The 72,089-nt window shown below is 43.1% G+C and overlaps 1 protein-coding gene and 1 pseudogene across 2 annotated transcripts; one reads left to right on the top strand and one right to left on the bottom strand.

Annotated features, from left to right (window-relative positions):
- The first annotated feature begins 16,335 nt into the window (after positions 1-16,335).
- Positions 16,336-24,353, top strand: LOC143649391 (prokineticin-1-like). 2 transcript variants are annotated; one of them, XM_077119468.1, is made up of 7 exons: positions 16,336-16,421; position 16,471; positions 19,042-19,167; positions 20,999-21,113; positions 22,047-22,271; positions 22,902-23,029; positions 23,987-24,353. In XM_077119468.1, the coding sequence occupies exons 1-5, from the start codon at positions 16,336-16,338 to the stop codon at positions 22,076-22,078; spliced, it is 360 nt and encodes a 119-aa protein (XP_076975583.1). In that variant the 3' UTR covers positions 22,079-22,271; positions 22,902-23,029; positions 23,987-24,353. The 2 variants fall into 2 exon arrangements, 1 of the variants encoding a protein (XP_076975583.1); XR_013158966.1 differs by lacking the exons at positions 16,336-16,421; position 16,471; positions 19,042-19,167; ... (1 more) ...; positions 22,902-23,029; positions 23,987-24,353 and adding an exon at positions 20,709-20,815 and having other exon boundaries at positions 20,999-21,112.
- Positions 24,354-36,057: 11,704 nt separating this feature from the next.
- On the bottom strand, positions 36,058-36,476 carry LOC143649392 (ubiquitin-like protein ATG12 pseudogene; annotated as a pseudogene).
- Between the last annotated feature and the right edge of the window lie 35,613 nt (positions 36,477-72,089).

Raw genomic sequence — 72,089 nt, forward strand, 5'->3', positions numbered from 1 at the left:
GGCAACTATATGCATCACCTTAAACAGTATTAAAGTGGCACAAATTCTCTTCTGGCTGTGGACCTATGAATCTCAAAACAATTTATCTGGTGCCAATATGTAAAGGAGGGATAGTCACAGTATCCATAGGGGGAAATTGGAAGGAAAACCTGCAGGGCAAACACCTTTGGATTTCAAAGTCTGAAAGTCATTTATCCTTCAGCTTTCAAAAGTGGCAGTCCCACCCTTTCCAAGGGCCTATGTAGTGGCCCACCTCTTTCCAAATCAACCTCAGGGGACATTGAGGAGACCACCTTTTTCTCAGCTCCACTCTCTCCAGGCATCGGGGCCATTTCCTGGGGTCCTCCACCATTTCTGGGGCACACGCTCAACCCCTCCATGTGGTGGCAGCCAGACTCTCCCCAGTCCCCAAGGAGTGTGCTCTACCTTCTCAAAGGCCTGAGGCAGCACAGCTCTCCCGCTGCAATGAGAAGGGAAACTCACCCTCTCCATGTGCATGGGTGGGTCCACTCTCCTGGCCAAGGTTTCTTGGTTTCAGACCTGAGCTTCCATGGTTCTCACTCTGCAAACCCCAATTTGTCCTTTTTGTGTCCCCCTTTGTCCAGATTGGCAGTGGTCCTGTTTTACACCAACAGTCTCTTCAAGCACTCCAGTACTTCTCCATCATTCTCTTCACAGTTCCTCCAAATTCTTCCCATTAGCCATCCAAAAAACCATTCCAACATATCTGGTATTTGCAAACTGCAGCAGCACCCCACTCTCCAGTACCAAAATCTGTTGTAGTTTGCTAGCTGCTGGATGCAACACACCAGAGACGGATTGGCTTTTAATAAAAGGGGATTTATTTCATTAGTTCTTCAGAGGAAAGGCAGCTAACTTTCAACTGAGGTTCTTTCTTATGTGGGAAGGCACAGGGTGATCTCTACTGGCCTTCTCTTCAGGCCTCTGGGTTCCAACAACTTCCCTGGGGTGATTCCTGTTGAGATGAGGTATACTGAGCTGCTTGGACTGTGCTATGTTGAGCTCTCTCATTTAAGCACAGCCAATTAAATCAGACATCATTCATTACAGCAGGCATGCCTCTCAGCTGACTGCAGATGTAATGAGCAACAGATGAGGTTCATGTACCATTGGCTCATGTCCACAGCAACAGAACCAGGTAACTTTACCCGGCCAAGTTGACACCTGAACCTAACTACCACGTAAATACACCATTAATTTGGAAGATGAGAAAACAGAAATCTAAAATATGGACAAAAGACTCCTCAACAGTTCAGGAGCAATGAATATAAATGAACAATTGTGATTTCCTAAGATTCTGGTCAAAAGCTTCCTATTTAATGAGCTTCAGGACTTCTAAAATTATGAATTATTTATGCAAGCTTCAACCATTTATTTCTTTGATATCCTTTAAGACCAGCATCTACAAATTATACTCTTTTTCCCCCTGCTTATACTTTGCTGTGAAGAAAACATTTTGCTATAGTTAACATACGTCAATTTGGTCCTATTTGTAGAGAAACCTCTAGGAATGTGAAACAAACTCATTTGCTGTCTGTTTCTTGAGAACTTGCAGACACCAAAGTCCAATTATAAATATCCATAGCCCAAAGGTTTTCAGGATGAGGTTCGGGAGGCCCTTCAAGGTTGCACCTGTCCATTTCTCTTTTGTGCATATACCCCCCACCCCCACAAATAAGCACAATTTCTTTTACTACTGAGAACCACACCTAGCGAGAGTGAGCAAGTATATCTCCCGACCTCCCACAGCACTAAAAGCAGTGTAATGAGGGCCATCAGCAGTTTGTGTTGAAACCGAGGTCATGACTCTAGGATCTTGAGGTGGTTCAATCTCCTTGAAGGCTGAAGATTCCAAAGAAACTGCGTGTGTGCATGTGTGTGTGTATATGCATGATCCCATCTGACTTGAAATACTCCCTTGGAACTCTGGATGCCAAGTCTAGGAAGTTTTACATAAAACCCCTTTCCAGGAAGTAGGCATTACAGGAATACATTTCATTTTTGTATTTTATACCTTTTTGTAGTTCTCAAATGTTTTACTGTGTTCCTGTATTGCCTTTATAAGTAGGAAAAAATGGTACCATTTTTTATTTGTGTCCTAACCCAAACAGTATTTTTAATGGTAAGGTTTAATGTACAGTCAGTGTATAGTTTAATCGTACACTGACTCCCACTTCTGACATTTTACTAAGTATCTTCTACTTTTCCTTTCAGGAACTTTATGACCCAGAAACACGGTGGCATCACTGTGGCAGTGCACAAAATGGCCTCTTGATGCCTCATATCAATTCTCCACCCTTTCATAGGGACTCAATTCTCTCTATGTTAATTATCTTACAGAGCTATTAAATCTCCAGTAGTTAGGTCATCCTGTAATGTGCATTGGGCATTTTTCTATTTATTTTAGAGTAAGCTGCTTTTTGACACTGTATGGATTGACCTATCAAAATATTGGTAACAAAATATCTTGTTTTGAAGCAGCAGGTTCAGGTTGTACATGTAATTTTGTTATGTTCAGTAAATCTGGTTAGAGGAAACGTTGGATATTTTCTAGATTCTTTAAACTCTATCAAATGTTCTTTTTTTTTCAGTTATCAAACTGCGATTTTTAAAAAATGGTTCATGATCTAAATTATTAGCTTTTCTTTCAGAAGGTTCGCAAAATACCTCTATTCTTATAGGAGTATCCATGAATACTTAAAACAAATCAAGCATACTCATATCCCATAATAATATAGGCATGTCTGTCCAGAAAAACATCTTTTACCATTTGAGAACATAAATCAATATTATCTTCTCTTCAAGCTCTATAATTCTCAATGAAATTGTGCACAGGCAGGCAAATAAGACTTTTTGATGAATTTGAATGCAGCTCCTGTTCTTTGGCAATTTGACATTGTACAGTAAATCTTTAGTATATTCTCATTCAAAAATCATAAGCATCTCCAAAATATAATGTGCTATGTGAGGCTGCAAAGATTTTGAATAAGACATGACTCTAGCCCTTGAACTTGTACTAGTTAGAGGGGTATTCATGCAGGTCGTCTTCACCACACTTAACATCTGACATATAGGATATATTTTATTTCATATACATATGACAAAATCCCATTTTAACAAGGCTCCCTGTCCTGCAAGGTTTGTTATATTACAATGAAATTTCATTAGGGGAAACTCTTACCATTTAGGGTAGAAAAGCCAGGAAGGAAAGATCAGATATACAGTTACATGGGGCATATGAAATCAGGCCTAGTGGGAGGTAGATTATGAAAAGGACATCTATGCACCATTTCTTCTCTCTCTTTCCAAATATCAAGAAGAAAGAACTTTCCCGAGCTCAGTATGACTGCTCCCATACCAGAGAACCCATTCACTTAGAAACTCATTCTCTAAGTCTTAGCATTTGGCAGGCTGGGCTGGGCTGGGTGGAAGATGGGAGACGTGCCTTCCTTCCTTCATATATTCTTCTGAAGCATAAGCATCTGAGTAAAACCCAGAAGGTCCCTACTCCAGATGGTTGGGTACCTAGGTGTCCTTGTTCCCATGTCCCTCCTCCTGTTCCTAGCAAGGAACCTACAAGGTGGACATGGTACCAACAAGTTCAAGGTCATTGGTGAGTCTGTCATTTTTCATAGTCCCTTCCATCAACTCTGCCCTTTGAGGGACCTGCCACAGCACTTGCTGAGAATAATTGCCCAGTTATATGACCGTGCTGGACTCTCAGCCCATGGCAGAGGGAGGGGGCTGTCGAGTGGGATAAGGATGTCTACTGGGAAGTTCTGGCTTTGGTTGCTGATACTGACTTGATACAAGGCATTTCCACATAGGCCCCAGCCCAACAGTCCAATGTTCCCAGAGCCAACTCCCCACCCCAGGCCTCTCTGGAAGTGCACAGTCACACATCAGACACTCAGAACAGTATTTCATGTCTGTTTCCAAGGAGTTCATGTAGAATTTCAACATACTGTCTCCTTGCCCCATTGCCCTTGGAGCTCCTCATGTGACTCTCCTTCCCTCTGGCTCCTGGAAGCTGGAATGGAGTGCAGCTCTTTGCACCAGGACACAGGAAAGGGTCAGCTTAAATTCTCCATATCTCCCATTTGGAATCAAAGTTTCTGTCCCATTAACCAGCCATTTGATAGATTTAAACTTCCTACTAGGTCTGCTTTCCCTCATCTGAAGTCTAGTGTTGCAACCTGCTCTCGTCAGTCTTTATAAATAAAAGAAGAGTGTTGGACCAGAGTCAAAACCTGGGTTCAGTTCTAACTCTGCCTCTTACTAACTGTAAGGTCTTGTGCAGGTCTCTGCGATTTGGTATCCTCATCTGTAAAAGGAGGATCGTAACATTCTTTTGGAGGATGAGATGAATAATGAGGAAGTGCTTCTCTAGACTATAAAATGCAGTAAGAATTAAAGGTTCTTTTTTCTCCTTTCAAAAGGAGACCCAGAGCTGACCTGGAAAAGGTTGAGGGCTTTGATGGGTAGCATCTGACTCAGGGAGGGAAAGCAGTGATGGAAGATGCCCCCTCTGAGGACTAAGCCGTTCTCATCATCATGAGAAGTGGTTGGATCTTTGTAGGGTTTCTCAAAGTGGTCCAATTCCTTGGGAGCTTATTAACTGCAGGATGCAAGTCACCTCCAAGTGTGAATTGTACTCTCTAGGTATAGGTCCTGCAAGCCTGCATTTCAGCAAGCTGGTTGGGACTTAAAACTCTCCATGTTATCCTTCAGATTTATCTGTTCTGGGGACATGGGTTTATGTGAGCACGTCCTAAAATATGCACATGCCATGCTGTTCAGTGAGCTGTGTGTGTCAGAAGTGTCCTGTCTAAGTGAGCCTGAGCCTGTCCATATGCTGATGGTATATAGCTTTGCATGTCTATGGGATAAGGATGCTACTGGGAAGTTCTGGTTTTGCAGTTGCCTGTCAGTGCTGAGTGTTGGAGTGGATGCACCAGCCGCTGTGTAAAAGGAAGTGAGAAAAGTGGAAGTAACCACTCAGGCCTTGACCAAGTGTCTCAAAGGCTGCTGACCTCTGTGGGGCTGGCTTCAAGTCCGCAGATGAGGGAAGCTCACTATCACCATGGCAGGCCAGTCTCTTATCAGCTGGAATATTTTTCCTTATTCTGGGTGTAGTAGTTATGTTCAGGTGTCAACTTTGTCAGATAATGGTGTCCAGTTGTTCTGTTTCTGTGCACTTAAATTATCAGCACGTGAAATTCACCCATGGCTGATTACATCTGCAGTCAGGTAAGGGGAGTGCCTCCCTCAATAAATGTCATTTAACTTAATTAGCTGGAGCCTTAAAAGGAAGTGTCAAAAGAGAGAGAGAGGGAACTCAGCACAGCTCAGCTCAGAGCTCAGAGCCAACAAACCCAGATGTTTGGAGATGCAGAGAGAAAACACCCTGGGGAAAGCCGTTGGAACCCAGAAGCCAGGAGAGAAGTGCAGCAGATGTTGCCCTGTGCCTGCTCATGTGACAGAGAAACCCAGATAAGAGCAAGCTGCCTTTCCTCCCAGAAACCATAAATGTGTAACTAAATAAATCCTCTTTATAAAAGCTATCCATCTCTGGTGTATTGCATTCTGGCAATGGTAGCAAACTAAAACACTGGGCTAAAATCTTTTCATAACTTCCACACTTTAATTTAACTTTTCCTATCTGAAGCAATGCAGAGCAAGCTTGTTCCACTTCCCTTATACCAGCTGTTTTCATATTTGAAAGGCAGTTTAGCATTGTGGATAGGGACCGGGTATTTAGAGTCTTATCTGGGATCAGATTCTAATACTATGACTTATGATCTGTGACCTTGGGTGATTGTGGAGTATCAAGAGCACCATATCATCATGGGTAATAATAGCTACTCACAGCTGTTTGCAACAATCAACTCAGACTAGTGAGTCAGGTAGGGTAGAAAATTGTCTTGCCAAACTTTTAGCGGAACCCCCAAACTCAACTTTGTTCTCTAACTTTGAGAAGCTAAGCTAAGAGGAACTTAGGCTATGTCTGCGTCTTCTGCAACAGTCTCACTTCATGCATTCTTGAGAGAATCAAGGAGAGAAAGTGTGTTAATTCCATTGTAAAACTTGACTGTCTTACACAGAAATAGGAAGTAGCTCCTCAGCCTCAAAAGAGAACTCAGCATTTAGCTCTGAAGTTGGAATGGATAGCTATTCCCATAGAATCATCTTCTCAGGCGTCGGGGGAGAGACTGCTTTTAATGAAAACTCGAGTTTATTTGCACAGAGGACTGGGAAGGAAATGCAGCCAGCTAGGACCTCCCCATAAGCAGTGTCTGGTAAGGAAAGGCCCTAGCCTTTCTCCTGGGCTGGGCCTGATGGGAAAACCTAATCAAATGCAGACAGTGGAGCCTACTGCAGGGCTCCAGGCCTCCCTGCTGCCCTTCCCTTCCCTCTTGTGACCCAGATTCTCTCAAATATGAACCTCCATGGAGAGCCCAACTCCAACGGCCAAGAAGGGGGCTGGGGCTGGGGAGCAGTAACAAGTTTGGCTTTGGGTATTGGTGGGAAAGACCCCAGAGGTGAGAGGGACAGGGCAGATGAGATGGGGATAATAGAGATGGGGGTAGGAAAAGATGAGGTGGTCTGTAAATACTCTCCTCACCAGCGGATGTAGGTAGCAGAGAAGCTTAGCCTACTTATAGGTATGCCTAAGAGTTACTTCTGGAGGACCTTTTTTGTTGCTCAGATGTGGCCTCACTCTAAGCCCAACTGCAAGTGAATTCATTGCCCTCCCCATTACATGTGATGTGACATCCAGGGGTGAAAATCTTCCCTGTGGCAATGTGAGATGAATCCCAGGGATGAATCCAGCCCTGTCACCATAGGATCAACAATTCCATCCTTACCAAAAGGGGGGAAAGAAGTGTAACTAATAAAGTATCAGTGGCAGAGAGAGTTCAGATAGAGTCGAGAGACTGCTCTGGAGGTTGCTCTTATGCAAGCTTCGGTTAGACCTTGCTACCTATCATAACCTGCCAACCCCCAACCAGGACCATTCTAGCCAATCCTAAAGAACACGTAGGGCAATATATAAGATTCTGCAAGGGTTCCATGTACTAGAGTAACTTTCCAGAAGCTCACAACCTCCAGATGGTTCCCCGTACCAATAAGTCCTGAAACCTAGAGGGTCCAGTCTCTCCAGAACATCAGATGGTTCCATCTCCCTACCCCATATTAGTGACAGACAGTCCTAACATGGAAAAGTCAGAATGCTCATAGCCCAAAGTCCCTAAAAGAGAAGTAGAAAGATCAAACATGAGGGTGGAGTTATACAGAGAAGATAAGATTTAACAAATGAATATGATTGCTGAATCATTAAATTGATACCTCTTTTAGTATTCAGCATCTTAGACCGGCTGGAAGTAAAAACGCAAAATTGTGAAATTTTAAACCATGCCAAGCTCTGAAATATGTTCTACAATAATTGTACTGCTGGCCTTTGAAATTTGTTGCTTTCTTCTATATATGTTACTTTTCCCCCCAAAAGAGAAAAAAATTGATTATAATGATAGAATGTTTATTCCTTCTAGCCTCCTATATTCTGGAGACGCTAGAAGTTAAAATCTGAGATGATGGTATGGTAACCCATGGCAAACTCTGGGTCTGTCCTGTAACTACTTGTTGAAGAGTACTTTGAAACCTATTCCTTTTTTTACTTACATTGCTTTGTATATATGTTATAGTATACAAAAAAAAAGCTAAAAAAAACTTCTCTTCATCCCTTCTTCAGTCTTTATTGGCTGATCATTCAACTTGGGCGAAGCCCCCACCTTACCCTACTCCATAGCAGACACTGCTTATGGGGAGGTCCTAGCTGGCTGCATTTCCTTTCCAGTCCTCTATGCAAATAAACTTGAGTTTTCATTAAAAATAATCTCTCCCTCAAGGCCTGAGAAGATGATTCTATGGGAATGGCTATCCATTCCAACTTCAGAGCTAATGCTGAGTTCTCCTTTGAGGCTGAGGAGCTACTTCCTATTTCCGGGTAAGACAGCCAAGTTTACAAAGGGAGTTAACACACTTTCTCTCCTTCATCTTCTCAAGAAGCATGAAGTGAGACTGTTGCAGAAGACACAGACTCTGAAGATCAAGGAACTCCCAGGAGATCTAAGTGGCAGAGCCAGGATTTAAAATCAGGTTCCTTGCTCCATGCCTTGGTTTCTTCCTCCTCTGTTGTAGCTGTGTGACCTTAGTCAACTCCATAACCTCTCTGGGCTCAGCCATCTTCTCTGTGTAGTGAAGGGTTAGAGATAAACGAGGTTGTCTTGGGACTTAAACTTGGGAGTGAAAGTGCAAAGAGATTTCTTGGCAATGGATGCTGGAGAGGAGCAGAAAGCCAGCCTTTTCCGCCTATTACCAGGCTTCTTCCAGGCCTCCCTCAGCCAGCTCAGGCCTGTCTCATCTCTGGGCAGAGAGTCTCTAAAGTGCTCTGGTATTTCTTAGAACAGGTTAAAAAAACAAACACTCAAAGCTGTAAATTTCTAGTGTGTTTTCAAGAAGAAGCCAAGATAAATGAAACCTAATTATCCTGCCTTGTCTCTGAGCAATGAAACTGGAAGACCAGCTGGTAGTTTCTGGTCAGCTGAGCGTACTCCCCTGGTGACATCTGGCTGGGTAGCCAGTTGCCTTCCTGGTGACTGGGTGGGACTGTGTCTCTGTTCAAAGTCTGTTGTTCAGAAAGGATTTCTCTGTAATGGTTGTAAAAGAAACAGGGTTTTAATGCAATGTTGGCTGGCCACAGCCTGGCTATGTAGTCCCAGTGGAGTAACACTCCTTTGTTGGAAGGGGACAGGAAAGAAACAAGAGGATGACAAATATCCTTTGAGTATATGTATTAGTTTTCTATGGGTTTTGTAAGAAATGACCATGAACTTGGTGACTCAAAATAGAAATTTATTCTCCCAGAGTTCTAGAGGCCAGAAGCCTGGAATCAAATAGTCATCAGGGCCACACTCCTTCCGAATGCTCTAGGATAGAATCCTTCCCTCTTGAATGTTCAGGTGGCTCCAGGTATTACTTGGCTTGTGGCTGTGTAACTCCAGTTTCTGCTTCCATCTTCACGTGGCTTTCTCTTTTGTCTCTTACAAGAGCACATCATTGGGAAACCCAGGATGAGAGCATGTTGAGATCCTTAACTAATGATATATGTAAATCCCCTTTCCCAAATACAGTCAATCACAGTTTCCGGGACATGGCCATATTTGGAGGTGGGGGGCATCATTCAGCCCACTGCACCAAGTACCGTGTAAAGTCATTTCATGTTCTTCTCATAATAAATCTATGGTGAGGATATTGTTCTTTTCTCAGAAGAGAAAAAATTGGTTCACAGAGTAAGTGACTAGATTAGGATGGGAACGTAGGGCTTCACCATCCAGACGATAGGACCAACTCATGTAAAAGTAAAGAGGAATGAAACAGGGTGGTCCAGTGAGGGGCTATGAATAGTTTTACGTTGCTGGAAACGTGAGCTTGTAAGGATGGGGATGCTGGGATGTGAAGCAGAGAGGAGAACAAGGGCAAGTCTTGGATGCCAGCCCAAGGTGTTTGGGCTTGTTCCTGAAGATGATGGGGAGCCCTCAGAGACTTTTGATCCAGAGGAGACAGAGCAGATCTCCTGGGTTGTGAAGAGAATGGGGTGAAGAAGGGCAGGTCTGGAGGGAGAGAGCCAGTCAGCAATATGCTAATAGTCAGTGATAGTAAAGATGGAGAGGGAGGGAGTAATCTGAGGTCCAAGAGAAGTCTAAGTAACGGCATTAAGTGACCAATGAATGCAGGGACTTTCATGAGTCTAGGATAATTCTGAGGATGAGCTACTGAGTGTGTTGTGGTAACATTAACTGAGTCAGGGAGCCCGGGAGAAAGAATGGAGCAGTAGGCAACTGTGATTTGTAGCTGCCCAATAGGTTTGCACACTTTTCCCATATTCAGGTATGAGTCAGTTATTTCCCAGCTTTCCTTGGAAATGATTGCAGGTGTGAGATCTGGGTTCTGCAATCAGGCAAGTCATGTAAGACTTTCATAGGAATCAAGCAACGTGAAGAAAGAAAAAGGCTCCATGTGGAGTCTTGATGTCAGAAGAGGTTTGTGGAGGCCGTTTCTTCACTGGGCAATTGTGTGCTGTGGCTCTGGGTATTGTTCTTGGAACATAGCTGCATCCTGTTTCTCAAGACACCCCACAAGTCCATACCTATCTTCATTACATTGCCTTTCTGCTTAAATCAGCAAAGAGGATCATGTTACTTGCAACTAAGAAGGCTGAGAAATATAAGTGAGTTTAGGGTTGAGGGTGAAAAGACAGTTCCAGGAGACAGGGGCCTGTTGAAGGTGAGGTGCCACTAGGGTATCAGTGTGGCAATTTCCAAGGGGCTATTGGCTGCACAGACCTGGGTTCAGGATGGCCTGCTCTGGGGACACTGATTTGGAATCATTAGCATGTGAGTGGCTTTGGAGTTCATCCAGGGTGAGTGTGGAGTCATCCTGGGTGAGTGTGGAGTTCATCCAGGGTGAGTGTGGAGTTCATCCAGGGTGAGTGTGGAGTTCATCCAGGGTGAGTGTGGAGTCATCCAGGGTGAGTGTGGAGTTCATCCAGGGTGAGTGTGGAGTTCATCCAGGGTGAGTGTGGAGTTCATCCAGAGTGAGTGTAGAGATCATCCTGGGTGAGTGTGGAGTCATCCTGGGTGAGTGTGGAGTTCATCCAGGGTGAGTGTGGAGTTCATCCAGGGTGAGTGTAGAGTTCATCCTGGGTGAGTGTGGAATTCATCCAGGGTGAGTGTGGAGTCATCTTGGGTGAGTGTGGAGTCATCCAGGGTGAGTGTGGAATTCATCCTGGGTGAGTGTGGAGTCATCCTTGGTGAGTGTAGAGTCATCCTGGGTGAGTGTGGAGTCATCCTGGGTGAGTGTGGAGTTCATCCAGGGTGAGTGTGGAGTTCATCCAGGGTGAGTGTGGAGTCATCCTGGGTGAGTGTGGAGTTCATCCAGGGTGAGTGTGGAGTTCATCCAGGGTGAGTGTGGAGTCATCCAGGGTGAGTGTGGAGTCATCCTGGGTGAGTGTGGAGTTCATCCAGGGTGAGTGTGGAGTCATCCTGGGTGAGTGTGGAGTTCATCCAGGGTGAGTGTGGAGTTCATCCAAGGTGAGTGTGGAGTCATCCTGGGTGAGTGTGGAGTCATCCTGGGTGAGTGGCTTTGGAGTTCATCCAGGGTGAGTGTGGAGTCATCCAGGGTGAGTGTGGAGTTCATCCAGGGTGAGTGTGGAGTCATCCTGGGTGAGTGTGGAGTTCATCCAGGGTGAGTGTGGAGTTCATCCAAGGTGAGTGTGGAGTCATCCTGGGTGAGTGTGGAGTCATCCTGGGTGAGTGGCTTTGGAGTTCATCCAGGGTGAGTGTGGAGTCATCCAGGGTGAGTGTGGAGTTCATCCAGGGTGAGTGTGGAGTCATCCAGGGTGAGTGTGGAGTTCATCCAGGGTGAGTGTGGAGTTCATCCAGGGTGAGTGTGGAGTTCATCCAAGGTGAGTGTGGAGTCATCCTGGGTGAGTGTGGAGTTCATCCAGGGTGAGTGTGGAGTCATCCTGGGTGAGTGTGGAGTTCATCCAGGGTGAGTGTGGAGTTCATCCAGGGTGAGTGTGGAGTTCATCCAGGGTGAGTGTGGAGTTCATCCAGGGTGAGTGTGGAGTCATCCAGGGTGAGTGTGGAGTTCATCCAGGGTGAGTGTGGAGTTCATCCTGGGTGAGTGTGGAGTTCATCCAGGGTGAGTGTGGAGTCATCCTGGGTGAGTGTGGAGTTCATCCAGGGTGAGTGTGGAGTTCATCCAGGGTGAGTGTGGAGTTCATCCAGGGTGAGTGTGGAGTTCATCCAGGGTGAGTGTGGAGTCATCCAGGGTGAGTGTGGAGTTCATCCAGGGTGAGTGTGGAGTTCATCCAGGGTGAGTGTGGAGTTCATCCAGAGTGAGTGTAGAGATCATCCTGGGTGAGTGTGGAGTCATCCTGGGTGAGTGTGGAGTTCATCCAGGGTGAGTGTGGAGTTCATCCAGGGTGAGTGTAGAGTTCATCCTGGGTGAGTGTGGAATTCATCCAGGGTGAGTGTGGAGTCATCCTGGGTGAGTGTGGAGTCATCCAGGGTGAGTGTGGAATTCATCCTGGGTGAGTGTGGAGTCATCCTTGGTGAGTGTAGAGTCATCCTGGGTGAGTGTGGAGTCATCCTGGGTGAGTGTGGAGTTCATCCAGGGTGAGTGTGGAGTTCATCCAGGGTGAGTGTGGAGTCATCCTGGGTGAGTGTGGAGTTCATCCAGGGTGAGTGTGGAGTTCATCCAGGGTGAGTGTGGAGTCATCCAGGGTGAGTGTGGAGTCATCCTGGGTGAGTGTGGAGTTCATCCAGGGTGAGTGTGGAGTCATCCTGGGTGAGTGTGGAGTTCATCCAGGGTGAGTGTGGAGTTCATCCAAGGTGAGTGTGGAGTCATCCTGGGTGAGTGTGGAGTCATCCTGGGTGAGTGGCTTTGGAGTTCATCCAGGGTGAGTGTGGAGTCATCCAGGGTGAGTGTGGAGTTCATCCAGGGTGAGTGTGGAGTCATCCTGGGTGAGTGTGGAGTTCATCCAGGGTGAGTGTGGAGTCATCCTGGGTGAGGTTAGGAGACTACTGAGTGTGAACCCTGGGGAACAACACTGCTTAAGGCATAGAAAGAAGCAGAGCAAGTAGAGGGGAAGGACTTAGAGAATGACATAAAAAAAAAATCAGAGAGAAGAGTTTACTCTTCTTGTGCCAAAAGTGCAAAAGTTCACAAGTGCAAATGAAATAGGATTGAAAATGATACTTGTATTTGGCTTTTAGAAGGACAAGGGTGATTTAGAGAAAGCAGTTTCACTGGTGTAATGGGATCAGATGCAAGATTGCTGTGGGTTGAGGAGAGAATGGGAGTGAAGGAAATGTAGATTATTCTTTTCAGAAACTTCCCGTAGAGGAAGAGAAGAGGAGTAAGGCACAGCTCTAGGACAGAAGCAGAACCGTGGTCGTGGCTGAGTGGAAGGAGCTGCTGTGAGCAGAGCGATTAGGATATGAGATAACTATGAGAGAAAGTCCAAGTGAGATATGAATGGAATCTGGATAATTATGGGAAGAGGTCTAAGTTGGGAGTGGGGTTGGTGGTGGGGTCCTGGAGAGCATGATGAGGGTTGGAAAGGCTTTTGGGGAGGGGGTAGAATAGGCCAGGAACACAGAAAAGGGGTTGTTGAGAACCATTGAAGGCTGACTAGAGGTGGCAGTCCCAAAGTGAATCAGTCCTGGTTTTCCTTCCAGTTATGGTCATTTGCCTGTAAGGAGTGGAGAAAATAAGATGAGGGGTTTCAGGTCCAATGTACTGGAAATTTTAAGGGAGCAAGAGAGTTGAGGATGCTGATGAAGTAATGGCTGGAGTGATGGTCTGCAGGTCTATACTAGATAGAGAAGGATGTGAAGCCGTGAGGAGGTTAAACAAGGGAGTCAATGGGTTGGAGCTCTTGATGAAGTTGAAAACACGTGTCGATGGAGTGAAGTGCTGGGAAATGGAAAGGTTGTGGTCAGGGAGCAGGATATTGGAGTCAAGATTTCTGAGACTGAGCAGTTTTGAATAATGTCAAAGTTCATGCATGGCTGTGCAAGTAGCTTGAAGTGGAATGAAGATCGCCAGTAAACATGAGCTCAGGACCTGGAGACTAAGGTTGAGGGTGGGTCATAGTCATCACAGACACACTGAAGTTGCTCATAGTAGGGGCACCAAGTAGGATGGAAGAAAGACTGGGTCTGTAGCATTTGGAAGGAAGGGAGAGAAGTATGCTTCACCTACTTCCACCCATCATCACTTGCTCTTGGCTTTTCCTTGCGCTAAGCTCTTAGCCAACACTTCTCATTTGAAGCAGGTTTGTACTCAAATTAATGGTGACATGCAGGTCAACTGACTGCTGCCTATTTAGTGTGATAGCACTCTTCCCACACTGGCTGTTAGCCATCACTCATCCTCCCTGTCTTCCCCTCTGTTATTGCATTGAAAACTCTGCCTCAGTACCAAAGTGTGACCTTCTCTACTACCCCACAGAGTTACTGTAAAGATCAAATGAGATAACATAGGAGACGATCCATGTCTCTTGTTGAAAATTATATTCAATTTTCCATTTTCTCAATTCTCATTTATATTCCAACTATTGAAAACTTTGATTCCAACTTCTACACCTCCACTCTATATCTTCCTCATCTTAATCCCTAAATCCCAATGCTTCTGTGCAGCCTTGCTTGTCACCATCCTTTCATGGAGCCATCCCTACTTTTCTGCATTTACTCCATTTTAGCCCCTTTTGTGGTTCTTCTCACCACCAGATCATTCTCATTTCACTAAATATGCTTTCCTGGGGTGAGTCATCGATTTCTATTGTGGTTTATTGGCTGCTCTGAGATCCTAGCACACAGTGGGGTTGCTTGAGGGATGGGCTGAAGTGGAGGTTCCTAGATTCCCTTCAATCAGGGAAGCATCACTTTTATCTATGTTGTGCATCCATTTATTCACCAGATATTTTTGAATACCTACTATGTGCCAATAATTAAGCCGGGCTTCTATGAATGTTTTATTTTGAAGAGAGGCTTCTGTAGGTTAAAAACGGAGAGCCCCCAGTAACTTTTAATGACTCCCAGATCTCTTTTTCCAACCTCGATATCTCTTCCAACTATTTCTTCTTCTGTCGTATTTCTGCTCCTGTTGGTGCAATCATCATCCTCCATGTTAGAGGTCCCTGTGTTGTCCTTGACAACTTCCTCTGTGCATCTCCTCACAACCAGTCTGTTCCCGGATTCAATTAATTCTACCTCAGAAATATCCCCTGGATCCAGTCCCAGTTCTCCAGCCCCATCGCCCCTGTCTACGTCAAATTTGTTAACACCCCTTACCGGGATTATTGTGGCATCTTGCTGGCAGGGGCACTGGCCACTTGACCTTCAGGGTCCAGTCTATCCTGCTCCACACACACCCCCGCCAGGATGCTAGGATATGAAACAAATCTGATCTCATCACTCACCTGCTAAAAGACTGGCATCCCATTGGCCCACAATAAAGTCCCCACTCCTTAGCCTGACTTGTAATCCTGTAGCCATTAGTCAGGCCCAAATCTCCCTCTATTGCCTCATCTCTTGCCCCTGCTCCTACACCCAGCCTCAAGGTCCCCCAATGTGCCAGGCCCTTGTTTGACAAGTGCCTTTGAGCACAATTTTTCTTCCATCTGGAACATCTTTCCTTCTGGCTCCACTTGGAAGATTCCTCCTTGTCTTCTGGTGTCTTCTTCAATGTGTTGTCTTCCCTGATTACTTCAAATAGAGTGAATATTTGTTCCTTGGGTTCTCATATCAAAATGTGCTTTGTCACTTACCCCTTCCTGTTTTTAGAATCTGTTTACATGTGTCTCAGTGGTTGTTCTCCACAGATGATCCTGTGCTTACCACATAAAGCAGGAAAGCAGCAGGGTGGCTCCAGGCACCTATTACCACAGCCCAGGCACATCTCTTTGCAAGAGGCCTAGAGAATGCAGGGCTGTAAGAGTGCTGATCTTTCTGCTCCTTGGTTCCTGGATCAAAGGATTGGTACTGGTGTTTGTCCTGAGCCTGTCACAGAACAAAACCTTATCTGTACCACTCAGAAACTTAAACCCACAAGGCCTGGTATTATGTTCTCACTCTCTCATGTCTCCTCTTTGGAATTTTAACATCTCAAAGGACCAGGGTAACAGCCTGTACCCACTTGAGTCCTCCCAGTCCCTAATCCCAGGCTGAGCATGCAGGAAGTGCTTAGGTAATTCCTGCTGGCTTGAGTGCGAGTCCTACATGCTGCACAGTTTGGTGCAGAGAAGGATAAATGATGATGTAAATCCCTTAATTTATTACCAAAGCCCTCCCACTACCCAACCAGAACAGAAGAAGGATGCCCAAGGGTAGAGAATAAAATAGAGTGAACTATGCATAAGTGATGGATTCACTACATTCTTGGGAAAATTAGAGAACTGTCAAAGACTCCATGTATTCTTTTTTTTTTTTTCTTTATGGTGATTTGATGACATTAGGGATTCAGATCTCATCTTCATGTCTGAGATCATCTGAACAGCATCCATGATAAGGAAGGCAAGAGCAGAGAGGAGGCATCCACATGCCCTGGAGGGAACATATAAATCCTGGAGGAGGAGACGGGTGTAGGAGAGCCTTGCCTGCCCAGCTTTACAGGGACGAGACAGAGCAGGAGGCAGCGAGAGGTGTCCGAGCAGGCAGAGCTCTGCCTTCACCCCAAGTGCCCATGAGAACTGCTGTGCACATCTTCATCGTGCACACCTTCATCCTGCTCCTCTTGGTAACTTTTTCTGACTGTGCCATCATGACGGGGTTAAGTCATCTACTACTTTCTGAGCCCTGGGTTTTTGGAAAATTTCAGGGTCTTTATGGGATGCAAGCCAGGAACCGAGCAGGCAGCCCTCTGAGGGCAAGTCTCACTATAAACCAAATGAAACAGGGAATTAGCCATCAGGTGGCACTTCACAGAGAGATTTCCCATGATTCTCAAATTAGTTAGACATCACTCTACTAAATAGGATTTGCTTTTGAGAAGAAATGTGGAAATTAAATTCTATTTTAATGCATTAGGAGAACACTGAAAATTCTGAAGTTCAGTCCTTTGGTAGAATGAAGATTGTTATTATGTAATGAAAGGAATAATTTTACAAAGTGGATTAGCACCTTCTAATATGTCTTCTGTGGCAATTTTAGTTCTCAGTTTTCACATATGATCTACTTCATATGTCAAGTTTAAATTTACATAGCATGTTGACTTTATTAAAGGCAGATAAGCTTATTAGCTTCTAGTAAGTTTAACCTCTGATTACTCTTAAGAAAGGAAAGCATGCATGGGAACTCTTTTTTTCCCTTACTGTTTAAGGGTATTTACTCTGTGGCAAGTTCTGAAAGGAATATGAACAACACCAAAATTAGACCACGTGCAACCAAAAGCAAGCATCCAGATGTCTCATAGAAATTCAATCTCAAGTTGGAGGCCCTGCACCATGGGCACCCCACAGTATACTGCTCACAACACTCAGGATTTGGTTTTCTCCCAGGTATTTGGCTTTACATGGAACCACTCTCAGTTGGGGCACACATTGTGTTACAATGGTGGGACTATTCTTTATTAAAACAGAAAGGAGTATTTTGCCCAAGAGCTTTCCAGATAAAAGCCACTAGAAAAGAAAAAGGAAATTAACTTTTATTGAAACCACCCCCAGCTTTTTACATAGAGAATGGAAATGTCAAGAAATGCCCAACAATTCCTGGAATCATTAGTTTAAATTGTCACAGAAATGAAAACTTATTTCTTCTTTTTAAATGGAAAAGACTGAGTTCAAAAGAGTAATAAATATTAAAACAAATCAGTTCATTTCAGATCCTGGTTATAAGTAAAATTGTTAGGATAGAATTGTGCTAATGAATGTAAACTACTGAGGCTGTCCTCTTATTATGTAACTGAGGATGTGAGAGAGTGAGGGCAAAGGAGAGAAGCCTTGGTTACCCCATGGGGAGAGGCAGGAGCAGCAGGGTTGACCAGATGCCCAGGTTAACCTCCCCATGTGAGCCCCAAGCAGCTGTACAGGCAAGTATGAGAGAGAGTGGAAGAATATCTTCATAGTAACATCAAAGCAACCCTTTGAAAAGCACAATGAACACATAAGGAGGGGAAAAGGAAGAGTATGAGAGATATGACCAGGGGGTTAGATGGGGTGCTGAGGGGGAGCCAGAATTCCCAAGCTCTCTCCAGTCCCTTTCTTTATCTGCCTGTCTGTGCTGATGCCCCACATCTGACGCTCAGGCAGAGCCAGGTTCTACCATCTCCACGCTCCCTTGCTCCCTGGACTGTGGCCATCTTATTCAGGCCTATGGTCTCTCCCTTCAGGGTGGGACAGCATCTCCACACCACCAAAGGAGAAGAAGAGTCAACTGGGGTCCAGTTTCCCTAACCTTGAGCATTCAGGGGGCTGGTTGGTGTGAGACATGACCTCATCTGCTCAGGTGACTGGGTGATAAACAGACCTAGCATCCCCTACTTTCCCTCCTGGAGAGCAAGTTGGGAGCTCTAGTACCTGCCAGGTCCAACATGGGCAGCCAGATGGGCACTCAAAGCCCTTCTGTTGAGGAAGAGCTCACCAAATCTCAGCTTCAAATTTCAGCTCAGAAAAGATGCAAAACTTCTCAGCAAGTGGAAGGTTTGGGTGATTCTCCATCATGTGCCCATTTGAGTCTGGAGTTCTGGTTTTCTACACGCCAAGCTTTTGTTTGAAGTGGGTTTGTGTGCTTTTCTTTATCAGTGGCCCCTGTATTGGGAGCCCAACCCAGATGGACCATCTTTACCTGGGCCTCATGGAGGCCAGCACAGAAGCAACAGAGAAGATACCTGGTCACTCAGGTGCTGGCACCTCAGAGAAGCCTAGACTTCTGGAGGAGCAAGGGCACCAGTGTGGAAGGAGAGGCATCAACCTAGAGTATTTCATCAGGGTTGGAGGGTTCTTGTACAACGCAGCTCAGCATTGATCACTTAGAGGCTCAGGGGCTCAGGCCATCAGGGTTCCCTTTCCCCTTCTAAGAACTCTAATTAATTCCACTCAACCAGCATCCATTGAGCACCTACTTTGGGCCAGCCTGTGGACTAAGTGCTGGCCTTACAGAGCTAGAAACCTATGACTCTTGACCTCTAGTCTTGTCAGAGAGGGAGGACTGCCTCCCTATGGGGTGGTCTTAAAGGAGTTTGGAGGACTCCTCAGATCCAGTGTCTGACTGAGCCCCGAGTGTCCTGCCCTGGAGGGCCAACAATGCATATCTCAATGAGTCCCATCAGACTGAAGCCAGTGGTGATGCCTGCAATCCCTTCTCTTCTAGCAAAGGTTTTTCGGAAGGAGCTGCCCTTCTTGTTTCTCTTGGATGATGCTAATGGCCTGGTTCCTCTCCTCTACTCCTGCAGGCCTGTGAGCGGGATGTCCAGTGCGGAGCAGGCACCTGCTGTGCCATCAGTGTGTGGGTGCGTGGGATACGGCAGTGCATCCCACTGGGTCAGAAATGTGAGAAGTGCCACCCTGCCAGCGGCAAGGTATGCACAGGACACCTGCAAAAGCTCACGTGAGGCTGCTGCTGACATTGAGCCTGCCCCCAACTCTCTGAGGGAATGCAAGCAGCTTCTGGGGTGCTCCCGCTGCCCCTGCTACACCCAACACCCACATTCCTTGGTCCCTGCTGAGAATATAGTCACCTGTTACTTTTGCACAGGGCCAGACATTTTCCATGTAGAACTTGCAGGGCAGACTGGGAAACCACTGATGTAATTTGATCCTCACAGTAACTGGGCAGTTGGCCTCAGTCCCTCTATCTTATAGGTGAGGCAAGTGAAGTACAGCAAGTTCATGTGACTACTCAGGGACACAGCCAATGACACTGGGCTATGGCCGGAACCACAGTTTCTGACTCCAAGTCCAATAACATCTCATTTGATGCCAGGGCTTTGCCTCCAGGCTTTTGCAGGGCAACCTAGGATAGAGGGGGGCACCTGTGATAGGTTATTAGATTCGGGAGCTGGACAAGTTCAACCTTCATTTGCTGTGTGATCTTTGGCAATCAGCATAACGGCTCTGTGCTTCTGTCTCTTAAGGTCTCCAACTAAGGGGAATAGACTGACTACTCCTACAGACTCTTTTGGATCTGACAAATTCGGGTTCTGAAACAGTTATGAGAGTCCTTTGCTCTGTAGGAGTCTGTTCTCAGCAAAGTGAAAGGAGACTCACAAAACGGCCCCCTTTCTAGGGCCAGGCTGGGGTGAGGCAGGCATGGTGACTAAGGCAAAATGTACAGAGGCACTCACTCTTTTACACCTAGGGCCCTTGCTTGCCTTGGCCTAGCCTGACCCTACTTCATCACTTGGCAGCCACAGGGCCTTTGCTTATGAATGGTCAGGTGGATACAGACCAACTGCTGGGACCTGCTCAGGAGCTGTGGGGGAGGGGGGAAGCAACCTCACCAGCCACCTTCCCTGGGCTTCCTGTGGTTCAGGAGTCCTCACTCCTCAGGGACTTTCCAGGATCCAGGAGTCCTGCTTTATCCGGGCTCAGAGCATCCTCTGTCAGTCACACTCCTGATCACAGCCTGCCAGGGGGATCTGGAGGCTGGGGAGGGGTGTGGAGAGGAGGCTGGTTGGCACTATGGGGTGTGTGAACTGGTTTGGCTGCAAATCCATATTCCCAGTGGGAAAAAGGGTGATAATATAAACTAACATTGAAGCTTACTATGTGCGGCTAGATGCTTTTTGTGAATTATATAATTTAAACCTCTTACAACCATATGTGTTAGGTGCTATTAGTAATCCATTTAGCAGGTAATAAAGTTGAGGCAGAGAGAAGCTAAATCATTTGCCAATTACTATTTTCACAGAGCTGGAACGTGGCAGATTAGGGATGTGAACGAGGCAGTCCGGCTCTGGGACTACACTCCTAAGGCTCCTATCAACACCCCTTGAGGGCAGGGAGCGTGTCTGTCCTGTCCCCTGCTGGGTCCGCAGAACCCACCACAGTGTTGAGGGCATAGGAGATGTGCCGTAAGTGACGTTCAATCAGCGAGTGTGTGCGCATGCGTGCTGGGTCAGCCAGGGTCCCGGGCGAGGGGTCGGCAGTTGCAGGGCTGGGGGACGGCACCTTCATGCTGGGGCTGGTCCCGCGGCCCTCCTTCCACAAATGCGCTGTGACATCTCGGCAAGTGGCTTGGCCCTTCTTGCCTTGGTTTCCTTATCTCTAATAGCTATTTTTGTTATGCAAAGTGGGGAGGAGCCAGGGAAGAGCGGGGAGGGGTGGAGGGGAGACATTTTCAGGACTGGGCCCACTAAAGTCTCCTCCCCTCGCGGGAGGTGTTGTCCCCTGCTCTCTTCTTCCCCTCAGGTCCCCTTCTCCGGACAACGCCAGCACCACACCTGCCCCTGTGCGCCCAACCTGCAGTGCTCCAAGTTCCCCGACGGCAAGTTCCGCTGTTCCTTGGGCGTAAAGATCATCAGCGGTTAGGAGCTTGTGGATCTGTCCGGACACCCCCTGGGCCTCTCCTTAGCACAGCCCGAGGCTGTTTGAGACTTTTATTTCCACCATATGCCAGGCCGCCTCTGGCCTCCATGTCCCACCTCTCCTCCCCATCCCTCTGTGTGGTACACGTACGTGCGCATACGCACACACAAGGCGCACACACATGGAATGACATGGGCCCCCCGGGACAGCCTGGGATGTCCCATTATAATGCAAATTAAGCACCTAATGTTTGGCCCCTGCCCCTGACTCCCCAGCAAGATGAGGCAGGAGATATGTGTGCTGACCTGCTGGCTTCAGACTAAAACTGTGAACCGAGATAGGTTTGTGGCCAACCGTGTTGTCCCTTCTGTGGCCTTCAGCCTGGGGTCTGCCCCTTGGGGGTCTCGGGCTGGGGGGCAGGGATGGGACTGTGGCCAGGTTGGGGAGACACAAATGGTAATTCCTCCAACCAGCTGGGCCTAGTGTTTGGAGAAAGTGGGATTCCAGGGTGTGGTGGTTAGGTTCTCATTTCAGCTTGGCCAGGTGATGGTGCCCAGGTGTCTGGTCAGCCAAGCACTGGCCTGACAGTCGCTGCAAGGATATTTTGTGGCTGTCTGATAAACTGGTAGAGTGGTTTATCACATCATCAGTCAGGTGATTGCAACTGTGTCTCATCACTTCTACGATCAATAAGGGCCTGTCTCCCACAATGAGATAATCCAATCACTTGTATTTGACTTGATTGATTAAAAACGTTTAAGGGAGAAAGGAGAATTTTCATTGCCTCTTCAGCCAGTGAGCCTCTCCTGTGGAGTTTGTCCAGACCCTTCATCGGAGCTGTCAGCTTCAGAGTCTACCTTAGGGATTTTGGGTGAGACCCCATTATAAATCTAATATTTACAGATCTCTCCTGTCGGTTCTGTTTCTCTAGAGAATCCTGACGGATGCACAGGGTTTCTTTGAATCAAGGGCAGAGGCAGCTCAGTGGGCTCTGGGGCAGGAAAGCATTGTGCAGATGGATTGGAGGGTTCCTGAGCTTGCGGCTGAGGTGGGAAGACACCCACTGGTGAGATGACCTAGCAGGATCCAGTTGCAACTCCCGCTTCTGAGCTGGTCCCTTTTGCTCTGTGCAGACACTCACCCCAAGGGCCACCACGTGAGTCCACATCCTCCATGGCGCTGCCAAGGCCCCGAGCCCTAGTGTCTGAACCCAGGGGCTTGGAGCGTCCCCTAAATGCCTCTTCTCCACCTCAAATCCTAGTCTAGAAAAATGCCAAATGTAGGGAGGTTAGAAAGAAAGCCATACCTGAAAGAGAATAAACACTCACCTGATTGTGGAGAAGAAAAGAATTTACTCATGATCTTTCAAGAATGGGCACCCAACCAAATGTGGAGGCTGGTGCACCAAGCGATAGAACGCCCCAGGCTTCATACACTAAGCTTAGCACGCAGGTCCCTCCCTGTTTCTCTGCTGATTGGATATTTTAGAGGTTACAGCCTATCCGGACAGTCTAACTAATTTAAATTTTCTGCCAAAGGTTCCTGCTTCTGATTTTGCCATACATTTCAATGCTCCTGGCCATGCCTTATTTAAACTTGTTTCTATTTATATAAAGATTTGGCGGCAATTCTACCCTTGCATCAGAGCATCCTGCACCATCTTGTGTGAAAGCTAAATTTACTTTTATTCTTACAGATCTCCCCATTTCTTTTTGAACTCTTTTAGTTTTCACATTTTAATCCTTTCTTCAAATGTGATAAAAGCTTTTCACGCTCTTCATCATAGGGATCTTCCTCTTTAAGGGGTACAAATTGATTTGCCTGTACTGAATAAGCATTTTCTTGGATAAGGCGGCCTCAGTGAATCTCTGAACTAACCCTCGGGCACATGGGAAAATGCAGCACCCAACTGCTGTGAGTACCCCAGCTACGATGATTAAAGAACTTAGCATGGACAGTGCCACCACTTTTCATTTCTCAAACCAGCTTTCTAACCATTCCGTGAGGGGGTTAACAATGCCTGAATATTTTTTGCCAATTCCTCAAATAAGACCATCAGGCCTTGTAAAGCTTTGGTGGTAGTTCCATCTGGTGTAGGAGCCAAGGGTTAAAACAAGAGTTGGGAGCAGCTAGCGTCAGGGTGGTGGCGGAAGTAAACTGTGGAGGTTGTTATGTAGAGCAGTCTGGGAGGAAAAGAATGTTTACCCCACATGGTCATGTTAAGTATGAAGGAAGAGAGCACTGATAATTAAGAGAGCACTCTGATTCCTCAAGAAATGCATGCATGCCTTTTGTCACTCTGTAGTATATAGGCTGGATCTGGTTAAGAATAAAATTATCTGTTGTCTGTTATGGCTGATCTTCAGACCCCCGATCCCATCTGTCTCTTTCTTTCGCATCATTCCTTAATATCCTTTGAGCTCCGGTCCATAGGAAGCAACAATTTGGGGGTGTATTATTGGGGATAAATGTACAACTACCCCCGACCATAATACAAATGCCTCCCTTTTCAGCTAGCATCATGTTTAGGGCCATCCTGTTTTCCCATGTCATTTGGCTAGTAGTATCCAACTGTTTTGCTATTTCTTTGACTAATAATCTTTGCTGATTAATTACCATCCACATTTTTGTTGATGATGATTGTGCTGATTTGAAAGGATGCATGTCCCCTAGAAAGCCATGTTTTAATCTAAATCCCATTTCATAAAGGCAGAATAATCCCTATTTGATACTGTATGTTTGAAACTGTAATCAGATTATCTCCCTGGAGATGTGATTTAATGAAGAGTGGTTGTTAAGCAGGATTAGGTGATGACATGTCTCCACCCATTTGGGTGGATCTTGGTAAATTTCTGATGTCCTATAAAATAGGAAACATTTTCGAGAATGAGAGATTCAGCGAGAGCAGAGAATGCTGTAGCCATGAGAAGCGGAGTCCACCAGCCAGCGACGTTTGGAGATGAAAAAGGAAAATGTCTCCCAGGAAGCTTCATGAAACAGGGAGCCAGGAGAAGAAGCTAGCAGATGACGCTGTGTTCGCCATGTGCCCTTCCAGCTGAGAGAGAAACTCTGACTGTTTGCCATGTGCCCTTCCACTTGAGAGAGAAACCCTGAACTTCATCGGCCTTCTTGAACCAAGGTATCTTTCCCTGGATGCCTTAGCTTGGACATTTCTATAGACTTGTTTTAACTGGGACATTTTTTCAGCCTTAGAACTGTAAATTAGCAATTTATTAAATTCCCCTTTTTAAAAGTCATTCTGTTTCTGGTATATTGCATTCTGGCAGCTAACAAATTAGAACAGTGATCCAAAGAATAAGGATGAATCAAATCTTACAGCTACTTCATTCCTAGCCTTAAACTCATCCATGATTCCCCTTAGTACCCCTATACTGTCTTTAATAAACTCTATCATCAAAGGACCCAAGTAAGCTTCTTTTCTTTCATTTCCTTGGATTAGAATGTCCTCCTCTTTTTCAAATGCCAGTGTGAGTGGGATGGCCATTGAACCAGAGCACAGGTCCCCTTCCACTTCTTAGGTAATAAGGTCAGAGATGCCCTTTCCACAATACCACCAAAGGTCTGCTCGGGGTCTGATTAAACTGGAGAAATTGCTAGTACTATCCTCAGTCATATTTCACACTTGGGTACATGAGTCCCAAGGTCCTGGACTCTCCCCATATAGAGAGACAGGCTGAGTGGTTTCCAAGACCAAGGCAGGAAACCAGCATGGCCTTGGCTTTTCCACCCATGACTGGAGTGAAAAGAGAGGACAACATACTACAATTTTCAGCAGGAATGTATTCTGAAAGAGGAGTACCATGCATCTGAACTCCTTTTTTGCTTCTCCATACCCATCAGAAAGGGCGTGACAAGAGCCATGGGGTGGCAGTTGCACAAGCATAACAGTTGCTTTTGTCTAGACTCTGGACTGTATCCTTGATCCATTCCACCCAGACATTTGTGTCTCCATACCCTGTCTCTATCTCTATGGTTTGCTTCAAGTTTTCTGCCCTGACCAACCTGACAAATTTGGGATCATTCTGTATGGGAGATCTAACCTCCAGCTGGGTCTCTTTTCCCGCTATTGAAGAGTTAGCTGGAGAGGCCATTGTTGGCGTCAGGGAGAGGACTTACATCCTGAACCTTCAGAAGGTCTTTTGCAGTGAGATCTGCCCCCATCCCATATGTTCTATCAGCTAACACTGCATCTCTGCTGCAGCCGCCTGCTGGTTGTCTGCTTCCTTGAGGGTTATCACCACTGGGTTACACAGAAGATTTTTGCAAGCAATTTGGTGGGGAGTTTCCTTTATAAAAGGTTATTTTATACTTTAACAGCCTCTAAGTCTGTGAAATTAATCCCATGTTCTTGGCCACCCTTGAAACTTTGTAGTCTATCATATATCATCCAAGGAGGGGCAAAAAGAGGCTCGACTATAACACCCCCCCCCCCACTGGTTCTGGACACAAGTACTTGTTTTCCCCACTCAGTTGCCACGGACTCATCAAGCCTCTGCAGTACGTTACTTGGCAAGCATCAAACTATACAGTTTGGGACTCTAAACCTTTACTTACATTCACCACCAATCTGATGGGGCTCGTTGTATCCCATGCTCGTTGGAACATGATATCTAGTATAATTATTTTAAATTGAGCTTTAAATCCCTCATCTACCTTCCTTTGTAAGACTCTCTGACCAGGGTCACTGTTAACTCTGTTAGGTTAAAATACAGAATCCAAACTCCCAATCCAAAAACCCCTCTACTTTCCCACCTATTGTCTCTTTAATGTAATTTTTAAAGGGTCCAAAGTTGTAGTTATTTTCCAGGAATGAGACTGTGTTGGGTAATTATCATCTGGCTCAGCTACTGGTCCTTTCACTCATTTGCAGTGAGTCCAGCCTTGCTCTGCCATCTGGACAGCCATCTCAGCTGTCCAAAGAACTTGGTCAGCTCCTCCCCAGGCCAGCTGGAGTTTGTACTCTTTCCACGATTTGATGAGGACCCAGCTGCCAGGTTGGTATTGATAGACATAAAATTAAGAGGTGGGGTCTGGCCCAGCAAACCAAGGTGCTGAGGGGTGACAGAGCAGAGAGCAGGGCCAGCCCATAATTCTTAGGGAAGAGGCCCTTTGCAAAGTCAGCTATTGGCATGGTCTGTCCTAAGGCAAATTTCTCCTCTGGCTCTGGACCTGTAAAACTCAGAACAAGTTATTTGCTGCCAACATACAAACAATGGATGGTTATAAGATACATATTCTCATTTCCATAGGGAGAAATTGGAAGGAATCCAGGGGTCACTGGACCTTAGTTTTGAAAACCTGCAGGGCAAACTCCATTAGATTTCAAAGTCTGAGAGTCATTTATCAGCCGGCCTTTAGAAAGTGGCAGTCCCACCCTTTCCAAGGGCCAATGTAGTGTCCCCTGCCCCTTTCTGAGTGCAACCTTGGGGGACATTGGGGAGACCATCTTTTACTCTGTTCCACCCTCTCCAAGCATCAGGGTCACACCCAGACTCTCTGCCATCTCCTGGGCACATGCTCAACTCCTCCATTTGGTGGCAGCCAGGCTCTCCCCAATTCCCAAGGAGTGTGCTACATCCTCCTGAAGCCCTGAGGCCAAACATCTTTTCCACTGCAAAAGAGGCAGAAGGCCCAGCTTCTGCCTTCAGGGCAAACTCACCCTCTCCAGTCACTTGGATGGGTCCACTCTCCTGGCCTAAGGTTTCTTTTTCTTTCTCTTTTTTTTTTTAAATATTTTTATTAATAAAACAACATACAAGCACACATTCTTTACATACAAACATTCCATATACAGTATATAATCATTGGCTCACAATATCATCACATAGTTGTGTATTCATTGCCATAATCAGTTTTTGAACATTTGTATCACTCCAGAAAAAGAAGTAAAAAAGAAAAAACTCATACATACCATACCCTTCATCCCTCCCTCTCATTGACCACTAGTACTTCCATCTACCTAATTTATTTTAACCTTTGTTCCCCCTATTATTTATTTTTATCCACATTTTTTACACATTTTTCCATACCATAGTCAAAAGGAGCATCAGACACAAGGTTTTCACAATCACACAGTCACATTGTTATAGCTATTTTATTATATAATCATCTTCAAGAAACAAGGCTATTGGTACACAGTTCTACAGTTCAGGTACTTCCCTCCTGCCTCTCCAATACACCATAAACTGAAAAGGGGATATCTATATAACATGTAAGAGTAATCTCCAGCATAATGTCGACTCTTTTTGTAATCTCTCAGCCACTGACACTTTATTTTGTTGTATTTCTCTCTTCCCACTTTTGGTCAAGAAACTTTTATGAATCCCTTGATGTGGGGTCTCATCTCATGCCAGGATTTCTGTTCCATGTTGCCAGGGAGGTTGACACCCGTGGGAGTCATGTCCCACATAGAGGGGGAGGGCAGTGAGTTCACTTGCTGTGTCGGCTTAGAGAGATATTCCACATCTGAGAACAAAACAGGTTCTCTGGGGGTGACTCTTTGGCCTAATTTTTTTTGGGGGGGGGCCTAATTTTAAGAAGGCTCAGCCTATCTTTTGCAAGAATAAGTTTCATAGGGGTGAACCCCAAGATCGAGGGTTCACCCTATTGATTTGGTTGTCTCCACTGCTGCTAGAATATCAGGAATTCTCCAAATGGGGAAGTTGAATATTGCCTCCTTTCTCCCCATTCACCTAAGGGGACTCTGCAAATACTTCTTTACTCACTGTCTAAATCACTCTGGTACTTATTGTGGTGTCACACTAACCTGGACAAACTAACAAAATCTCATGTCCTATTCAAGATTCCATGTACTTATGGTGTTCTGACCATACAAGTTAAATTAGGAAATGCACTATCCAAAATATAAATTTTGCACCAAATAAATATCTCTTCCTTCAGTCTCACACAGAAGTTGAAGTTTTAAAACATGGATGATATCATCCCTTATCTAGTCTTCTGATATACTTTAGTCCTATCCAGATCAGCTTCATTCATGTCTCTACTTGATGTCTGGTAACTTTTTCAGTTTTCAAAACAGTTCCTGTATGGGGTAGTGCTGACTCTCACAGCTTCAGAGCGCTACCTTTGAGTCTCAGGTGTCACTTAAATACCTGAAGTTTCTCGGAAAGACCAGGTTATATACAAACAGCTCAGTATTTCAGAATTCAGAATTGACAGTTACTCTCCTGAACATATGTGACTGCTGTAAGAGCTTACAATCTAGGACCGTTTACAATAAGCCCCAACCTGATAACCCATGCTCTCAACTTTAGTTCACCATATTTTTTTGTTATAGTTAGTTCATATGATTGAGGCATGATAATATTTGTGTTTATGTTCCTACATTTCATTCAGCATACAGCTCTTAAGGTTCATTCATCCAGTTGCATGTCTCACAACTTCATTTCTTCTTGTGGTCACTCAGTATTATACACCACAGTTCCCCCTTCCAGTCCTCATCACTGGACCCTTAGGCCACTCCATTCATTGTGGATCATGAGCACGGCTGCCAGAAACACCAGTGTGCAAATGTCCATTCATGTTCCCACGCTCACTTCCTCCAGGAATACACTGAGCCACTGGCCTGAGCTTTCACAGACACTTTTTTTTTTAAATACCTGAGCAGGCACCAGGAACCGAACCCAGGTTCCCGGCATAGCGGCTGAGAACTCTGCCACTGAGCCACCACCACTGCACTGCCCTGGCTTGAGCTGTCTTGACTTTAGACTGTAGCTTCCATAGTTATGCCTCTGAAGTTATTTTACCTTCACATTGCCCCTTTTCTAGCCCTCTCATCCTGACTGGCCATGGTTCTCTGTATACAGATCCCACAACACTCTCGTTTTCTGTGCAGTGGTCTCGGATCGTGCCCATCAGCCAGGCCCATGGCTACCGTCAGGTCCCTTCCCAACAAGTGATTCCCGGCTTCTGGAATGCACAGTAGGGGCTCACAATTTGGTTATCTTCCCAACAGATATTAGTAGCTTTGAAAATGGGGACGTTAAATCCTTCTTCACCTTTTACCCCCAAACAGTGAGGAAGCTGATGGAGAATTCCATCACCTTAGGGATGTGTTCACAGAAGATTGAGCAGCCCCAGTGTTAGAAAGAAAGCCATACCTGAAAGAGAATAAATGCTCACCCCCTTGTGGAGAAGAAAAGAATTTATTCACGATCTTGCAAGAACCAGTGCCCAGATGTAAAACGGTGACTGGCGTCCCAAGCAACAGAATGCCACAGGTGTTTATATCCTAAGCCTAGCACACGGGTCCCTCCCCTGCTTCTCCACTGGTTGGATACCCCAAAAGTTACAGCCTATCCGGATAGTCTAACTAACTCCAATTTCCCACCCAAGGTTCCTGCTTTTGATTACACTTTGCATATCAGTGACCCTCGTTGTTACTTATTTAAATTTGTTCCTACCTATTTGGCACCAATTGTAGGTTCACATCAGAGGCTCTCTCCTTTCCTGCCTGCAACACCAGTATAAGGTGCCTGCAGGCCTTTGTGTGTGAAATCTAGTGTTAAAGCTAAACTTAATTTTACTCTTACACACAGTGTCTACCAAAATGTCATTTCTCCCTGATACAGGCCCCACCCTCAGATTCACCAAAGCTCCCTGTAGACTCTTGAGATGAGGCACCTTGATTCCCCCACCCCAAACCTCAAACCTCAAAATTCATCAGGGGTGTCACCCAACTTTCTTTCCACAAACTCGGGCACTCCCTTCTGAAAAGACCAGGTTTCCCCACAGTGATAACACCTTGCTGGGTCCTGTGCCCTCCTCGCTCCTTTGTCCCCTTTGGACCAGACTGCTTCTCCGTCTCACCCCTGCCCGTCTCCCCTGCTTTCTCTCTAATCTCTCTTCACCCTGTGGTCGGACCTGCCCAACATGACTTCAGCTTGTGGCTCCTGCTTTTCCTCTTTCCTTCGCACAGACGCTCTCTGAGACTCTCTCAGCAACTCTCCTAGTGGTTTGTCCATCCACCCATCTATTTTCTGGATCTTTTCTGAAGGTCAGGCCAAGACCCCTTTACATCCTTGGTGACAGGACTGCGGGGGCCCCCCCTGAGTATTTCTCCCCTGGTCCCTCAGCCTTTGCAGGTAAGCCGAGGGAGTCGCGTCTTTTTCTGGAGCCACCTCAAAGGCCTTATTCAGGTTCTGAGATTTGGGTAGAGCCAGTTTTATCCCTTGTATAATGAGGTCTCTGCGACCCCTCACGTGCCCTGTGCTCCTGATCGTTGCTATTCCACTCGGGTCTTACACTGAGCACTTTCTGCTCTGCTGCCATCGCCCCTTGTCCGGGCAGGTGCTGCCTCTCCCGTTCCTTCACAGCCGCCTCCTCACCACTCCCCTTTCTTCCCCTGTTAGGAGGGCATTTAGGATGGATGTAAGTTTGGACCAGGTATATAACTGATTCCCCAGGGTATATCTCTCCCAGAGGGTATATGTTCTCTTAGGGAGTCAGCAGGTTTAGGCCCTCCCACCCTTTACTCTTCCGGAGCCCCTGGAGATAGGAAACTCCATACGTCTTCTTACACCCCCCCATCTCCCTCCGCAGTCGTGGGTGGCTCATCACAGGTGGAGCAGCTGGCCCTGACTGCCCTTCCAGCTCCCGGGACACAGGTTAGTTCCATTGGGCCTTTAGGGTCCAACCGTCCCTGCCCCAGTGGAGAAGCCCAGGGCAGGAGGAGGCTCAATAAAGGATCCCAGGCTTTAGTTTCTCAAGATTTAGTCTCTGGATGTGGGGTTTTATCTTTTATGAGATAAAGAGCACCCCCTCCTTTCAGCTAACTCATGGTATTATCAGACTCCTCTTCGGAGAAGGGTTTCTTTCCATTAACATGAAGTACGAGGTTGGCACAGGACCAACCCTCATCTGCCCCGTGTTTTGGCCAGATTACACCGGGTGGCACAATGCTTTCTTTCGCTGAACTCTAACAACAATATTTAATCATTTTCTTTTTGTCCTTTCCCTTGGTCCGATCACTATTGGTCCAATGTTCCAGCATTCTCCCTATGGACTGTCCATGGGAATGTTCCCGGGGGATGCTATAGGTGCCCCTTCCCTTTCTCCCCGGCTGGCCGACTGCCCCTATTACCCGTGCTGAGTCTCACTTGGGCTCCCTTGTCTCAGCTCCATTTCACTTTGTCCAACTCTGGTCCTTTCCCTCGCGGAGAAGGGAACTGGGGATGGGGACTCCGCACTTGCTTACTCAACTCCAGGCTCATCAGAATTCTTCCTGAGCTCTGAGGCAGCACTTAATAAAGCCCTTTCCTTACCTTGGTCCGCACACAGAGTTGCCTGGTCATGTGAGGCAGATGTTCCCTTCCACTTTTCTCCTCCACGATTGGTGGAGCCCAGCACCTGGTCTCGGGTCCCTCTGGCTGTCACAAGTGGGTCCCCAACAGTGGAGTCTGAAACCGCCCAATCAGCAGGGGCATGTTCCCTTGGATGAGGGAACCCAAATTTGTTAGGAGGATGAACACTCACCCAATTGTGGAGGAAGAAAGGATTTATTCCCGACTTGCAGGAATGAGCGTCCAACCAAATGTGGAGGCTGGTGCACCAAGCACTAGAACGCCCCAGGCTTTATACCCTACGCTTAGCACGCAGGTCTCTCCCCAGTATCTCCACTGACTGGATACTCCAGAGGTTACAGCCTATCTGGATAGTCTAACTAAGTCAAATTTCCCGCAGAAGTTTCCTGCTTTTGATTACACTTTACATTTAGTGGCCCTGGACATGCCTTATTTACTCTTGCTTCTGCCTATGTAAGGATTTGGCACCAATTCTAGGCTTGCGGCAGAGGAATCCTGTGCCATCTTGAGTGTAAGCTAAACTTAATTTTATTCTTACAAGGAGAAAGTGCATTATACCCCACTCAATATCGTGACACTTTCAAGAGGTCTGTGGTTTCTGAGGCCTTATTCTGCATCTGTCCGTCCTTCCTTCCTCAGAGCCCTGCTTCACAGATGCTCAGGGCAATAGATAATCCAGGACCCATCCGGGGATCTTTCTCCCTTTCACCTCCTTTTTCAGACATTATCACCAGCAGTGTTGGCTCATGCCCCTTCTTACAGCCCACAAGCCATTTTCCTTCCCAGTTTCAGGCTCAGGTACCTGGATATAAAGTTCTTTTTCCACGTGCATGATAGTAATTTGACCTCCTTGGCCTTTGGCACTGATTGCTGTGGGGTCATGACTTCTTGCAGTATCCTTTCCAAATCACTCCCTCTCCCTGCAGACAGAGCTGTCAGGGTCCAGTACTCTCCTGTGTCCTCCTGGGTCTGCCAGGTGACCAGCTGCCTTGTTCTTTTTCCTCACCTGGGAGCCGGCCAATCTGCACTCCAGTCAGTGACTGAATGACCAACGTAATCTGATTAGGCTGAATTTCTTTTTTTTTTTTTGTGGGGCGGGGGAGCAGGGACAAGCAGAATGCATGGACCAGAAATCAATGGAACCCAGGTCTCCTGTATGACAGGCGAGCATCTGCCACAGAGCTACCCATACAACGCTGATTTTCCATTCTTAATATTCGCATTTTGAAGGCTGTAGATTGGTCTCCACCCCTGTTCTCTGCTGCTGTTGCTGCAGGGAGGGGAGGCCGTAGAGGTGATGAAAAATATATTTGTGAGTATTCCTTATATTCAAGTATATATTCTTCATAAATGTATTTAGGAAAAAAATCTATTTTTTAGAATAACAGATCCACAAAAAGAATGCACTCAAGAATTAAATTAAATTAGATGAAATTGATGACTCTTCAAGACCCAGGTTCTCTTCCAGGCAGACTTGACCTTCTTCCCAAGAACCTTTCTTCCCCCAATGGTGGTGTCTGGTGCTCTCTAGTGGCTGAAATGGGGATAGCACAGAACTGCCTCATCAGCAAAATGAAAGCGGGTGGAACCATTCCCTAAGTATCCCCAACTGTGAGGACACAATTGGAGATTTAGAGGGACAGGGCTTCCATGTGAAGAGGTCTGCCACTCCAAAGGCCACAGGACAAGACACTTAATTGTCCTATGGGGTCCTGTTCCATCCTAGAAACTTCTTTCTTATAAGCTGCTGTCATCTTTCTGCTGTCATTTTATGACAGGGAGCTCAGGACTTCTCTCCCAGCTGCTCCAGAGTAAGAAAAAGTCTCTCCTATTAATGTAGAACTGTCTATTTCTCCACTCAAATGCATCAATATTAGCTTTATATAGTTTGGGGCTTTGCTATTAGGTGTATAAGTATTTATAATTGTTATTTCTCCTGGTTGAATTGACCCCTTTATAATATATAGTGATCTTCTTTGTCCCTCATACAAAGTTTTTGTTTCAATGTCTGTTATATTTGATATTGGTCTAGACATTTCAGCTGTCTTTTGGTTACCACTTGCATAGTATTTTCTTTTCCTACTTTCACTTTCAACCTACTTATGTCTTTGAATTTAAGCTGGGTCGCTTGTAAATAGCATGCATTTGGGTTTTGATTTTTATCTGCAAATCTCTGCCTTTTGGCTTAAGAGTTCAATTCAATTACATTTAAGTAACTACTGATAATTCAGAACTTTCTTCTGTCATTTTGCTATATAGTCTTTGTGAGTCTTAGACCTTTTTTGATCCTCAATTTTGTTAATGCCTACTTCCATATTTATTTGATTTTTTCATATTGTACCATAGTGAGTCTCTTCTCATTTCTCTCTGAGTATATTTTCTCTGTGGTTATATGGATTAAAATTTAGCCTACTAAATATATAACAATCGTTTTTTAACTTAATTTCAATAGCATACTCACACGTTGTTTCTATAGCCTGCATTTTGATCTTATTACAAATTATTTCTTTGTATATTTTAAGTCCCAAACCATAGATTCGTCATTACTTTTTTTTCCACAGAATGATCAGTTTTTATTTTTTAGTGTGCATGAAGAGATAATGTAAGTATGGTTTGAAAAAGCGTAAAACCCTATATATAAATTTTCAGATTTTAGGTGGAGAAAAACAAATAAGGTATACATATTTAGCTAACTTTAACTTAATAAACTATTAGGTTATCTAGATAAAAAGAGCAAATAAATCAATTTACACATCTAAAATTCAAGCATTTTTGATTGTTGAGGTTGTAAATATTCTATTATCTAAAACCTCAGAGGCAAATGTAATATATAAATTCAATGTATTTTTGTTACTTGTTAAATACATATATGTGCATAGATATGTGAACTCTCCTCAGTAAACTGTAAGTAGACAAAGTTAGAGAACAGATTTTTTTTTCACATCCAATTTATTTGACTTCAAAATTATACTTGCTTTCCAGGGGAACGAGGGTAGTTCAGTGGCAGAATTCTCACATACCATGCGGGAGACCCGGGTTCGATTCCTGGCCCACGCACTTCTGCCTCAAACAAACTAACAAACTCAAACAAGCAAAACTTCACCAAATGGTGCTGCAATAACAGATACTCACATGGAAAAAAAGAGTGAAATGTGACCCCACATACAAAGAAATAGTTGCTTTCCAATTTTCAGCATACATACAAATTTCTTACAAAAAAATTCTTACCTAAATTGTAAGACATATTTTTACATTTCAACCTGTATTTTCCCAGTACTAATCACTGGCTATATTGATTTGACACATAGGATCATAGTATAATGGGACTCAAATTCATGTTTTGGGGTAGAAAATGAGAAATGAGCAATGATTTCAACATTATAAACAGAACTGCTCCATACAATTCCATAATGTCAACGTATAGCAAATAACTAACCATAAACCTCATTCAGCAATTCAAGGGATATATGTGTAGTTCAAATCTTTGAAAAATGACACTTCCACTTCTATTATACACCTTACATGTTTGCTATTTGGATATTCCATTCGAGTTATTGGAATGCCTTTAAAAAAACATAATATAGAGTAAAAAGTAAAATCTAACTGCAAGCAATTATCTAACAGCATCAGAAAAGCAGTACACTTTTAGTCATTGCATGAAATATAATGCATGAACATAATATCTAAGGCTATTGTTTTCCATTATTCTTTGAAGGTTTTGAAGTTGGAAAATATATTTGAAACAAAAATATTGCCAGGATTACCCATCAAGTGCTTTTGACACTACATGAATAAGAGAGAAACACTGCAGTCATACTATTTGTATTCAAGAATCATTAAATGATAGGACAGAAAAGACACTATGATTCAATGGTCTAGAGTTTGTTAAATTCCTTGTTTCCCAATGAAATAATTCATTTTAAACTATGCACATTCTCTAATGAAGTCTTCCAGCTTGTTCCGGCTAGGTGCTTGCTAGAAATTATAGCAACAGCTTTCCCCCGTAACTACATGGCAAAGAAGTTAAACCAAAGTGCTAACCCTTCTGCCAGCTATGCTGCCCACTTCTGGTCAATGTAAGAAATACAGCCAGAAGGTCAGAATTTTACAAGAAGATAACAGAAGTTGTGAATGTAAAAAATAGACACACCCCACACTTCAGACAAATTGAACTTCCCTGAATAAGAAAAAAAAAGAATGCTTTAGTAAATGAATTTTTACCGTGAAAAAAAAAATCAGTAGAGTGCTAATTCTAAAAGTAAATAAACAATTTCAGTCATTTTTGAGAACTGGGTAATGAAGAAGCTTTCTATAGGGCACTCTCTTTTTCAATATCTTAGAGATAGATCTGGATTATGAGTAGCAGGCACAAAGGGGAGAGTCTATTTTCTATAATGATTTGTGTATGAATGCAAGTTACATTTTTGTGAGTTAACTCTATATCAATAGATGTTTTCTTATACATTAAACATAAGTCACAGTAGATACATGGTGAGCAGATCATATCCTTGAGTCTCTTGCTACAAGCATCAAAGTGTTTCAGAGCTGTTTCCTTTGTGAAGATTAAGGTTTAAGCAGCAAGTTGTTTTTCTCTATGATTCATCCCCATGCCTGAGATTTGCATTAATATAGGACCAGTTTGCCATCACTGCCAGAACACTCATAAAGTGTTCCAACTTCCTGGTCTGGTGAAGGGGCAAAGGACCGATTCACATAAATAAACAACTGTTCTGAGGCCAGAAGTTTAAGGAACTTTTTAATGAAGTCAATGAGTCCTTGAATGGTTTGGGTTCACTCTACAGCCCCTTTCTTTGTTTTCATGATGGGCGTGTCTCCCATAGCCTTTAGCAAAATGTCATTTTTTTTCTTGTTGTCACCGACGGGTTCTTCTGCCCCTGGGGAGACTGCCCCAGAAGGAGGCTCCGGAGTAGCTGTTTCTGAGGAGACCTCCTGAAGTCTTTGCCTGCAGCAGCAGCTGAGGCAGGAAGCTGCAACACAGAACCGGGCTCCCCTGCCATCCTGCTCCATGTCAGCCTTACTTTTTATGCACTTGCATTTTAGCAACTGTATGAAGTACATTTTGCAGTTACGTACCATAAAATACTACCACGGTACTGGCATTATAATTACTCATGTGGTTACCTTTACCGGCAGTCTTTATTTCTTTATGCCACTATCTAGTGTCCTTTATCTCTAGTCAGAAGAACACCTTTTAGCATTCCTTGTAGGGCAAGGCTAGTTGTAATGAACTCCCTCAAGTTTTGAAGATTTTAATCTCTCCCTCATTTTTTTTTCTCCTTTCTTAAACCTTTTTTTTATATTATAGGGGGTTTATTTTTTGTTTGCTTTTCTCAATCATGAGTAGAGTTGTTGATGAGTATTGAATCCATTATTACTTTGATGACACAGTTAAAATTCCAGATGCACATTTCCAGGTGCCATGAGTTCCTTCTAAATGACACAATCAAGTCAGCCTTCATTTACACTATTTTTACCATACACAGCAATGCCCACTGGTATCTCTAAAGTATAATCATATCTTAGGTCAGTATTTCTCCAAGTAAAGCAGCTGTTTGGAATTTAATGTTCCCCCCACTCATTTTTTTTTTTAAACTGAGCTGCATCTTCATACTGCATCCCACATACAATCAACCCAAGTGCAACCAGCACAGGTGTCCTTCCCAGTCCTGCAACACAATGCACTGCAACACAGCAACCTGGCTGTTCATGAAATTTGGTTATTAATAGATTCAACCAATCATTTACTATTTGATTAGGGGGTGGCACTGCATTATCAAATGGCCCATCTCGAATGTGTATTCCTTCTTTTTCAACTGGAACTTAATCATATGTAGCATCACAAACTTGAACCAAAGGCAATGCCCCATATTTCATAAGTTCCTCTGTGAACTTGTTGAGGGGAGCTGTTCTAGTCTGCTAGCTGCAGGAATGCGATATGCCAGAACTAGAATGGCTTTTAAAAAGGGGAATTTAGGAAGTTGCTAGTTTACAGCCAAGTTTAATAAGTTGCCAGTTTAATAAGTTGCTAGTTTACAGCCAAGAAAATATCAGAATTAAAGCAAGTCTACAAAAACATCCAAATTAAGGTACCAACAAGAGGTTACCTTCACTCAATGAAGACTGATGAAGTTCAGGGTTTCTCTCTCAACTGGAAAAGGCACATGGTGAACATGGCAAGGTCTGTTAGCCTCCTCTCCAGACCCCTTGTTTCATGAACCTCCCCGGGGGTGTTTTCCTTCATCTCCAAAGGTCACATTGGCTGGTGCATCCAAAATTGCCATAAATGTGCAGAGTATATTCCAACAAATAGTGCTGGCAAGCTGGACACTGGACCTTCAAGTCCCATGGCGCTGGGTGTGAGGAGGCCCCTCTCCTCAGTCACCTCAGCCACTGTGGTGCATGTTCATGAGTCTGTCTTGGGGCTGCTGCAGCCACCACTGCATCTCCTGCTGTCCCCACTACTACTACTGGTCAGATGGATGGCTACCTCCCCCTACTTTTGAAAGAAAGTCAATAAACTCATTGTTTAGCAATTGTTTTCTCTCAACACTGTAAGTATTTCAACACAATTACAGGAGAAAGCCTTCTTGCCTCCATGGTTTCTAATGAAAAATTGGTACTTAATCTAATTGGGACTCCATAGTATATAATATGCTGCTTTTCTCTTGCAGCTTTCAGAACCCTCTCCTTGTCCTTTGCATTTAATACTTTGACCACCATATGTCTGGACATAATTCCCTTCAAGTTTATCCTGTTTGGTCTTCATTCGGCTTCTTGTATGTGTATTACTCACATCTTCTGCAAAGTTTGGGAAGTTTTTTTGCCATTGTATCTTAGAATATTCTTTCACTCCTTTCTCTCCTTCTTCTCCCTCTAGATGTCCCATGCTGTGTATATATTGGTTCACTTGATGGTATCTCACAGGTCTCTTAGGCTAATTCTAAGAGAATTACTTTTCTCTAATTCTTCTTTTCTTTCTGCTCCTTAGCCAGACTCATTTGAATTGTTTTGTCCTGGAGTTTACTGATTATTTCTTCTGCCATCTCCAATCTGCTCTTAAAGTCCTTCTGGAAATTTTTAATTTCAGTTATTGTGGTTTTCAGCTACAGTCATTTTCTGGTTGTTTTAAAAAAATTTTACATTTCTTTGTTGTGCTTCTCATATTGTTCCTTCATTGCTTTCCTAATATCTTGTAGTTTTATTTCCTCTGTATTTTCCTTCCTCTCTGTGGGCATATCAAAGATCGGTTTTTAAATGTCTTTGTCCTATATTTCCATAGTCTGGTCTTCTTTTTTGATGCTTTCTGGATTTTCATTCTTTTCCTTTGGATGAGCCATTGTTTCTTTCTTTCCTTTTTTTAACATCTTTTTATTATGAAATATAACATATATACAAAAAAAGCAATAAATTTCAAAGTACATTTTAGCAAGAACTTATAGGGCAAATTTACAAGTATGGTATAGGTCACAGTTCCACAATTTCTGGTATTTCCTTCTAGCTGCTCTAAGTCAGTGGAGACTGAAAATAAATATCAGTGCAATAATTCAGTAGTCACATGCATTTGTCAAGTCCTATCTTCTCTGTTACAACTCCTCCTTCTCCTTTGATTCTTCTCCCAATCTTTAGGCATATTTGGGCAAAGTCCATTCTAACTTCTTCATGTTGAAAGGGGGTGTCAACATTATGGGGTTGGGGGATACAATTGACTGACGTTCTTGGAAAGACTGGCTCCTATTAGTTTCAGCACTTATCTGGCCTAGAAACCATCTGGAGATTTTAGGTTTCTGGTAAACAAACTTAGCATGTGAAACTTTTATAGAGTCTCAGGTAGAGCCATGGGTATTCTTAAGGGTTTTCAGGAATACTGTTGGTTGGGGCTTGGCAAACCATGGCAATTAGTAATGTCTATTTGAAGCTAGCATAAGAGTAACCGCCAGAATCATCTCTCAACTCTATTAGAAACCTCTTAGCCACTGAAACCCTATTTTGTTACATTTCTCTTCCCCTTTTAGTCAGGTAGGCATTGCCAATCCCATAGTGCCAGGGCCAGACTCCTCCCTCGGTGTCATGTTCCACGTTACCAGGGAGACTTATACCCTTGGAAGTTATGTCCATATGAAGGGAGGGTGATGATATTACTTGCAGAATTGGGTTGAGAGAGAGAGAGAGGCCACATCTGAGCAGCAAAAGAGGTTCTCTGGAAGAAACTCTTAGGCATAATTACAGATAGGCTTAGGTTTTCCATTACAGACATAAGTTTCATAAAAGACAACCTCAAGATCGAGGGCTTAACCTATTAACTTGGGAATGCCTAATGTTTGCAACAGTATCAGGGATTTTCCAGGTAGGAAAGTTTAATAGTTCTATATTTTTTCTGCAGTCCCTCAGGAGACTTTGCCAATAGGGTTTAATGATTTCCCAACATACACTGGAATATATCGGACTATACATTTATTGTTATACAGAACTGCAAGACCTCGTTCTCAGTTCTAGCCTCCATGTGCTCAGGTTGTTTAACTGAACTGGCCTGACAGGTTAGGTTAGATAGTTTGCTACAGAATATTTAGGTTTTGGACAAAATAAACTTCTCTTCCTTTGGCCTTATACAGTAGGGGAAGCTCTAAGTTACAGACAATATCATGTCTTACCCTGTGTTCTGTGGTATCTTAGTCCCAATAACATCAGCTTTGTTCTTATCTCTAATTGAAGCCTGATCTTTTTCAGCTTCTTTAACAGTTGCTGTATAGAGCAGTGCTGACTTTCAGAGCTGCAGCACTCCATCTCTGAGACTTAGGTGTTACACAGGTACCCAAATTTCCAGGAAAATACCAGGTTATATACATATAGCACAGCATCCCAGAATTTAGAAACAACATTTAAATCTCAGAAATAAAAGTGACTTGGTAAGAGTTTCCATTCTAGACCCCAATATTCTTATAAGTATTTTCTAGGAGAGACAATACAATATTTACCTTTTTGTTTCTGACTTATTTTGCTCAATGTAATGTCCTGGATGAGCCATTATTTCTTGCATCTTTATTTATCATGTAATCTTTTGTGGCACACCATTTTTTTAAAAACTTTTTTTATTGCATAATATAACATATATACAAAGCAAAGAAAGAAAAAAACAATAGTTTTCAAAGCACTCTTCAACAAGTAGTTACAGTACAGATCATAGAGCTTGTCATGGACCCCATACCATCATCTCAGATTTTTCCTCTTATCTGATTCAGAACATCGAAGGCTAAAATGAATAAATTTGTTTTTATCATCACAATCAACTTTTTTTGCATGTGTGAAAAATAATATATATGCAAAAAATCAATAAATTTCAAAGCATATTGCAACAATTAGTTGTAGAACAGATTTCAGAGTTTGGTGTCAGTTAAATTCCACCATTTTAGGTTTCTTCTTCTAGCTTGCCTACAGTACTGGAAACTAAAAGAAATATCAACTTAATGATTCAGCAACCATATTCATTTGTTAAGTCCTACCTTCTCTGTATAACTCCACCCTCACCTTTGATTTTCTCCAATTCTTTAGGTGTATTTGGACTATGCTCATTCTAACTTTTTCATTTTGAAAGGGGCTGTCATAATATGGGGTAGAAAGGTGGAACCACCTGATGTTCTGGAAAGGGTGGGTCCTCTCAGCTTCAAGACTTATCTGGTCCAGGGACACATATGGATATTGTAGGTTTCTGGAAAGTTACCTTAGTGCATGGAACCTTTGTAAAATCTGATATATTGCCCCAGGCGTTCTTTAGGATTAGCTGCAATGGTTTTGGTTGGGCATAACTGATTTTGAACACAAAAAAAGAGAAACAGACAAAAAGATGAAAAATTTAATTAGATCTCAGGGAAATGATAAACAGAACAAGGTGCAGAAATATAAGAATTACCAATGTTCCAGAAGCAGAAGAGAAGAGTAAGGGATTTGGAAGAGCAGTGGAAGATATAATGGGGGGAAATTTCCCAACCTTTATAAACCACACAAATTTGCAAATCAAAGATGTCCAATGAATTCCAAATAGAATAAATCCAAATAGGCCTACACCAGAATACATACTAATCAATCATCAAATATTGAAGAGAAGCAGAAAATCCTGAAAGTGGCAAGAGAAAAACAATCTACCACATACCAGGGAAACCACATAAGACTGACTTCAGACTACTCAACTGGCACCATGGAGGTGAGAAGGCACTGGTATGATATATTTAAGTTCCTGAAAGAGAAAGACTTCCAACCAAGAATTCTGTACCCTGCCAAATTGTCCTTCAGAACTGAGGGAGAGATTAAAATTTTCACAAACAAAGGCTGAGGCAATATGTCAACATGAGACCAACTCTACAAGAATACTAAGAAGAGTTCTGCTGGCAGAAAAAAAAAAAGACAGAAGAGGGAGGTCTGGAGGAGTGCACAGAATTGAAGAGTACCAGTAAGGGTAACCTAAAGGATAAAAAGAGAAAGAAGGAAAAGACATATAGATCTAACAAACAAAATCCAAAGAATAAGATGGTAGATTCACATAATTACTTTACAGTAATAAGTTTGAATGCTAATGGATTAAACTTACTAATTAAAAATACAGATTGGCAGAATGAATAAGAAATATAATTCAGCTATGTGCTGCTTACAAGAAATTAATCTTAGACACAAAGATATAAATAGATTGAAAGTGAAAGGATGGAAAAAGTTGTTCCATGCAAGTTGTAATCAAAAGAAAGCAGGAGTAGTGTAGTGGTTTGAATCTGTGGGGGGCCCCATAAAAACCATGTCTTTTAATCCTCATCTAATATTGCTGGCTGGGAGATTGTGATTGTTCCCATAGAGATGTGTCCCACCCAATTGTGAGTGGTAACTTTTGATTGGATGGCTTCCATGGAACTGTGTCTTCACCCATTCTAGGTACATCTAGATTAGTAAACTAGAATATTTTAAAATAGGAAGGAGGGAGTCTCTTTTTAGAACCACAAAAATGATGAGATCCAGAGCCCATGCCACCAGAGACCTTTGGAGATGAAGAAGGAATATGTCCCTGAGGTAGGTTCATGAAACAAGAAGTCTGGAGAGAAAGTTAGCAGATGCTGTGTTCACCATGCGCCTTTCCAGTTGAGAAAGAAACCCTAACCATGTTTGCCATGTGCTTTTTCAGTTGAGAATGAAACCCTAAACTTCATCAGCCTTTCTTGAGTGAAGGTAACCTCTTTTTGGTGCCTTAATTTGGACATTTTTATAGATTTGCTTTAATTGGGAGATTCTAATGGCCTTAGAACTATAAACTAGCAACTTATTAAATTCCCCTTTTTAAAAGCCATTCTGCTTCTAGTATATTGCATTCTGGCAGCTAGCAATCTAGGGCAGATTTTGGTACTAGAGAAGTACCAAATCGTTCGGCTGTGGTTTGCAAATACAGCTTTCTAAATCCATAGGAGGAAGAGTTTGGAAGTGTAGTGAGGAGCTTGATAGAGAAGACCTAGAATGCTTTGAAGAGAATGTTGGTAGAAATGTGGACTCTAATGATACTTCTGATGAGGCTCTAGACAGAAATGAGGCATGTGTTATTGCAAACTGGAAGAAAGGTGATCTTTATTTTAAAATGGCAATAATCTGGTAAAACTGACTAGTGGCTTTGGCTGGATGGCAGATTTTAAAAGCCATGAACTTGGATACTTATCAGAAGATATTTCCAAATTACATGTGGAAAATGAAGCCTGGTTTCTCCTTGCAGCTTATATTGAAATGTGACAAGAAAGAGATAAGCTGAGAACTGAACTCTTGGGTGCAAAGAATGAGAAATTGCTGCTCTGGAAAATTCTGGGCTTCCAGGAAGGGAGACCCCATGGAATTGCACCCCACCTGAGGATTTAACCAATTGTGGAAACAGTCAGCCATTTCAGAAAAAGCCAGGATTGGAAATGGAGTTATTCAGGAAGGATTTGTGGAGATACCTGCTATCCGATGGGCATAATCCTTGCTTGCTACACAAAAAGCCAACAAGAGTGCTGTGGGACCTGTACAAAAGGAACCACTCCCAGTTTCAACTGGGGGGCTCAGAAAAGGGAAAATGTGAAGGGAGGCAGAACTATGGAAGGTAAAGTCTAAAGTCAAGGAGCCTCAGGCCAGGAGAGCAGACCCACCCAGGTATTTGGAGAGGGTGAGTTTGCCCTAAAGGTAGAGGCTGAGCCTTCCACCTTGTTGCAGTGGAAGTCATACCACCTCCTCAGGCCTTGGAGAAATTGCAGCACATTCCTTGGGAACTGGGGAGACCCTGGCTACCACTACATGGAGGGGTTGAGCATGTGCCCCAGAGATGGCAGAGACCCCAGGTGTGGTCCTAATGCTTGGAGAGGGTGGAGCCAAGAAAAAAATGGTCTCCTCAGTGCCCCCTAAGGTTGTATTTAGAGATAGGTGGGCCATTGTATAGACCGTTAGAAAGTGTGGTGCTGATGCTTTCTAAGACCCAAAGATAAATGACTCTCAGATTTTGAAATCTAATGGAGCATGCCCTGCAGGTTTTTGAAACTGCTAGGGTCCAGTGACCTCTGTGTTCCTTCTGATTCTCCCTATGGAAATGGGTAGATGTATCCTATGACTGTTCCTCCTTTGTATATTGGCAGCAAATAACTTTTCCTGAGTTTTACAGGTCCAGAGCCAGAGTATAGTTTTTTCCTTAGGACAGACCATGCCTGTAACTAACTTTGATAGGATTTTGTGCTGTTTATGACTTTGTATTGCATTTGTATTGTTACTGAAATACTTTAAGGCTTCTGATATTGTTATGGAGTGAATATATTTTGCATTTGGAAATTACATGCCTTTTGGAGGTCCAAAGGGTGGAATGTGTCAGTCTGAATCTGTGGTGGACCCCAGAAAAGCCATGTCCTTTAATCTTCATTCAATATTGCTGGCTGGGAGCTTTTTTGATTGTTCCCATGGAGATGTGAACCACCCAATATTGAGTGGTAACTTTTGATTAGATGACTTCCATGGAGTTGTGTCTCCACCCATTCCAGGTAGGTCTTGATTAGTTTATTGGAATTCTTTAAAAGAGGAAGAATTTTGGAGAGAGTCCCTTTTTAGAACCACAAAAATGATGAGAGCCAGAGCCTATGCTGCCAGAGACCTTTGGAGATGAAGAAGGAATATGTACCTGGGGAAGCTGCATTAAACAAGAAGCCTGGAGAGAGAGCTAACAGACACCATGTTTATCATGTGCCTTTCCAGTTGAGAGAGAAACTCTGAACATCATCAGCCTTTCTTGAATGAAGCCAATCATTTCTTGGTCCTTTAATTTGGACGTTTTTGTAGTCCTGCTTAAATTGGAACATTTTCACAGCCTTAGAATGGTAAACTAGCAACTTATCAAATTCCCTTTTTAAAAAGCCATTCTGTTTCTGATACATTGAATTCTGGCAGCTAGTAAACTAGAAGAGCTATACTAATATCAGACCAAGTAGACTTTAAATGTAAAGCCATCATAAGAGACAAAGGACACTATATATATATTAATAAAATGGGCAATTAACCAAAAAGAAATAATAATCATAAATGTTTATGCTCCCAACAAGAAGCTCCAAAGTACATGAGACAGACATTGGCAAAACCGAAGGAAGTAATGGACGTTTCAATGATAATAGCAGGAGACTTCAATACACCACTCTTCTCTATTGACAGAACAACCAGACAGAGGATCAACAAGGAAATTCGGAACTTAAACACTTTGATAAATGAATTAGACCCAACAAACATGTATGGGGGTCACACCCCAAAACACCAGGATATACATTCTTCTCTAGTGCTCATGGAACATTCTCCATGATAGATCATATGCTGGCACACAAAACAGGTCTTTATAAATTCAAAAACACTAATATTATTCAAAGCACTTTCTCTGATCACAACAGAGTGAAGCTGGAAACCAATAACCACTAAAGAACAAGAATTTTCACAACTATATGGAGATTAAATAACACACTTTTAAACAATGAGTGGTTCAAAGAAGAAATTGTTAGAGAAATTAGTAGCTATATGGTGATGAATGAAAATCAAGAATACAACATAGCAGAACTTATGAGATTTGGCAAAGGCTGTGCTGAGAGGGAAATTTATTGCCCTAAATGCCTACATTAAAAAAGAAGAAAGGACAACTGTGGTTCAGTGGCAGAGTTCTCACCTGTCATACCAGAGACCTGGGTTCATTTTCCTGAGCCTGCCCATGCAAAATAAAAAAGAAGAAGAAGAAGAAGAAGAAAGAGCAAAAATTGAGGACTTAACTGATCACATGGAGGAATTTAAGAAAGGACAGCAAACTAATGCCAAAGCAAATAAAAGAAGAGAAATAACAAAGACTAAAGCAGAGTTAAATGAACGGGAGAATAAAAGAACAATAGAAAGAATTGATAAAACCAAAAGTTAGTTCTTAAAGGAAATCGATAAACTTGATGGGCCACTGGCAAGGCTGATGAAGAAAAAAAGAGAGAGAATGCAAATAAACAAAATCATAAATAAGAAGAGGATCATTACCACAGACCCCAAAGAAATAAAAAAAAAAATCATAAGAGGATACTATAAACAACTATATGCCAGCAAACTAGACAACTTAAATGAAAGGGTCAAATTCTTGGAAACACACAAACAAGCTAACACTGACTCAAGAAGAAATAGAAGATGTCAACAAACCAATCACAAGCAAAGAGATTCAAACAGTTATCAGAAATCTTCCTACAAAGAAAAGCCCAGGGCCAGTTGGCTTCACAGGGGAATTTTATGAAACATTCCAAAAGAACTAACACCAATCCAGCTCAAACTTTCCCAAAAAATTGAGGAAAAAGGAACAGTATCTAAATCATCCTATGAAAATTAACATCATTTTAATACCAAAACCGGGTAAAGATGATCCAAGAAAAGAAAACCTGCAGATCAATCACCCTAATGAACATGGATGCAAAACTTCTCAACAAAATATTAGCAAATTGAATCCAACAGCACATTAAAAGAATTATACTCCATGACCAAGTGGGGTTTATACCAGGAATGCAAGCATGGTTTAGCACAAGAAAATCAGTTAATACAGCACAGTAACGAATCAAAAGGGAAAAATCATATGATCATCTCGATTGATGCTGAATAAGCATTTGACAAAATTCAATATCCTTTTCTAACAAAAACAGTTTAAAAGGTAGGGATCAAATGTAACTTCCTCAACATGAACAAAAAAGCATATATTAAAAACCCATAGCCAGCGTTTTAATCAAGAGTGAAAGGCTGAAAGCTTTCCCCCTAAGATTGGGAACCAGACAAGGATGCCCTCTGTCACCACTATTGTTCAACATCATGCTAGAAGGTCTAGCGATGGCAACCAGGTATGAAAAAAAGTAAAAGGCATTCAAATTGGAAAGGAATAAGTAAAATTTTCATTATTTGCAGATATCATGTTACTATACTTAGAAAATCCTGAGAAATCTACAACAAAGTTACTTGAGCTAATAAACAAATTCAGCAAGGTGGGAGGTTATAAAATTAATGTGCAAAAATTGGTAATGGTTCTATACACAATCAATGTCCTAACTGAGGAGTCAATTAAGGAAAAAATTCCATTCAAAATAGCAGCTAAAAGAAACAACTATCTAGAAATGAACTTAACTAGAGAGGTAAAAGACTTGTACCCAGAAAACTACATAACATTGTTAAAAGAAATCAAAGAAGATCTAAATAGGTAGAAAGACATTCCCTGCTCATGGCTAGGAAGGTTAAATGTAGTTAATATGCCAATTCTATGCAAATTGATCTACAGATTCAGTGAAATGCAAATCAAAATTGGAGAAGCTAGTTACCAAATTCATCTGGAAGGGAAAGAGACCCCAAATGGGTAAAAGCATCCTTAAAAAGAAGAATGAAGTGGGAAGATTAATATTTCCCAATTTGAAAACTTATTATAAAGCCACAGTGGTCAAACCAGTCTGATACTGGCACAAAATAGAAGAATTGACAAATGGAATTGAAACAAGAGCACAGAAATAGACCACCAAATCTATGGTAAGTTGATCTTTGATAAGGCCCCCAAAACCACTGAACTAGGAACAAAAAGTATTTTCAATAAATGGGCATAGGAGAGGGCGGGCCGCGGTGGCTCAGCGGGCAAAGTGCTTGCCTGCTATGCCGGAGGACCTCGGTTCGATTCCCGGCCCCAGCCCATGTAACAAAAACGGAGAAACAGAATACAATAAAACAAGAAAATGTTTAAAAATGTTTCCCTTTCTTCCTTCCTTCCTTCCTTCTATCCTTCCTTCCTTCTCTCTGTCTTTCCTTTAAAAAAAAAAAAAAAAAAAAAAATGGGCATAGGAGAACTGGATATCAATGACCAGACTATAACTAACTGGATATCAATAACCAGAAAGAGGTTACACCCTATACAAAAATTAACTCAAATTGGATCAAACTCCTAAACATAAGAACCAGTACCATAAAGCTCCTATAAGAAAACACAGGGAAACTGCTTCAAGACCTAGTAATAGGAGATAGCTTCCTAAACCTTACATCCAAGGCACAAGAAATGAAAGAAAAAATAAATAAATGGAAACTCCTCAAAATCAAATACTTTTGTGCCTTAAAAGACTTCATCACAAAGGAGAAGTGGCAGCCAACTCAATGGGAGAATATATTTGGAAGTCATACATAGGATACAGGTTTGATATCTGTACACATAAATAAATCATACAACTCAACAACAAAAGAACAAGCAACTCAATTATAAAATGGGCTAAAGATATGAACAGACATTTTAACTGAAGAGCAAATACAGATGGCTAAAAAGCACATGAAGAGATGCTGATTCTCATTAGCTATAAGGGAAATGCAGATCAAGGCTACAAGGAGATATCACCTCACACCTGTAAGACTGGATGATATTAAACAAACAGGAAACTACAAATGTTAGAGAGGTTGTGGAGAAATTGAGACACTTATACATTGCCGGTGGGAATGTAAAATAAGTACAGCCATTATGGAAGACAGTCTGGTGGTTCCTCAGAAAACTAAATATCAAATTGACCCATGACCCAGCAATGCCAATACTCAGTATATACTTTTTTTTTTTATTGGCAAAGTATTGACAAAGTCCCTTGAGGGACAGGAGAAAATTTATGGAACTGTTAAACTTTACAACAGAGGAAATCCTGGATACTTTGCCAAACATTAGGGACACCCAAATCAATAGGCTAGGCCTTTGATCTTGAAGCTGGTTCTTCTGAAGTTTTGTGTGGGGGTGGGGTTTGGTCTACCTATGGGTACACCTAAGAGTCACCTCTGGAGGACCTCTTTTTTTGGCTCAGATGTGACCTTTCTCTCTCTAAGCCCAACTCTACAAGTGAAAACATTACCCTCCCCCCTACATGGAACATGACATCCAGGGATGAATGTCCCCCTGGAAGTGTGGGAGATGAGCCCCAGGGGTGAGCCTGGTCCTGGCAATGTGGGATCAACAATGCCATCCTGACAAAAAGGGGAAAAATAAATGTAACAAATTAGGTATCGGTGTTTGAGAGAGTTCAAATAGAGTCGAGAGGCTACACTGGAGGTCACTCTTATGCATGCTTCAGTTAGACATTGCTACCTATCATAACTTGCCAAACCTCAACTGTTCTAGTTTGCTAACTGCCAGAATGCAATACACCAGAAATGGAATGGCTTTGAAAAGGAGGAATTTAGTAGGCTGTAGTTTACAGTTTTAAGGCCGAGAAAATGTCCCAATTAAAGCAAGTCTATAAAAATGTCAAGTTAAGGCATCCATAGAAAGATAACCTTGGCTCAAGTAAGCCAATGAAGTTCAGGGTTTCTGTCTCCACTGGAAAGGCACATGGTGAACATAGCGACGTCTACCAGCTTCCTCTCCAGGCCTCTTGTTTCATGAAGCTCCCCGGCGGCGCTCTCCATCTTCATCTCCAAAGGTCGCTGGCGGGTGGACTCTGTGGCTCTCTTGTCCTTCTGTCGTGGTTCTGTTGCTCTGTCCTCATTCTCAAAAGGAACTCTCCCCCAAATGTCTCCTCTTTTATAGGATTCCAGTAAACCAATCAAGACTCATGTAGAATGGGTGGAGACACTTCTCCGTCTAATCAGGTTTAATACTCAAAGTCGATTGAGTCCATCACCATGGAGATTACCTAGCCATGTTTCCAACTAAACTACTGAAGGAATTAGAAGAAACCATTGTTACACAAGACTGATTAGGATTAAAACAAGACTTTTCTAGGGTACATAAATCCTTTCAAACCGACACACCAACCAAAATCATTCCTGCCGATCCTAAAGAACACCGAGGGTGTTATATAAGATGCTTTGAAGGTTCCATGCACCAGGGTAACTCACCAAAACCTGCAACCTCAAGGTGGGTCCCTGAACCAAAAAAGTCCTGAAATGCAGAGGGGCTAGCCTCTCCAGAACATCAGCTAGTTCCATCCCCCTATCCCATATTATTGACAGCCCCTTCCAACATGAAAAAGTTAGAATGGGCATGGCCCTAAAATGTGGGAGAAAGATCAAAAGTGATAGTGGAGGTATACAGAGAAGGTCAGGTTTACCAAATGAGTTTGAATGTTGAATCCTTTTAGTCTCCAGTACCTTAGAGCAGCTAGAATTAAAAACCTAAAATTATGGAATTGTAACCCATACCAAACTCTGAAATTTGTTCTACAACTAATTGATGCAATGTACTTTGAAATTTATTGCTATTATGCATGCATGTTATTTAAAGAGAAGGAGGAATAGAAGATAGAATTTAACAAATGAATATGACTGCTGAATCATTATATTAATATTTTTGTTGGTCTCCAGTGTATTGGAGCAGCTAGAAGAAAAAAATGAATAATCAGAGAACTGTAACCCATACCAGAGTTTAAAATCTATAAATACTTGTTAAAGCATTTTTTTAAATGTACTTGGAAATGTGTTACTTTGTTGTATGTGTTATATTTCACAATAAAAAAAATTATAAAGAAAAAAGAATAAAGTTCTGATACATGGAACACCATGAACCTTGAAGACATAATGGTGAGTGAAATGAGCCAGACACAAAATGATAAAGATCATATGATCTCACTGATGTGAAATATCTAGAATATGCAAACTCATAGAGACAGAAAGTAGAGTGTGATATCGGGGGCAGGAAGAGGAATGGGGAGTGTTTTAATTTCTTAACTTTTGAAACAAATACCATCCAATGGCCTGACTTAAACAATGGATATTTATTGGCTCACAGTTTTGAGGCTAGGAGAAGTCCAAATTTAAGTTATCAGAAAGATAATGCTTCCTCCTTGAAGACTGTGATGTTCAGGGGCTGGCTGACGGTGATCCTTGGTCTTTGGCTTTTCTGCCACATGACAACGTACAATGGTAGAGCCTTCTTCTTTCTCTTCTGGGTCCCATTGTCTTCCAACTTCTGGCTGTTCTCTGTGGCTTCCTCTCTGTGTCCAATTTCCTTTACTTATAAGGACTTCAGTGATATTAGATTAAGACCCCCCTCATTCAGGCCTAAGAGTTGCTTCCAGGACATCTCTTTTGTTGCTCAGATGTGACCTTACTCTCTCTAAGCCCAGCACTGCAAGGAAAATAATTACCCTCCCTACTACATGGTACAAGCCATTCAGGTATGAAATTCTCCATGACGACCAGGGGTTTGACTCCTGGGATTGGGTCTGGCCCTGGCACAATAGGATTTACAATGCCTTCCAGACCAGAAAAGGGAAAAGAAATGTAATAAAATAAGGTATCTGTGGCTAAGAGAGATCAAATAGATTCAAGAGGCTATTCTGGAGGTTACTCTTATGCAAGCTTCAGTTATATAGTGCTTGTTCTAGTTTGCAAGCTTTGGGAATGTGATATACCAGAAATAGAATGGCTTTTAAAAAGGGGAATTTATTAAGTTGCAAGTTTATAGTCCTAAGGCCATGAGAATGTCCAAATTAAGGCATCCAGGGAAAGCTACTTTGGTTCAAGAAGGCTGATGTTCAGGGTTTCTCCTTCAGCTGGAAAGGCACATGTGAAGTCTGTTAGCTTATTCTCCAGGAATCTTCAACAGCTTCCCCAGGGCTCTGTCTATTCTGTTGGCTCCATTTGGCTCTCAAGTTTTTTCAAAATATTTCCTTCTTAAAGGGATCCAGTATGCAATCTCACATTGAATAGGTAGAGACACATCTCCATGGAAACCATCTAATCAAAAGGTGCTACACACAATTGGATGGGTCACATCTTCATGGAAACAATAAAAAAAAAATACCACCCAGCAATACTGAACATGTTCATTAAAGGACATGACTCTGGTGTCCACAACAGATTCAAACCAGCACTGTGCTAATTGCCATGATGTGCTAAACCCCAACCAACATCACTCCTGTTGACTCTTAAGGACACCTAGGGCTCATGTTGAGAACCTATAAAAGTTTCATTCACTAAGTTTACTTTCCTGGAACCTATAATTCCCAGAGGATTCCTAGGTCAGATGAATTCTGAAACCCAGAGGGACCAGCATCTCCAAGATTATCAGTTAATTACATCCCCCTATCTCTTAGTGTCAACACCACTTCTCAACATGAAAAAGTCAGTACAGGCATTGACTAAAGATCCCTATGGACTGGGAGAAGGATCAAAGGAGAAGGAGGAGGTATAACAGAGACAATAGGATTTTACAAACAAGTACAACTGCTGAATCACGATATTGATAGTCTTTCTAGCCTCCAGTGTTTTGGAGCAGCTAAAAGGAAAAATTTGAGATGGTGGAATGGTAGCCCATGACAATTTCTGACATTTATTCTGTAACTGCTTGTTGAAGTGTTTGAAAATTATTGCTTTTTCCATCTTTACTTTGTATATACATTTCATAATAAAAAATGTTTTTAAAATAATAATGAAAAGGTATGTGGAACTGTAACCCAGGTCAAACACTGAAATCTGTTCTATAACTACTTGTTACAATGTACTTTGAAATGTATTGCTTTTTTTTATACATGTTACATTTTACATTAAAAAAGAACTTTTAATGGACTGTAAAAATAGATAATATTGAATATCTTATTACAATATATAAAATTTCATGGAAAACTTTTAAAAAATTATGTGAGTTTTAATTTAAAATGTCATGAGAAATAAAATCTTTTATTTTTATTTAAAAAAATAAAAAATAAAAATAAATTTAAAATGAGCTATGAATGGCTAAAGGAGTTCAAATAGAGTCAAGAGGCTATTCTGGAGGTCACTCTTATGCAGCCTTCAGCTAGATATTGCTAATTGCCATGGTTTGCCAACCCCCAATCAACACCATTCTTATTAACCCTAAAAAAAGCCTAGGGCTCTGAAATTTACAAGAATTTCATGCACTAAGATTACTTTCCAGAAACCCACAACCTCCAGCTGGGTTCCTAGGCCAGATAAGTCCCAAAACCCAAAGAGGACAGCCTCTCCCAGAACACCAACTAGTTCCAACCCCCTAACTAATATTGTCAACACCCCTTTCCAACATGAAAAAGTTAGAATGGGCTAGCCCAAATTTCCCTAATAATTGGGAGAAGGATCAAAGGAGAAAGAGGGGCTATAACACAGAAGATAGGATTTAACAAATGAATATCACTGCTGGATCATTATACTGATATTTCTTTTAGTCTCCAATGTATGGAAGCAGCTAGAAAGAAAAACCTAAAACTGTAGAACTGTAACCCATATCAAACTTTGAAATCTGTTCTATAACTACTTGTTACAATGTACTTTGAAATTGTTTGCTTTGTTATGTTATATTTCACAATTTTTTAAATGTTGAAAAAAAGAGGCCCACCGTCATTCAGTTTGGGCAAACCTTAATCAATAACATTTTCCAAGGTCCTATTTGCAAATGGGTTCACAGGACCAGGAGTTGAGACCTGTGCATGCCTTTTGGGGGGAACATGATTCAATCCCCAACAATGAGTTAATGCAAAAATGAGTGCATGCTTAAGGTGCAGAGTTCGAGTTCTGAAGCTCTGAGAGTCAGCATTACTCCATACAGGAACTGTTGAAAAAGGCAAAATAGAGATCAGACTTCAATTAGAGATATAAATGAAGCTGATCTGGTTTGGACTAAGGTAAATCAGAAAAAAGTATACAGGATGATATTGTCTGTAATTTAAAATTGCACCTTCTGTGTGAGACCAAAGGAGAGATGTTTATTTTGTTCAAAATTTAAATGTTCTGTAGCACACCATCTAACTTATCCTGTCTGGCCAGTTCAGTTAAACAACCTAAACACATGAAGCCCAGAACAGGGAATGGGACCTTGTAATTCTGTATAGCTTAATGTAATACCCTGATATATTCCAGAATATGTTAGGCAGATAATAAAAACATATTTCCAAAGTTCCTTGAGAAATTGAAGGAAAAACTATGGAACTATTAAACTTCCACATCTGGGAAATTCCCGATAGTCTCTCAAGAATTAGGAACTCCCAAGTTAATAGGTCAAGACCTCAATCTTAAACTTGCTCTTATGAAACTTATTTCTGTAATGAGGAAGAGAAGCCTACTTATAATCATGCCTAAGGGTCACTTCCAGAGAATCTTTGTTATTCAGATGTGACGTCTCTCTTTCTCTCTCTAAGCCCAACTCTGCAAATAAACTCTGTACCATCCCCACTACGTGAGACTTCCCACTTTCAGATATATAAGTCTCCCTGGTAATGAGGAACATGATTCCCAGGGATGAACCTGGCCCTAGCATTGTGGGATTGGCAATGCCCTTTTAACCAAAAGGGGAAAAGGGGATGTAACAAAATTAAGTTTCGTTGGCTAAGAGATTTCAGATAGAGTCTAGAGGCCATTCTGGAATTTACTCTTATGATAGCTCCAGCTAGATATTATGAATTGCCACAGTATGCCAAGCCCCAATCAACAGTATTCCTGAAAACCCTAGAGAATATCCATGGCTCTATCTGAGACTCTATAAAAGTTTCACTCATTAAGTTTATTTTTCAGAAACTTAAAACCTATGCCAGATAAACCCTGAAACCCAGAGGTATCAGTCTCTCCAAGAGCATCAACCAGTTGTATCCCCCCTCCCATAACGTCAACATCCCTTTTCAAAATGAAGAACTTGGGATGGCCATGGCCCAGCAATCTCTGAAGATTAGGAGAGGGGTTGGGTGAGAGGGAGTTGTAAGAGAGAGGATAGGATTTAATAAGTGATTTTAACTGCTGAATCTTTATATTGATATTTCTTTTAGTCTCTAGTGTATTGGGACAGCTAGAAAGAAACACCTGAAGTGGTGCAAGAGTAACACATGCCATACTTTGAAATTTGCTCTATAACTACTTATTAAACTGAACTTTGAAATGTATCATTTTTCTGAATATATGTTATATTTCTCAATTTAAAAAATGTTTTCTAAAAAATGGGTGCAGGGTTGCTGTTGGGTGTGATGGAACAGTTCTGGTAATGGATAGCAATAAATGTAGCACAACCCACTGTGAATATGATTAATCTCAGTGAATGATATGCTTGGGAGTGGTTAAGATGGGAAAGTTTATGTTTTAATATGTTTCTACAAGTTAGAAAAGAGAGTGAAAGGATTGTGGGAAAATGGCAGAGTAGGGAGCTCAAGGAATCAGTCCTTCTACCAGAACACCTACTAAACAGGCAGAAACTGTCTGAATCAACGATTTTGAAATTCCAGAGTCTGGTAAAATACTGTGCAATATTCATGGAAGGGCAGGAGGACGAGGCTGGTAAATTGTAGCAAATACCGATGAATTTCTCTCTCCCTGCAGCAGCTACCATCACCCATGGCCAGCCTTTTGGAAGGTACCAGTGGTAGCCTCAACCCGAGCCCCTGGTGAAGCTTTCTAGTTCCAAGATGGGATATAAAAGACCTAGCTCCCCAAGATCCAAGGGTGTGAGGACCAATCTCACTGCTTTTAATCAGCTCTTTCAGATCACTAGTGGTCAGGGTTCTGAGGGTGGCCATTGTTCCAACCCACCTTGAGCAAAAGTGACAGAGGAGTCTCAAAATAACAGAAAACAGATCAAGGGCTGCATTTACTGGGAAAATGTCAGTCAAGAAAACTCAGCTTCAGTGACCTATGGTAGGAGCTCCCAATATGTTTTCTGGTCTCTCCCTCAACTCTTCCCAGTGTACTGGGAGCCAGCTGGTGCTCCTATTTTGGGTCCTTGGCCACAAAAAATCTTCCCCAGATTTGCTGTATGGAGTAAAGAGTCCTAGGAAACTCCTCTGCAGCTAACCAGATTGAACAAAACAATTGAATCAGGCATCCTGAAGCAAAGACTTACCTGCTTTGTATATTGTGGTGGAGCACCTGGGATAGAGAAGGTCCATTTTCTAGGAAATAAAGTGGACATTCAACATGCTATAAGCAGTGTAATACTAACAAGCATAAACCCAGGACAAATACAGGCTCCAAAAAGACATGGGGGAACTTGCACTATGCATTCACCTTGGGCTGATTTTCTTGTTAGGAATGCTGAACTCTTAAAAAGAGGACCAATCAATTCAACGCCAATCTGTAAAGACTGTGAAAAGTGCTTCGCATTGCTTTTTTGGTTTTGTTAACCCCTAGTACTCAAGAAAGTTTTCATATCACTAGATAGAGACAAACTCAAGAAACAGACAGCTTAGTGATGAAATCCCAGAGTTGACATTTAAAATTAATACTAAAATGCATGGTCAAAGTGCACAGGTAGTTCAGTGGTTAGAATGCTTGCCTTCCATGCAGGAGACCCGGGTTCAATTCCCGGACCACGCACCACAAAAAAATCCACGGTGTGCCATAAAAGATTACAAGATAAACAAAGACACAAGAAACAATGGCTCACCTAGGACATTATGATGAGCAAAATAAGCCAGAAACAAAAGGATAAATACTGTATGGAAACTCAATTACGGTGTCATAAGCCCCCACTCTGACTAGTGGTCCAGAGTGACATGTTGGGTCCCCTGGAATTAATGTCACTTCTGAACCAGTGTCTAATAATCCCCGAAATATCTGATCATTTCCTTTTCCCCAATGCACAGTTACCCTGGTAAAAGGCCGTCAGTCTCCTTGGGGAAGGCTTGGAGAAAAATTAGCAGTATAAATTTGTGGCAGTGTAACAGGTTTCTCCCCCAAAGGGACCTGGCCTCTCCTTCATTCAAGGGGCTCTGGATCTGTAAACTGTTTCAAGTCTGGAAATTGATTAAAGGGCCGTGACTCTGTGTTTTTGTAATTCAGGTTAGACTTCTGTTCACTTGACCTAGAACTCTTTTGTTTATACAGCTCAAGCAAGAATTTAATAGACTGCCCTTCTATTGTATTTCTAGGTACCCCATGATTTACTAGCCAATGCCACAAATCTCTGCGTGTCATATAATTTTGATGCCTCCTTTGAGTTTGCTGTCTATTATAATACCCGCGTCTACCCTGTCTTTGGTGATTAAGTGCTGCCACCTGGCTTCTGCCAACTCGGGATCCTGTCATCCCCATGGTGTTTAAGGATTCCAGCTCAGTGACAGCAGTTCCTACAGTAATATCTGACCTACAGAGAAGTGCAACCACAGAGCTCTTTAGGGATGATGGCGCTAGTCTCACAAATTTATTTCTCACTGTTCTGGTAAAAGGTACATCCTCCAGACATTCTTGGGGTGCAAGAGCAGGCTTTGCATGATAAATCCATTCTAACATTCCAATCTCTCTAAGCCTCTGGATCCCCTCATCTACATTATATCAGGGCAGTTCTGGCATTTCAACCTCAGGTAATGTTGGCCACCTTTTGATCCATGTTTCAACCAACCACAGAAACAAACTGTTAAAACCTTTTCTAACCGCTCGAGCTATAATATTGAATGCAGAATCTCTGCTTAGTGGGCCCATATCAATAAATTCAGCCTGATCCAGCCTTATAATCCTCCCACCATTATCCCACACTCTTAAAATCCATTGCCACACATATTCCCCTGATTTCTGTCTATATAAATTGGAAAACTCACACCGTTCTTTTGGAGTATAACGTACCTCCTCATGTGTGATACTTTGTACCTCATCTTTAGGGGCCTGTTGGGATGTTAGTCTAGTTATAGTTCTGGAAAATGAGGGGCGGTGGGGGTAGGTCATGAAAAGAATTAGAAATATCTTCCAAGCCATTTGCTTCAGGGTCTTCATTTGCAGTTTCATCTGGTGAAATAGGATTAATCACTCTAGGGCTAATCCCTTCAGGAGGAGGTTGGGTGGCCAATTCCTCAAGGCAGGCTGGAGATGGGACAGCTATGTCCTCAGGGCAGACTATTACAGGGTTATCTAAAGAAGGCTCAGCATGGTCTAGGGTTTCAACCTCGCCCCCAACATCATTATCAATCCATATGTCACCATCCCATTTTTCAGGGTCCCACTCCTTTCCAATCAATGCCCTCACTTTAATGGCAGACACCATGCAAGACTGAGATTTCAGTTTACACTGTAAAGTTGCTACTCTAACAATAAGATTCTGAGTCTGATTTTCAGAGATCTCAAGTCTACAGCTACAGGAAATAAGATTTTCCTTCAGGATACTCATAGAAACCTCTACATCTTTCAGACGGCGCTTAAGCTTCTCGTTTGAAGCCTTAAGCCCATCCCTTTCACCCCTTAATGTAGACAGTGTATCTAACAACAACCAACCAACATCTCTATAACTCTTATTTCTACAAAACTCTGTAAAGGTGTCAAAAACATTATCCCCCAGAGTCTGGCTTCGTACAAGCGAAGCATTAGGAGAATCGAATGATGATATTTTGACTATCTCCTTTGCCAACTCAGTCCATGGATTGGGAGTGTCATTCTGATTACGGGAATCAGAGTCCTTAGTGTCTCTGAGTCCAGTCAGAGTAGAAAACCATTCATAAAAACCCATTTTTAAGATTCTGTTCCTTAAGAACCACTCCTGGTACCAAGAGTGATACCATTACCCTCCCCCCTACATGGACGTAACTTCCAAGGGTATAAGTCTCCCTGGTAATGTAGAACATGACACCCAGGGAGGAGCCTGGGCATGGTACTATGGGATCAGCAATGCCTGCCTGACTAAAAGGGGGGAAAAGAGATGTAACAAAATAAGGTTTCAGTGGCTTAGAGATTTCAAATAAAGTTGAGAGACGATTCTGGAGGTTACCCTTTCACTAGCTTCAAATAGATACTTTTTATTGCCATGGTTTGCCAAGCCCCAACCAACAGTTTTCCTGAAAACCCTTAAGAATACCCATGGCTCTACCTGAGACTCTATAAAAGTTTCACATGCTAAGTTTATTTGTCAGAAACCTAAAATGTCCAGATGGTTTCTAAGCCAGATAAGCCCTTAAACCAAGAGGAGCCAGTGTTTCCAAGAACATCAGCCAGATGTATCCCCCAACCCCATAATGTTGACACCCCCTTTCAACATGAAGAAGTTAGAATGGTCATTGCCCAAATATGCCAATATTGGGACAAGAATCAAAGGAGAAGGAGGAGTTTTAACAGAGAACAAAGAGGACTTAACAAATGAGTATGACTACTGAATTACTATATTGATATTTCTTTTTAGTCTCCACTGACTTAGAGCAGCTAGAAGGAAATATCAGAAATTGTGGAACAATAACCCATACCATACATGTAAATTTGCCCTATGAGTTCTTGCTAAAATGTACTTTGAAATTTATTACTTTTTTGTATATATGCTGTATTTCACAATAAAAGGATGTTTAAAAAAAAAAAAAAGGAAAGAAAGAAAGAATGGCTCATCCAAAGGAAAAGGATGAAAATCCAGAAAGCATCAACAAAGAAGACCAGACTGTGGAAATACAGGACAAAGACTTTTAAAAAATGATCTTTGATACGCGCAAGGAGATGAAGGAAAAATATGAGAAAATAAAACTTTGAGATATCAGGAAAGCAATGGAGGAACATTATAAGAATCACAACAAAGAAATACAAATTTTAAAAAACAACCAGAAAACTACTGTAGCTGAAGACCACAATAATTGAAATTAAAAATTCCCAGAAGGATTTCAATAGCAGATTGGAGATGGCAGAAGAAAAAATCTGTGACCTCAAAGACAAAATAATTCAAATGAGTCTGGCTGAGGAGCAGAAAGAAAAAAAAGGAATTAGAAAAAAGTGAAAATATACTAAGAGACCTGTGAGATACCGTCAAGTGAACCAATATATACAGTGTGGGACTCCCAGAGGGAGAAGGAGAGAAAGGAGCGAAAGAACATTCAAAGATGTTCTAGTTTGCTAGCTGCCAGAATGCAACACACCAGAGATGGATTGGTTTTTAATAAAATGGGGTTTATTTTGTTAGTTTTTAGAGGAAAGGCAGCTAACTTTCCACTGAGGTTCTCTCTTACGTGGGAAGGTGCAGGATGGTCTCTGCTGGTCTTCTCTCCAGGCATCTGGGTTCCAACAACTTTCCCCAGGGTGATTCCTTTCTGCACCTCCAAAGGCCTGGGCTGAGCTGCGAGTGCTGAGATGAGGTATGCTGAGCTGCTTGGGCTGTGCTACATTGAGCTCTCTCATTTAAGCACCAGCCAATTAAACCAAACATCATTCACTGCAGCAGGCACACCTCCTAGCCGACTGCAGGTGTAATCAGCAACAGATGAGGTTCACGTACCATTGGCTCATGTCCACAGCAACAGAACTAGGCGCCTTCACCTGGCCAAGTTGACAACTGAATCTAACTACCACAAAACATATAATGACACAAAAACTTCCCAAACTTGTCAAAAGATGTGAATATGCACATACAAGAAGCCAGACTTCTGCCAGGCTCAGTTCAGCATTTTTGCTGACATGAGAGCTTGGAGGTTCTATGTGCCACAATCAACATTGTCTTGAAACTCTGGATACCAAGACTTCCCTCAGAAAAGGTTGGCTTTTTGTTGTTGTTGCGAGTGTGTTTCTTTTAATGACTCCAGTAAAATTAAACATCAAGTAAACAAAAGCGGAAAAACATCTACTCTTTTAAATTGTCTCACTAGTGCCTAAATGTAGTAAGGGCTGCTTAAGTTCTATTTTTTTTATTTTTTTGGAGTCCAAAGGTATCCATCTGCCCTCATTGAGGCCCAAGTTGTATTTGAATTCAGGTGGATTCTAAATTCTTCTGTATATCTTGAAGAAAGAAACTTCTTAAGGAATAATCAAGTTGGATAGAGCAAACAGTGATCAATAATAGGCATTTTAATGGTCTTTTTAATGTTTTCTGCTGTGAAACATTTCAAGACTTGTTGATTCCCTGTGTCTCCCACCCCCACCCCATTTTCCCCTCACACTCACACAAGCATGCACACAACTTTTTATTTGCCACAAAGTACTGCTCAGCCCCTTTGGAGATCTTCTATGAGGATATGCATTTTCTGATAAATCAGTCCTACCACTGCTACTGTGCTGGTTTGAAAGGATCTTTGAACCTTAGAAAAGCCATGTTTTAATCCTATCTCATTTTGTAAAGACAGCTATTTCTTCTAATCTCTATTCACTACTATAGGTTGGAAACGTGATTAGGTTATCTCCACAGAAATGTGACTCAATCAATTGTGGGTATTAAACTTGATTAGATGGAGATGCATCTCCACCCATTCTAGGTGGGTCTTGATTACCTTACTAGAATTCTCTAAAAGAGGAAGAATTTTGGAAAAGGTCTGGGATCTGAGAGCTGCCAGGATGAGAGAAAGATATAGCCATGAGAAGCAGAGAGTCCACCAGCCAGCAACCTTTGGAGATGAAGGAGAATGCCCCCGGGGCAGCTTCATGGAGCCAGAAGCCTGGAGAGGAAGCTAGTAAACCTTGCCATGTTCACCATGTGCCTTTCCACTTCAGAGAGAACTTCATCAGCCTTTCTCGAGTGAAGGTAACCCCTTGTTGGTGCCTTAATTTGGGCATTTTTATAGACTTGCTTTAATTGGAACATTTTCTCAGACTTAGAACTATAAACTAGCAGCTTATAAATTCCCCTTTTTAAAAGTCTTGTTCTGGTATATTACATTCTTGTAGCTAGCAAACTAGAACAACTACCCCCAACAAGTTCATAGAGGAACTTAAGAAAATGGAGTAACATTTTTGGTTCGAGTTTGTCACACTCCATATGAAAAAGAAAGAACACATTCAAGATTGGTCGTTTGTTGATGACCCTCCACCCTCTAATCGAATAGTAGATGACTGGTTAAACCTATGAAAAACAAATCTCATGAAGAGCCAGGTTGCTGTGGGCAGTTCATTGTGTTGCAGGGTGGGGAAAGACACCTGTGCTGCTTGCACTTGCTTTGATTGAATGTGGAACGAAGTATGAAGTTGCAGTTCAGTTTATCCAACAGAAAAGAAGGGGAATGTTAAATTCCAAACAGCTGCTTTACTTAGAGAGCTAGTGACCTAAGATATGATTACACTTTAGAGATACCACTGGGCATGGCTGTGTATGGTAGAAAGTCAGTGTAAATGAAGGCTGACTTGATTGTGTCATTTAAAGGAACTCATGGGACCTGGAAATATGAATCTGGAATCTTAACTGTGTCATCAAAGCAGTGACAGATTCAATACTCCTCAACCACTCTACTCATGAGTGAAAAAAGCAAACAAAAAAGAAACCCTCTATAATATGAATAAAACGTTTAAGAAAGGGGAAAAATGAGGAAGAAATTAAAATATACAAAACTTGAGGGAATTCATTACAACTAGACTTGCCCTACAAGGAATGCTAAAAGGTGTTGTTCTGACTAAAAGATAAGGACACTATACAGTGGCATAAAGAAATAAAGACTGCCAGTAAAGGTAACCATATGGGTAATTATAATGGCAGTACTGTGGTAGTTTTTTTTTGGTATGTGATTCCACCGTGTACTTTGTACAGTTGCTAAAATGCAAATGCATAAAAAATAACGACATATCTATGGTTTTGGATTTAAAATGTACGAAGATCTAATTTGTAATAAGTTGAAACAAAAGATGGGGTTATGGTAGGCTACAGAAACAGTGTATGAATATGCTATTGATGCTAAGTTAGTATCAAATAAAAAATGATTGTTCTATATTTAGTAGGGTAAATTTTAACCCATGGCAACCACAAAGAAAATATGCTCAGAGAAAAATGAGAAGGGACTCATTATGGTACAATTTACCCTATTAAATATAGAACAATCATTTTTTATTTGATACTAACTTAACATCAATATGTTAACAGCAATAGCATACGCATATGCTGTTTCTATAGCCTACCATAACCCCATCTTTTGTTTCAACTCATTACAAATTAGATCTTTGTACATTTTAAGTCCAAAACCATAGACTTGTCATTACTTTTTATGCATTTGCATTTTAGCAACTGTACAAAGTGCATGGTGGAGTCTCATACCGAAAAACAAATTCAAAGACATAAGTAGGTTGAAAGTGAAAATAGGAAAAGAAAATACTATGCAAGTGGTAACCAAAAGACCTCTGAAGTGGCTAGACCAATATCAAATATAACAGACATTGAAACAAAAACTTTGTATGAGGGACAAAGAAGATCACTATATATTATAAAGGGGTCAATTCAACCAGGAGAAATAACAATTATAAATACTTATACACCTAATAGCAAAGCCCCAAACTATATAAAGCTAATATTGATGCATTTGAGTGGAGAAACGGACAGTTCTACATTAATAAGAGAGACTTTTTCTTAATCTGGAGTAGCTGGGAGAGAAGTCCTAAGCTCCCTGTCATAAAATGACAGCAGGAAGATGAGAGCAGCTTATAAGAAAGAAGTTTCTAGGGTGGAACAGGACCACATAGGACAACTACATGTCTTGTCTTGTGGCCTTTGGAGTGTCAGAGCTCTTCATATGGAAGCCCTGTCCCTCTAAATCTCCAATTGTGTCCTCACAGTTGGGGATACTTAGGGAATGGTTCCACCTGCTTTCATTTTGCCAATGAGGCAGTTCTGTGCTATCCCCATTTCAGCCACTAGAGAGCACCAGACACCACCACTCGGGGAAGAAAGGTTCCCGGGAAGAAGGTCAAGTCTGCCTGGAAGAGAACCTGGGTCTTGAAGAGTCATCAATTTCATCTAATTTAATTTAATTCTTGAGTGCATTCTTTTTGTGGATCTGTTATTCTAAAAAATAGATTTTTTTCCTAAATACATTTATGAAGAATATATACTTGAATATAAGGAATACTCACAAATATATTTTTCATCACCTCTCCAGCCTCCCCTCCCTGCAGCAACAGCAGCAGGGAACAGGGGTGGAGACCAATCTACAGCCTTCAAAATGCGAATATTAAGAATGAAAGTCGGGGTTGCATGGGTAGGTCCATGGTAGAATGCTCGCCGGTCATGCAGACCTGGGTTCGATTGATTCCAGACCCACACATTCCTCTAGTCCCCCCAAAAAAGAAAGAAAGAAATTCAGCCTAATCAGATTACGTCGGTCATTCAGTCACTGACTGGAGTGCAGATTGGCCGGCTCCCAGGTGAGGAGAAGGAGCAGGGCAGCTGGTCACCTGGCAGACCCAGGAGGACACAGGAGAGTACTGGACCCTGACAGCTCTGTCTGCAGGGAGAGGGAGTGATTTGGAAAGGGTCCCACAGGAGGTCATGAAACCACAGCAATCAGTGCCAAAGGGCAAGGAGGTCAAATTACTATCGTGCACGTGGAAAAAGAACTTTATATCCAAGTACCTGAGCCTGAAACTGGGAGGGAAAGGCTTGTGGGCTGTAGGAAGGGGCATGAGCCAACACCGCTGGTGATAACATCTGAAAAAGGAGGTAAAAGGGAGAAAGATCCCCAGATGAGTCCTGGATTATCTATTGCCCTGAGCATCTGTGAAGCAGGGCTCTGAGGAAGGAAGGACAGACAGATGCAGAATAAGGGCTCAGAAACCACAGACCTCTTGCAAGTGTCAAGATATTGAGTGGGGTATAATGCACTTTCTCCTTGTAAGAATAAAATTAAGTTTAGCTTACACTCAAGATGGCACAGGATGCCTCTGCCGCAAGCCTAGAATTGGTGCCAAATCCTTACATAGGCAAAAGCAAGTGTAAATAAGGAATGTCCAGGGTCACTAAATGTAAAGTGTAATCAAAAGCAGGAAACTTCTGCGGGAAATTTGACTTAGTTAGACTATCCAGATAGGCTGTAACCTCTGGAGTATCCAGTCAGTGGAGATACTGGGGAGGGACCTGCGTGCTAAGCGTAGGGTATAAAGCCTGGGGCGTTCTAGTGCTTGGTGCACCAGCCTCCACATTTGGTTGGACGCTCATTCCTGCAAGTCGGGAATAAATCCTTTCTTCCTCCACAATTGGGTGAGTGTTCATCCTCCTAACAAATTTGGGTTCCCTCATCCAAGGGAACATGCCCCTGCTGATTGGGCGGTTTCAGACTCCACTGTTGGGGACCCACTTGTGACAGCCAGAGGGACCCGAGACCAGGTGCTGGGCTCCACCGATCATGAAGGAGAAAAGTGGAAGGGAACATCTGCCTCACATGACCAGGCAACTCTGTGCGCGGACCAAGGTAAGGAAAGGGCTTTATTAAGTGCTGCCTCAGAGCTCAGGAAGAATTCTGATGAGCCTGGAGTTGAGTAAGCAAGTGCGGAGTCCCTGTCCCCGGTTCCCTTCTCCGCGAGGGAAAGGACCAGAGTTGGACAAAGTGAAATGGAGCTGAGACAAGGGAGCCCAAGTGAGACTCAGCATGGGTAATAGGGGCAGTCGGCCAGCCGGGGAGAAAGGGAAGGGGCACCTATAGCATCTCCCGGGAACATTCCCATGGACAGTCCATAGGGAGAATGTTGGAACATTGGACCAATAGTGATCAAACCAAGGGAAAGGACAAAAAGAAAATGATTAAATATTGTTGTTAGAGTTCGGCGAAAGAAAGCATTGTGCCACCCGGTGTAATCTGGCCAAAACACGGGGCAGATGAGGGTTGGCCCTGTGCCAACCTCGTACTTCATGTTAATGGAAAGAAACCCTTCTCCGAAGAGGAGTCTGATAATGCCATGAGTTAGCTGAAAGGAGGGGGTGCTCTTTATCTCATAGAAGATAAAACCCCACATCCAGAGACTAAATCTTGAGAAACTAAAGCCTGGGATCCTTTATTGAGCCTCCTCCTGCCCTGGGCTTCTCCACTGGGGCAGGGACGGTTGGACCCCAAAGGCCCAATGGAACTAACCCGTGTCCCGGGAGCTGGAAGGGCAGTCAGGGCCAGCTGCTCCACCTGTGATGAGCCACCCACGGCTGCGGAGGGAGATGGGGGAGTGTAAGAAGACGTATGGAGTTTCCTATCTCCGGGGGCTCCGGAAGAGTAAAGGGTGGGAGGGCCTAAACCTGCTGACTCCCTAAGAGAATATATACCCTCTGGGAAAGATATGCCCTGGGGAATCAGTTACATACCTGGTCCAAACTTACATCCATCCTAAATGCCCTCCTAACAGGGGAAGAAAGGGGAGTGGTGAGGAGGCGGCTGTGAAGGAACGGGAGAGGCAGCACCTGCCCGGACAAGGGGCGATGGCAGCAGAGCAGAAAGTGCTCAGTGTAAGACCCGAATAGCAACGATCAGGAGCACAGGGCACGTGAGGGGTCGCAGAGACCTCATTATACAAGGGATAAAACTGGCTGTACCCAAATCTCAGAACCTGAATAAGGCCTTTGAGGTGGCTCCAGAAAAAGACGCGACTCCCTCGGCTTACCTGCAAAGGCTGAGGGACCAGGGGAGAAATACTCAGGGGGGGACCCTGGCAGTCCTGTGACCAGGGATGTAAAGGGGTCTTGGCCTGAGCTTCAGAAAAGATCCAGAAAATAGATGGGCGGATGGACAAACCACTAGGAGAGTTGCTGAGAGAGTCTCAGAGAGCATCTGTGTGAAGGAAAGAGGAAAAGCAGAAGCCACAAGCTGAAGTCATGTTGGGCAGGTCCGACCACACAGTGAAGAGAGATTAGAGAGAAAGCAGGGGAGACGGGCAGGGGTGAGACGGAGAAGCAGTCTGGTCCAAAGGGGACAAAGGAGCGAGGAGGGCACAGGACCCAGCAAGGTGTTATCACTGTGGGGAAACCTGGTCTTTTCAGAAGGGAGTGCCCGAGTTTGTGGAAAGAAAGTTGGGTGACACCCCTGATGAATTTTGAGGTTTGAGGTTTGGGGTGGGGGAATCAAGGTGCCTCATCTCAAGAGTCTACAGGGAGCTTCGGTGAATCTGAGGGTGGGGCCTGTATCAGGGAGAAATGACATTTTGGTAGACCTACTGTGTGTAAGAGTAAAATTAAGTTTAGCTTTAACACTAGATTTCACACACAAAGGCCTGCAGGCACCTTATACTGGTGTTGCAGGCAGGAAAGGAGAGAGCCTCTGATGTGAACCTACAATTGGTGCCAAATAGGTAGGAACAAATTTAAATAAGTAACAGCCAGGGTCACTGATATGCAAAGTGTAATCAAAAGCAGGAACCTTGGGTGGGAAATTGGAGTTAGTTAGACTATCTGGATAGGCTGTAACCTTTGGGGTATCCAACCAGTGGAGAAGCAGGGGAGGGACCCGTGTGCTAGGCTTAGGATATAAACACCTGTGGCATTCTGTTGCTTGGGACGCCAGTCACCGTTTTACATCTGGGCACTGGTTCTTGCAAGATCGTGATTAAATTATTTTCTTCTCCACAAGGGGGTGAGCATTTATTCTCTTTCAGGTATAGCTTCCTTTCTAACACTGGGGCCGCTCAATCTTCTGTGAACACATCCCTAAGGTGATGGAATTCTCCATCGGCTTCCTCACTGTTTGGGGGTAAAAGGTGAAGAAGGATTTAACGTCCCCATTTTCAAAGCTACTAATATCTGTTGGGAAGATAACCAAATTGTGAGCCCCTACTGTGCATTCCAGAAGCCGGGAAACACTTGTTGGGAAGGGACCTGACGGTAGCCATGGGCCTGGCTGATGGGCACGATCCGAGACCACTGCACAGAAAACAACGAGAGTGTTGTGGGATCTGTATACAGAGAACCATGGCCAGTCAGGATGAGAGGGCTAGAAAAGGGGCAATGTGAAGGTAAAATAACTTCAGAGGCATAACTATGGAAGCTACAGTCTAAAGTCAAGAAAGCTCAAGCCAGGGCAGTGCAGTGGTGGCTCAGTGGCAGAGTTCTCACCTGTCATGCCCGGGACCCGGGTTCAGTTCCTGGTGCTTGCCACGATGTTTTTTTTTTTTTTTTTTTTTTTTAAGTGTCTAAGAAAGCTCAGGCCTGTGGCTCAGTGTACACCTGGAGGAACTGAATGTGGGAACATGAATGGGATATTTGCACCCTGGTGTTTCTGGCAGCCGTGCTCATGATCCACAATGAATGGAGATGGCCTGAGTGTATAATGACTGAGGAATGGTAGGGAAACTATGGTGTATACATACAATGGATGAGTGGCCACAAGAAGAAGGAATGAAGTTGTGAGGCACGCAACTAAATTAATGAACCTTAAGATCTGTATGTTGAATGAAATGCAGGAACAAAAACCTTATGGCTGAGAGGTTGGCACTGCTCACCTTGCTGCCCCAGTGGGGTGCACAGCTGTACCCCATGCAGTCACACACTGATGCCCAGCAGGCGCCTGCTCCACACTGGACATCCGGCTCACAGGCCTGCAGGAGTGGGGGAGAGGGCCCAGGCTATAGCATCATCCAAGAGAAATAAGAAGGGAAGCCCATTCTGAAAAACTTTTGCTAAAAGAGAAGGGGCTGCGGGCATCACCCCTGGCCTCTGTCTGATGGGACTCATTGAGATGTGCATTGTTGGCCCCGCAGGGCAGGACACTCAGGGCTCAGCCAGATACTGGATCTGAGGAGTCCTCCAAACTCCTTTGAGACCACCCTGTAGGGAAGTAGTCCTCCCTCTCTGACAAAACTAGAGGTCAGGAGTCAAAGCTTTCTAGCTCTGTAATGCCAGGCCTTAGTCCACATGCTGGTTGAATGGAATTAATTAGAGTTCTTAGAAGGGGAGAGGGAACCCTGATGGCCTGAGCCCCTGAGCCCCTAGGTGATCAGTGCTGAGCTGCCCTGGACCAGAATCCCCCAACCCTGGTGAAACACTCTAGGTTGATGCCTCCCCTTCCACACTGGTGCCCTTGGTCCTCCAGAAGTCTAGGCTTCTCTGAAGTGCCAGCATCTGAGTGACCAGGTATCTTCTCTATTGTTTCTGTGCTGCCTCCATGAGGCCCAGGTAAGGAAGGATGGGCCCATCTGGATTGGGCTCCCAATACAGGGGCCATTGATAAAAAGGCCACACAAACCCACTTTAAACAATAGCCTGGAGCATAGAAAACAGAACTCCACGTTGTTCCATGCTCAAATGGACACATGATAGAGAATCACCCAAACCTTCCACTTCCAGAGAAATTTTGCACATTCTCTGAGCTGAAATTTGAAGCTGAGATTTGGTGAGCTCTTCTCCAACAGAAGGCCATTGAGTGCCCCTCTGGTTGCCCATGTGGGACCTGGCAGGAACTGAAGCTCCCAACTTGCTCCCCAGGAGGGAATGTACAGGATGCTAGGTCTGCTTATCACCCAGTCACCTGCCCAGGTGAGGTCATGTCTTACTCACGCACCAACCAGCCCCCGAATGCTCAAGGTTAGGGAAAGTGGACCCCACTTGACTCTTCTAATCCTATGGTGGTGTGGAGATGCTGTCCCACCCTGCTAGGAGGAACCATAGGCCTGAATTAAATGGCCACAGTCCAGGGAGCAGGGGAGCTTGGAGATAGTAGAACCTTGCTCTGCCTAAGCATCAGATGCAGGGCATCAGCACAGACAGGCAGATAAAGAAAAGTATTGGAGAGAGCCTGGGAATTCTGGTTTCCCCTAAGCACCCTATCTGAACCACTGGTCATATCTCTCATACTCTTCCTCTTCCCCTAGTTATGTGTTCATTGTGCTTTTCAAGGGATCAAGTTGATTTCACTATAAAGACATTCTCCCACTCTCTCTCATACTTGCCTGTGCAGCTGTTTTCTGGGTGTGATGTTGGAGCTTACACGGGGAGGTTAACCTGGTCATCTGGTCAACCCCACTGCTCCTACTTCTCCCCATCAGGTACCCCAGGCTTCCCTCCTTTGTCCTCACTCTCTCACATCCTTAGGCAATAGAAAGACAGCTTCAGAGGTTTACATTCATTAGCATAATTCTCTTCTAACAATTTTACTCATATCCTGGGTCTCAAATGCATTGTTTTTAATATTTGTTAATCTTCTGAACTCAGTCTTTTCCATTTAAAAAGAAGAAAGAAGTTTTCATTTCTGTGACAATTAAAATTAATCTGATTCCAGCAACTGTTGGGCATTTCTTGACATTTCCATTCTCTATGTGAAAACTTGGAGGTGGTTTCAATAAAAGTTAATTTCCTTTTTCTTTTCTAGTGGCTTTTATCTGCAAACTCTTGGGCAAAATACTACTTTCTCTTTCAATAGCAATTATCCCACCGTTGTAGCACAATGTGTGCCAATTGAGGATGGTTCTGGGTAAAGCCAAATACCTGGGAGAAAACCAAATCCTGAGTGTTGGGAGCAGTATACTGTAGGGTGCCCATGGGTGCAGGACCTCCAACTTGAGATTGAATTTCTGTGAGATATCTGGCTGGTTGCTTTTGGTTGCACTCAGCCTAATTTTGGTGTTTTCATATTCCTTTCAGAACTGGCCACAGAATAAATATCCTTAAACAGTGTGGTAGTTAGGTTCAGGTATCAACTTGGCCAGGTTAAGATGCCTAGTTCTGTTGCTGTGGACATGAGCCAATGGTACGTGAACCTCATCTGTTGCTCATTACATCTGCAGTCAGCTAGGAGGCATGCCTGCTGCAATGAATGATGTTTGATTCAATTGGGGGGGTGCTTAAATAAGAGAGCTCAAGGTAGCACAGCCAAAGCAGCTCAGCATACCTCATCTCAGCACTCGCAGCTCAGCCCAGGCCTTTGGAGATGCACAAAGAAATCGCCCTGGGGAAAGTTGTTGGAACCCAGAGGTCTGGAGAGAAGACCAGCAGAGATCACCCTGTGCCTTCCTGTGTAAAAAAGAACCTCAGTTGAAAGTTAGCTGCCTTTCCTCTGAAGAACTAATGAAATAAATCCCCTTTTATTAAAAGCCAATTCATCTCTGGTGTGTTGCATTCCAGCAGCTAGCAAACTAGAACAAACAGTAAGGGGGAAAAAAAGTTCCCATTCTTTCCTTTCTTTTTTTTTTTTTTTAGAGAGAGGGAGGAAGGGAAGGAAAGACAGAGAGAAGGAAGGAAGGAAGGAAGAAAGGGAAACATCTTTAAACATTTTCTTGTTTTATTATATTTTGTTTGTTTGTTTGTTTTTTACATGGGCTGGGGCCGGGAATCGAACCGGGGTCCTCCGGCATAGCAGGCAAGCACTCTTGCCCGCTGAGCCACCGCGGCCCGCCCTCTTTCCTTTCTTAAGAGTAATCAATTGTTAAACTTACTAGAAGCTACTAAGCTTACCTGCCTTTAATAAAGTCAACATGCTATGTACACTTAAACTTGTCATAAGAACTAGACTGTATGTGAAAACCAAAATTGCTACAGAAGATAAATTAGAAGGCAAAAGAATTCCTTTCATTACATAATAAGAATCTTCATTTTACCAATGGGCTGAACTTCAGAATTTTCAGTGCTCACCTAATGCATTAAAATAGAATCCAACTTGCACACTTTTTCTCAAAAGCAAATCCTATTTAGTAGAGTGATGTCTAACTAATTTGAAAATCGTGGGAAATCTCTCTCTGAAGTGCCACCTGATGGCTAATTCCCTGTTCACTTTGGTTTGTGGTGAACCTTGTCCTCAGAGGGCTGTCTGCTTTGTTCTGGGTTCACATCCCTTACAGACCATGAAATCCCAGGGCTCAGAAAACAGTAGATGACAAAACCCTGTTACTATGCCGCAGTCGGAAAAGGTTACCAAGAGCAACGTGATGAAGATGTGCACGGCAGTTCTCATGGTCACTTGGGTGAAGGCAGAGCCCTGCCTACTCCGATGCCTCTCACTGCCTCCTGCTCTGCCTCGTGCCTGTCAAGCTGGGAAGGCAAGTCTCTCCTGCACCCGTCTCCTCCTCCAGGATTTATATGGTCCTTCCAGGAAGTGTGGATGCCTCATCTCTGCTTTTCCCTTCCTTATCATGAATGCTATTCAGATGATCTCAGACTCGACGATGAGATCTGAATCCCTAATGTCATCAAATCACCATTAAAAAAAAAAAAGAATACATGGGGTCTTTGACAGTTCTCTAACACTCCCAAGAATGCAGTGATTCCATCACTTATCCATAGTTCATTCTGTCATATTCTCTATCTGTGGGTATCCTTCTTCTATCCTGCTTGGGGCAGTGGGGGGGCTTTGGTAATGAATTAAGGGATTTACATGATTATTTATCCTTCCCTGCACCAAACCCTGCAGCATGCAGGACTGTTGGTTCCCACACACCAAAACCAGCAGGAATTACCTAAGCACTTCCTGCATGCTTGGCCTGGGATTAGAAGCTGGGAGGGCTCGTGGGTACATGCTGTGACCCTGGTCCTTTGAGAGGTTAAAATTCCAAAGGGGAGATATGAGACAATGAGAACATAAAACCAGTCCCTGTGGGTTTAT

The sequence above is a fragment of the Tamandua tetradactyla genome, chromosome 11 (assembly GCF_023851605.1).
Source record: "Tamandua tetradactyla isolate mTamTet1 chromosome 11, mTamTet1.pri, whole genome shotgun sequence".
In the NCBI taxonomy this organism is placed as follows: Eukaryota; Metazoa; Chordata; class Mammalia; order Pilosa; family Myrmecophagidae; genus Tamandua; species Tamandua tetradactyla.

Coding starts and splice junctions, on each gene's coding strand:
- LOC143649391 (XM_077119468.1), top strand. CDS start 16,336: ATGAGAACTGCTGTGCACATCTTCATCGTGCACACCTTCATCCTGCTC. Junction 19,168..20,998: donor GCCACCCTGCCAGCGGCAAG/GTATGCACAGGA, acceptor TCTTCCCCTCAG/GTCCCCTTCTCCGGACAACG. Junction 21,114..22,046: donor GGGCGTAAAGATCATCAGCG/GTTAGGAGCTTG, acceptor CTGTTTCTCTAG/AGAATCCTGACGGATGCACA.